The sequence below is a fragment of the Myiozetetes cayanensis genome, unplaced genomic scaffold, assembly GCF_022539395.1.
Source record: "Myiozetetes cayanensis isolate MyiCay16 unplaced genomic scaffold, myiCay2020 scf4, whole genome shotgun sequence".
Lineage (NCBI taxonomy): Eukaryota > Metazoa > Chordata > Aves > Passeriformes > Tyrannidae > Myiozetetes > Myiozetetes cayanensis.
Window position 1 is genome coordinate 48,043,688 of NW_026087631.1, and position 60,770 is coordinate 48,104,457.

The 60,770-nt window shown below is 40.6% G+C and overlaps 1 protein-coding gene across 1 annotated transcript; it reads left to right on the forward strand.

The window, feature by feature from the left end:
- The first annotated feature begins 7,421 nt into the window (after positions 1-7,421).
- On the forward strand, positions 7,422-53,032 carry RNF180 (ring finger protein 180). Its single transcript, XM_050329824.1, is given in 9 exon segments — positions 7,422-7,517; positions 12,842-12,901; positions 12,903-13,417; positions 13,419-13,455; positions 13,457-13,650; positions 13,652-13,681; positions 32,659-32,743; positions 52,663-52,735; positions 52,738-53,032. Coding segments are annotated over 9 exon segments (1,260 nt in total). The 3' UTR covers positions 52,908-53,032.
- Positions 53,033-60,770: the final 7,738 nt, after the last annotated feature.

Genomic DNA, 60,770 nt, shown 5'->3' on the forward strand with positions numbered 1-60,770 from the left:
AGTTGATGAAAATAACTGTTTTAGAACTGCTGTTATTTACAATTCTTAGTGAAATTGCTTGGAAAGAGGGGTGGAGAAGCAGAGAGAAAATAGAAATAAAAAAGGTGGACACTTTAAAACCCTCGCAAGAGAACTCGTCCACAGAGAGAAACTTTGAATCTTCCCCTCCTCCAAACATTGTAAAGCATGGAACTCCACGTGCTACTGCAGTCTGGAAAGGGGAAGGGGGTCCAAGAGCACGGAAGAAAAGCCTTAGAATATACCTTTTTGTGCTGAATTTTCGCGGATGCGTGAATTCCGGGAAAAAGCCGCGTGTCGTGGATTGTATGACTGGTAAAAGGGAACAAACTTTGAATCCCCAAGCCATAGCAAACTTGCAGACACGTGGAGACCACGCCGGAGCATGGGCGGCGCCATCTTGCCCATGCCGGGAGCAGGAGGTAGTGCCTTCTCTTCCTGTCTCGTGGCCATGTTGTGGACTGCCCCTGCTGGAGGCATGCATGGAACATGGCCCGTGCTGGGAACCGGTGACTAAGCAACAGCTGCTGTGCCTACCAGCAACAGCGGCGCGATGTTTAAAAAAGATCCATGATAGCCGCTCGACGTTGCGAGCGGCGAAGCCGGCGGCGGCACCACCGGGAGCGGCGGACCCAGCGCACAGCGTGGAGGGAGCCGGGCGGCTGGAGCGGCAGCGCCGCGGGGCGCCTCTGTCCGGAGCCCGCAAGCGGGCCAAGGCCTGGCCGAGCAGCAAGCAGTTACCCGAGCACGGAAGCCCCGCCGCAGCTGGCGGAGACTCCCACCGCGACCCCGACCCGCGTGGAGCTCTCGGCGGAGCTCCGCGTGGAACCCCGGGCCGGGGGGACAGCCCCGTGGCCATCCCGGGCGACCGAGCAGGCTTGCGCTGGGACTGTGGCACAAGTTTGTAAATGCAGCTGGCGCGGGGCGCCGAGAGCGGCGCAGCGGTTTCAGCGAGCACGTGTCAGCAGCACAGAGCTGCGAGGCCTTCGCCGCTCGCCTACATTTGGAGCGCGGGCAGCCCGTAGTGACGGCCGGACCGGGCCGTGCCTAGAGCTGACGGCCGCATTCCACTACAGGAGCCAGCCCGCCCGTGCCGCCGCTCCCCTGAAGCGGACCACGCGGCACGGGACAAACCGCACATGCGGCACAACGCGGCGCCGAGCCAAGGATGACCAGCGACATGGCCCCCACCGTGAACAGGACGGGCCATGGCCGCAGCCACTCCGGCTCCTCCGGGAGCGTCAACAGTGACAACACCGCCTCCCCACTCCCGTGAGAGGGGCAGCGGCGGCCCGGGCAAGGACCCGGGCCGGGGCCAAGACTATACAGACACTGAATTTACTGACTGTTTTTACATGTTTTACATATAACCCTTTAGAAATTATTACAAAAGGTTTTGTCTAAAGTAATTTATTTAACTGTCTTTAGTTTTCTATTTACACTAATCAGAGAAAAATTCAACATTACCTTATTAATACATTTTTAAGTTTCTAATTTCCCTGTACCTTTGTTTAAGTTACTAATAATCACATTTACTGAGTATTATTTAAAATTGTTAAGTTTTTAAATATATCTAAACAAGTTTAAGTTTATAATTATTTCGTTTAAGTAGTAATTAACATCTTTAAGAATTTCTATTCTTATTAATTAACAAATTATAATATTAACCTACCTATTAATTTCTCTAAATACACACTCAAGTATGTGCACACTACTTACCAGTATTATACCTTTAAATTCATTACCTTTCCATATTCACAACAAAAGAAGGCGAGTAGTAAGAATATGCATGTAATTAAGTAAGTAAATCCTGAGTCAAACAATTTTCATTCTGACCAAACACTACATAAAAGTTTAAGTTGTATAGCTAGAATATGAAAACAAAGATTACATGTATGCATGAATGAAAAATGATTGGGGTGGCCACCCAAATGAGTGAAAGAGAAATTGTGTGAATGTATGAATCTATGTGAACCATTTACACCTTATACAAAATATCTGAAACGAACACACACAACACACACTACCTCTAATACATTACCTTAATAAAAGACAACTCAAAACATGATGTTCCTCCTTTAAACTTTTCCTTGTGTTTTAATAAAGTAAGTTTTCCCCAGTTATATGTAAACCCTCAGATTGATAAAAGTTTTTGTTCTACCCAATCGCAAAAAACCCTTAGGTAAATAAGGTTTAATCAAGAAGTAAGTTTACTATGTCAAGTGAAAAACGTTTTGTTAAGAATTGCACTGTTTTTTGAATTTACACTGTTTTATATCTTGTTATTAATAAAAAAATGGGGGAATTGTGGAGTCTGGTTACACCAGGTGCTGCAAGGCATCCTGGGAGTTGTAGTTCTAAGTACTCTGTCACACATGCTCTGTTAAATGCTTATATGGGATTGGCTTAAGAAGTTACCTGTGTGACGTGGCAGCATTTGAAACTGCTATATAAGCTGGGACTCCTTGAATAAACTCCTCCTGTTACACATCATGTTGGTGACGCTATAGTCCCCATGGGACTTATTATTTATTATATTAATAACTGCTACACCATTGCATCACGGGAGATGCAGAGCTTGTAGTGTCCTGTACCAGTTACCAGGGGCACTGTTGGATCACTGGAAAGGCAGAGCCTGCAGTTCTTTATGCTGCTCAGCAGGGGGCACTGTGGAATCACTGGTCATTGCCACGTGGAGTGACACCTTCCAGGGTGTGCTGGAGAAACTGCAAATGGGTTTCCCTTCCCCCCCTACATACTGGGAAAAGGGGAGAGAGAAGGAAGAGAAACAACAACAACAACAACAACAACAAGTCCTCTCCATTGGGAAAAAACTCACTGTGTTTGGTTGGTTGAATTGTGCGATATAGTTTTCCTTCTCCCTTTGATGTGCACAAGAACCACTGCTAAGGAAGAAACAAACAGGAACAGGGAAGGGGAAAAGAAAAAAACCCAACAATTAAAAAAAAATCCCAAACAGTTCCTCTCTGATGAAAAAATCCAAGCAGGATCCACAGCTGGCAACCAGGCTGAGAAGAAAACCCCACTGAGCTTCCACTCCGACCTTGTTCCAGCCTCAGCAGCAAGCCTGAACTCTTCCCCCTGTTTCCCAGGAGACAAGAGAAAAAAAAAAGTAAAAAGGAGCTCCTCACCCCCATTGCCCAGCAGACAAGGTTCTGAGCCATTAACCAGAAAGCAGCTTCTTTTGTGCTCCTTAACTGCTCACTTAACAAACCTGTATGCAGTGGGCAGGGCGAAGGGAAAAATTCCTGCCTAGTTTCCAAGAACCAGCAAAACCATGACATTATCCATCCCTAATTTTTTCCTTTCCCATGCCACCATGCTCTATCAAATTAAACTTTTTGAACTCCATACATACATACATTATTCTAAACTATGTACACATCCACAAATATATAGGTACAAATACGGATACAGAATTATGGCCTGTTCACCCGAAGATAATATCTCCTTGAGGTATGCACGGGGTTTCTCCATCTTCTTGCATCACCCACTGTGTGCAACTGGGTCTTTGGGCAAAAACAATGCCACAAATGGATTTGCCTTTACTCAAGGCAGGGTTAACCCAAACTGTTTTACCTAACATACCTGTCATGTGAATCACTGGGACTTTGTCTCCATCTACAGTGTGAAGGGACTGATTGGGCAGGGCCAGCTCGATTGACGGAGCCTCTAGTGTTGACTAACCATGTAACCTTTGCTAGGTACTGATCTCTGTGTTTGAAAGTCCCTCCACCTAATGCATTCAGGGTGGTCTTCATTACACTGTTCATTACACTGTTCAACCTTCCCTGCAGCTGCATTGAGTGATAGACCCACTCAATGCCATGCTCTTTCACCCAGGTGGTAACTAAACTATTCTTGAAGTGTGTCCCATTATCTGACTCAATTCGCTCTGGGGTGCCGTGCCACCACAGGACCTGTTTCTTGAGGTCCAGGATGGTATTTCTGGCAGTGGCGTGGGGCACCAGATGCGTCTCCAGCCATCTAGTGGTGGCTTCCACCATGGTGAGCACATAGCACTTACCTTAATAGGTCTGCGGCAGTGTGATATAATCAACCTGCCAAGCCTCCCTGTATCTGTAGTTACTCCAATGTCCACCATACCACAGGGGTTTCAGTCTTAGCCTGTTTAACAGCAGCGCATGTCTCACAGTCATGAATAACCTGGGAAATAGCATCCATAGTTAGATCCACCCCTCAGTCTCGTGCCCATCTGTAGGTGGTATCTCTGCCCCAATGGTTGGAGGCATCATGGGCCCATCGTGCTAAGAACAATTCTCCTTTGTGCTGCCAGTCTATATCCACCTGTGACACCTCGACTTGTGCAGCTCGGTCTGCCTGTTCATTGTTGAAATGCTCTTCATTGGTTGGATTTTTGGGCATGTGGGCATCTACGTGGTGGACTCTCACAATCAGCTTCTCTACATGGTTAACAATGTCTTGCCATATATCAGCGGTCCAGATAGGATTTCCCCTACGTTTCCAATTGGCCTTCTTCCATTTGTCCAACCACCCCCACAGGGCACTGGCCACAATCCATGAATCCCTGTAGAGGTAAAGTTTTGGCCACTTCTCTCATTCAGCAATGTCCAATGCTAACTGGACAGCTTTGAGCTCTGCGAATTGACTCGATTCACCTTCTACTTCCATAGCTTCTGCAGCTTGTCGTGTGGGACTCCATACAGCTGCTTTCCATTTATGTTTCATCCCTACAATGTGGCAGGAAACATCAGTAAAGAGTGCGTAGTATTTTTCTTCTTCTGGTAGTTGGTTGTATGCTGGGGTTTCCTCCACCTGTACCACCCATTCCCCTTCTTCTTCATCTGCTAGACTAAAGTTCTCACCTTCCGGCCAGTTCGTGATGATTTCTAGGATCCCAGGGTGATTTGGGTTTCCAATGAGGGCATGCTGTGCTATCAGGGTGATCCATTTGCTCCATGTAGTGTCAGTGGCATGATACGTAGAGGGTGTCTTCCCTTTGAACATCCAACTCAACACCGGTAGTCAAGGTGCCAGGAGGAGCTGTTCTTCTGTTCAAATCACCTCTGAGGCAGCTTGTACTCCCTCATAAGCTGCTAGGATCTCCTTTTCTGTTGGAGTGTAATTGGCTTCCAACCCTCTCTAGCTTCAGCTCCAGAATCCAAGTGGGCGGCCTTGGGTCTCACTAGGCGCCTTCTGCCAGAGGCTCCAGGAGAGGCCCTTATCACCAGATGCAGAGTAGAGCACATTCTTCACATCTGGTCCTGTCCTTACTGGCCCGAGGGCTACAGCATGGGCAATCTCCTGTTTAATCTGTTCAAATGCTTGTTGCTGTTCAGGACCCCACTGGAAATCATTCTTCTTGCAGGTTACCAGATAGAGAGGGCTTACGATCTGGCTGTACTTGGGGACGTGCATCCTTCAAAAACCTATGGCACCCAGAAAAGCTTGTGTTTCCTTCTTGCTAGTTGGTGGGGCCATTGCTGTGATTTTATCGATGACTTCAGTCGGGATCTGATGATGTCCATCTTGCCACTTTACTCCCAGGAGCTGAATCTCTCGGGCAGGTCCCTTGACTTTACTCTTTTTGATGGCAAACCCAGCTTCCAGGAGAATTTGTATGATCTTCTTTCCTTTCTCGGAAACCTCTTCTGCTGTGTCCCTCCATACGATGATGTTATCAAAGTACTGCAGGGGTTCTGGGGCTTGCCCTTTCTCTAGTGTAGCCTGGATCAATCCGTGGCAGATGGTGGGACTGTGTTTCCACCCCTGGGGCAGTCGGTTCCACGTGTACTGCACGCCCCTCCACGTGAAAGCAAACTGCGGCCTGCACTCTGCTGCCAAGGGAATGGAGAAGAACGCATTCGCGATGTCAATAGTGGAGTACCACCTCGCTGCCTTAGATTCCAGCTCGTACTGGAGCTCCAACATGTCTGGAACAGTGGCACTCAGCAGCAAGCTGGCTTCATTCAGGCCACAACAGTCCACAGTCAATCTCCACTCTCCGTCAGACTTAATGCACAGGCCAGATGGGGCTGTTGAAGGGGGAGTGGATCCTGCTGATCACTCCTTGGCCCTCCAGCTCATGGATCATCTTATGGATGGGGATCACAGAGTCTCAATTCGTTTGGTACTGCCGACAGTGCACTATTGTAGTGGCAATTGGCACTTGCTGTTCCTCAACCTTCAACAATCCCACAGCAGAAGAGTTCTCTGAGAGGCCAGGTAGTGAATTCAACTGTTTAGCTGCCTCTGTCTCCACAGCAGCTATTCCAAAAACCCATCTATGTCCCTTGGGGTCTTTGAAACACCCATTCCTAAGGTAGTCAATGCCCAGGATACATGGGGCATCTGGACCAGTCAAAATGAGGTGTTTCTGCCACTCCTTCCTGGTCAAGCTCACTTCAGCTGCCAATACAGTCAACTCTTGAGACCCTCCTGTCACCCCAGAAATGGAAATAGTCTCTGGGCCCACATGTCCTGAGGGCATTAACGTGCACTGAATGTCAGTGTCAGCCAAAGCCTTGTATTCTTGTGGGTCTGATGTGCCAGGCCATCGGATCCACACCGTCCAATAGACATGGTTGTCCAGTGACTCTACCTGGCTAGAGGCAGGGCCCCTCTAATATTGGTTTTCATCGTGTTTATCACAGTTTTCCGTTTGAATACCAGTGGGAGGTACCTTCTAGCGGGTCAGATCCCTGCCCACAGGATACCGGCACTGCACTCACTTTCATGGACTTTGCTTTTTTCCTATCCTTCAACTCTTGTACTGGGGCTGCCAAGACAGGGGCAGGTTTACTGTCCCACTGTTTCATGTCTTCTCCATGGCCAGATAGGAAATACCACAGCTCAGTTCATGAGGTCTGTCTACTCTCTCTAACTCGGGGGTGTCTGGTTCTCACTGGTGCCACATGGGAACTGTTTCTCTCAGTCTTTCAGTTTCTCCTGTTGATCTTTTATTTCTGTAGTTAAGGTCGTGAGGTCATTGATCAATGTCTCTACAGAGGAAATGCGGGCTTGTAATGGTCCTTGGATCATACTGTCATACAACCCAAGTTTATTTGTTATAGACGTCACTGTCTTTCTCTTTTCCCCAGCCTCCAATGATGTCAGGTAACTGGCGTGTGCAGATGGCCCCATACGTGTGAAGCTCCATCACATCTGTGGTGTACATTTAACCTTGTCAGGATCATCAGTGGCTTGCCCATCCCTTCCAAACAGTATCTCCAACAGTGCCATTTCCCTCAGGCATAGGATCTCCTCCTCCATGGTTTTCCAGCTCTTTGCATAATGGTCTGCCTGCAAGGAATCTCTGTAAATTAACCTCTCCCTCACACCAGTCCAACAGCCATGCCCAGAGAGACAGGGGCTTTGATTCTCTCACAAATGCCTCCTCAATGCCCACATCCTGGGAAATAGACCTCAAGAATCTTGCTTCATTGCCATCAAGGTTTATGGCATCACCCGTGGAGTCCCAGACTCGGATCATCCAGGTCAATATGGGCTCATTTGGATGACGAATAACGTCCGCCCGTAAGCTCTATTGGTTGTCATACGATAAGGACTCAGTGATGATTTCTGGCTCTGGGTTGGCTGCCTGTGAGGGTCCTGCCTCCCCATCATCATCAACTGGGCAGGCCGATTTGGTCTTATACTTCTTCTTCTGGATAGGGGTAACTTCCATTGGCTTGTTCTATCCCTTGGAATTGACCTTATCTGGAGTCACGCTGGTATCAGGCATCTTGTTTTCATCTTTTCCCTGTGAGGGCTGCACCATACTTAGCAGCTTTCTGTAGGCAACAGCCAAAACTCCACATGCAGTTGCCAGCTGCCTCTCTATGGGTCTACCACGACCTCTCTCCCTCACAGCTGTCATTATCTTTGTAGGGTTTAGGAGTTGTTTGAGAGTGAGCTTCCATGTTGTAGGAGCTGAACAACTTTCTAGAAATTTACCCATATCCTCCCATAACCCATGCCATTCAAGGTTTCCACCCCTGGGGCTGGCTTCTGTGCCTGTTCTTGATAATTCCTGGCCCTAGCTACATATATTAGATATGACACTGTGGCACAAGCTTGCACGAGAAGCCCAAAACCACCTCCTGACACCTACATCTCCACCGTGGAGTCTGTCCATTGTCTTTAGATTCAGAAATAGAGAATTATTGACAGCATCTACTTGCTTTTTAGAATAAAAAATGCATAAACGTATTTGAGTTTCATCATTTGTTAATATTTACTGAATTTGGGAAGCTGACTTCTGGCTGTATTCAAAGAAAAAGATCTCACGTGCATGTTAAATATCGATACAGTAATTTTTATTTTTAACAGACATCACAACCTTCAGCTGCTGCTCAGGAGTCTTGCAACGTATGGTATGTGAACTTAGAAGCCATTCCAGAGTGGGTGAACGTGTCATTGAAGAGGTAGATTTTTTTTTTTTCCTTGCATCTTTACATTCAAAATGTGAAATAACTGAGGGGAACAAGTTTCAAGAATGCTTTTCTGCTAAGGTCCATTGTATATTAACGACAACTTATAGCTGGGGGAATTCTTCGCAGTAACTTCTATCTCTTTCATTTACAGATTTTTTTTCTCCCTCTTAAATGATGTTTTGTTTTTAATGTATGCAGAAATGCTACAAGTGAAAAATTCTGTTTCCTGCTCCTATATAGATGAGTGTATTGTTTGTCAAAAAACCTGTCACGGCACCTCTACGTATTTGTCAATGCTTAATATTATATTTATTAACTAGGTTTTGGGGTTTGCTTTGTCTTGCTCACTATAGTACTTGTAGTACTAATATATATATCTTGACAGTGATAGTAAGAAACATTTCCTCATAACTGGGGGTTTGTTAAGAGATCAGTTTTTGGAATATCATGTGTTGTCTTTTATACTTAATTCGCTATTATGTCATATGAATAGAAAACAAACTCAAAGGTCTGATGACAAGCAAGTGTCACTGCTTTTGAGTTTTAACTGCTCATTTGAGATTACAAACCATTTCATAACTTTTCTCTTGTACTGATTGCTTCAGTTGAGTACTTCTTTAAGTTGTTTTAGGTCTAGAAGTTAATGTTTTTGCATAGATATTGATATTAATAAGCAGAAACAGTGTTTTTCTTTTGCCCTACAGATTTCCGTTGATGAGTCTTTGATTCTAATAAGTAAATGATATCTGCATTCTTTTCTGCTTAGACGTCAGTGTCTAAGATTTACTATATTCTAAGTAACTTCTGTTCTAAGAAATCCACACTGAAACTGATGCACAAAGAAAAAATAAATGTTATTACTGTAAAACTAAGCCTTCCAAAATTTTTTTAAAAATTTGTTTTCTCTTCATTGTGTTGCTCTATATTTTATTTTGTTAAACATTAATTAAATTATTTTTAAAATTAGCAGTCTCTTTTTCTTCTACGATGCCTAACAGAATGGTTATCTGTTTGAGAAATATTAATCTTGTAGGTGCGTTGAAAATTATGGGTCATGAGGTATTTCCTCACTTTACAAAATTGCCTAATCATGAATCCTTTATCATAAGGATGCAGTTTTTCACAGTGCTTTGCCTGCTATATTATTTCAGTAAAATCAGATTCAATATTGATAGTAATATTATTCTTTTAATTCTTTGCTGAAAAGGTATTCTTTTTACCTCTACCTTCTGCATTTATGAATGCAGAAGTCAGCTAGGAGACCTGGGAAATACAAAACCCATGGACTACCCAGAAAAGGCTTGACATATTTGCTCAAGGTTGCAGAGGAGCAGTGCTCCTCTGATGATAAAGGCAGAGAATGCAGTTTTCTGTGAACACCTTCAACATTTTTGTGTTCATTTTGTCATTTAATATCCTAGAAACTCTTGCCTCAAACTCTCACTTCTCTGGCATGATCCTGTGATTTTATGGATAAATGTGTGGGGTTTAAAACAATTCTGAGTTATCTCCAGATCCTCCTGGCCTCTGAATAATCTTGTGATCATGTGTTATTTTCTCCTGTATGACTCCTGAATCAAAGGCTAAATCATTTTACATAAGCACAAAGTCTATTTGCAGGCTGTAAAAACCCACTGCTTCCCAGCCGGTTCTCTTTCGCCATCTGTCCCCGTTCTTAACCAATCTCCTTGGGTTTCATACACATATTAGTATATAGATAATCTTCAATGATTATACATATATACCTAGTGCTGCTAGTGGCCTTTATTGACCTGCATTTTCTTTTCCCCATCACTTATCACTTGTTTTGGCTTCTTTTTCTAACCATTCCAAATTTTTCCTCTTTATGCAGTCCAACATTAAATCTGTGTACCTTCAGCTCCTCTTCAGATCTTGCTAATTTTTTCCCTACCACCTCCTCCACTTGTAGGCTGTTACTTCTTTTACTGAGTCAGTGCTTCCACAGTCCATTGCCAAACTGATGCTAAATCAGTCTCAGGTTCCTTGTTACCACACCTCATCTCTCAGTCTCTGTGCATAGGGGACATAGACATGTCCTTCTTCTTTCTTACTGTCTCTTGCATTCCCATTTTTTTCCAGGTTCCTAGCTTTCTTTCATGAATCACTCTTTGTCTCCATTTGGAAATCCAGGATACTATTCCATGCCAGAAAAACTCAATAAAATCACTAGAAAGTGCTTTTCCCTTCATTTTAGTGTCTAGCCCCTGGCATCACCCAGAGGGTGGTTGTGCCCAGGAGCAGGCTCCTCAAGGAAGTGATCACAGCACCAAGCCTGACAGAGTTCAAGAAGCATTTGGATGATAGGCACATGGTGTGACTCTTCAGGATAGCTTTGTGCAGGGGCAGGAGCTGGACTTGATCCTTATGAGTCCCAACTCAGCATATTCTGAGATTGTGTGCTCTGTGATCTCAAAATGGAGTGCTGGAGAGTTAAAGTAAATCTCTGAACGAGCCTAATTTGTCTTTGGTAATGGCGTATGGGCACATTGGTCAGCCTCATAAACTGAGAGATTGTGCATGTTCAAGAAATTTTGGAGGACTTGAAAGCCTTTGCTTATATGTAAACCGGCCTTTGGTTATATGTCAAATACTTATTTTTTTCTCCAAGTTAAAAACCTGTCCAGGTTTAAACAGATTCTCATAAGTGCAATAAAAGGCACATCTTTGATTGACACAGCTGGGTAAGGGAGAGGCTATGACAGCACACAGGGTTCTTCACTCTGTCGTAGGTCTTTATTGTATGTGGTAAAAGACGCAGCAGGCAGCAAGCGTAGCGGTCATATGCATACAGCAGGAGTGAACAGTGCTATCCACAGACTGAGGGGAGAGCATGCCTTTTATAAGGTTCTGGATGGAAAGGGCTAGAACAAGGGAGGAGCATGGGACTGACAGGGTGCAACTACTTATGAGGAACTGGAGATTTAGGTGAGGCAATTGGACACTGTTAATAGTGTCTCCTCGTATGCGGCAAATCTCTGCCAATCAGAGAGGAGAAAAATCATGAGGGAGCTTAACATATATGGGCATGTCCTAACACCTAATACTGTATATAACTGGGGTACAAAACTCTTTTAACAAACATGCATTAACAATAATCATAACCCCGTAACCGTACAACTCCAAACATGGATAAACCGCAATTATTAGTAAAGTCTGTTAGTACAGTCCAATCAATATCTCTCATAAACAGCACGCCATTTTCTGTATTCTTCTGTTCTTCTTTTCTTGTCCTCCTCATTTGATGCTTCATGTAATTCTGAGGTTTTAACCCACAAGGCAGGAGTAAGTTTCTCTGCTGTTTCCAGAATGTTTTCTAGCATTGTGTGTGAAAAATAACCTATTTTTCCACCTAAGTTAATGGGGGTTTCTTCTGAAACTGCAAAAGTGGTTTTACTAAAATTTGCTGTATCTTTCAATCAGACAAGTACCATTCATGGACACATCTTCCCAAATTACTTTGAAAGACATCTGCAACTGAAAGCAGTGCTTAAACTAAAAATGTTGGGCAGCTTCTGTATTCGTGGCTCAACCTCACTTTAGGAACATTAGTAAGTAAAGCGTGACTGAAGCTGATAATGTTTCTCATCTGGTCTTTGCTCCTACAAACACCTGCATAACTTCAATCTTCAGTAGTGTTTCTCCTGATAAATGACTATATTTACTGAAAATACTAATAGTTGTGTACATATGTAGTACTAATAATTGTGCGATTATGTAGGAGTTTAAATATATTTTATATGTATTTTCTTTTGAAAAGGTGCCTTCAGGATTGAAATTAAATTCATAAAATTACAAATAATGGGAATAACTGTCTCCATGCAGAGTATTAAGGATTTGTCATGATCTCTGCACTTTGTGTTGTAAAGCTATATACACCAAAATACAAGTACCATTTCAAGATTTGGTGGGGTAAACAAAGGGAAAAGCTGTATTCTTTTCATAAGAAATCTTCCGCTGTACTTAGTATGCAAGATTTTATGAGTTTCCAGCACTCAGAACACTCAGCTGAGAAACTGTGTTTGCCAATTCCAGATTAACAAATGGCAAATTGATTTCACTGCTTTAAGAATCTAATGTTTTCATTAGTATTGCATCATTATTCTATCTATGGACAAGTTTGAAACATATTTCAAAGCTCCTGCATTTTGAAATGTGTGTTACAGATTTCTGGGTTAACAGTAGCAAACCAAGTTTTGACCAGAAGATTATGGTGTTTTTTCTTTCCACTGTGAAGTCTTTCACTGTGCTTGGGGCAGGGGGAAATAAACCCTTTGACTAAAGGAGAAAATAACTCTAGTCATCATTTCTTACTCATTGATTTTCAGTGAACATGATGGGTGTTTTTCTTCTTTTGCTGTCAATAGGCAGAGTGGACAATTGGGAAACTGCACTGTCCATTCTGTGAGGCTTGCTTAGGGGGCTTTAAACTTTGTTTGCAACAAAAGATATTCCCATAGACAGTTAGTAAATATACATTTCTGCAAAACTCGAACTGACTTTCAACCGTCTTTCTCTGATAAATTGTCAAAATCATCAGGAAAACATGTGCCTGTCCTCAAAATTCAGCCTAGTTTTAGCAAACATACCTACCATGAAGTGGTAACTGCAACTTTAGAAATCAAAAATCAAGGGCTTTCCTGCACGGCCAGAAATAATAATCGTTCTGGAAGATTAACAGAAGCACTTTGTCTAGAAGTAAAATCTCCAAGATATGAGATGAAAAGTAAAAAACTTCCCTTAAAGGCATTAAACCAAAACAGAAATCTCTCTTCTTCCTATCCTATGAATAATGCATGTACTGTAAAACCTCTTCACAGAAGATCACGTAGTTTGGATTTGCATATTAGAGAGAGACCAGTGTTATATGAAACTTGCAGTATGGGAACAATTTACCTCGGCCAAAATAAAACCCCACATGCTTATGCACAGGATGGCTTGCAATAAGAAAGATGGTAGTTCTTTTCAGGACCTACATAGTTCCTTCCAGTGCTGACAAACTACAAAACCAATTTTGAATTACATCATTTACCACATTACTACACAGAGGAACAGAAATTGAGTTTGGAGCTCATGGACAATCTTCTGCGAGTGTCGTTGCTGATAGGTCACCATTTGTGATGAAACTTTCTTCGCCTACAAGGGCTGTAGAAGACAGAGGTTACATCACAGCTGTTGGTCTTGCCTACAAGTATTTCCTTCAACTAAAAGCTGAGAAAGAGAAAAAGAAGCAAGTTGAAAAGCTTGAGGAGAAAGCAAAGAAGGCGAGAACGGTAGCTACAGAAGCAAGTAGGTGATGAAAATTATGCTACTTTTTTTGGTAAAGTTTGATTTACTTATTCTGACTTTCTTTTTATGCTGTCTCTTAATACTGATATAATGTAGAACTGTCTAGAGTTAGATATCCTGCAAACAAGGATTTATGACCCCTTCTACATGTATTTTTTTGATAATTGAATCACATTTTTTTCTGTGCAAAATCTAACAACAGTGAGTTGGCCTTCTTATTGCTTTATGGTGTAATAAGAAATTTGAAGTGGGAAAAAAGGCAGTGAAATACAGTGAAATTTAATCAAATTAAGTGATTAAAGAAAAACTGAATATATAAATCTTCTAAATGAGAAACTCTAGCATTTCAGTGTTACCAAACTTTTAACTAATGGCATTTTGAGTTAACTTTACAGTTAAGAATGTTTTAAAAGATGTTCGCATTTATTATTTACTATAACACAAACATTGTTCTATGAGTAAGGAATTGATTGTTGTATTTATCATAACACAAATATTTTTCTATGAGCAAAGACTTGATTAAAATACTAGTCTTTAGTAGGTAAATATTTTGTCTACAACTCTAACATAAAATATTACATGTTCTTACCAATTGTACAACCATACTTTTTTTCTTCAAACCATCTAAACCAGAACAAGATTAAAGGCCATAGATAGTCATGCAATTTTTGGTGGAAGGCAGAGGAGAAAGGCCACAAATGAGTCTTAAAAGGCTTAAGGCAGTTTTTGTTTTCTCTGAAATGTAGTAGAAAGACTAGTGATATATATGCATTTAAAAGAAAATTTCTCATCATAATTTCTGCTATGAAATACTGTGCAGTCAGCAAGAGCAAATATATTAATCAGATAAGTAGTATCTATTCAAGAAATTATTCCTGCTTTGGGTAAGTTTGTCACTGTGAATTCAAGATTAAGAGAGAGATAGTTTGAGGCTGTCTCTCAATTAAATGTAAGAACCATCTTGAAAATGTAATGGGTCTGGGACATGCTATGAGGGTTTTCAATATGGTGTTCATACTGAAAAGGTTTCATCTTTCATTTCTGGGAAGGGTTTTAGTTTGCCCAAAGACTCATATTGACATAGTGGCCTTTTGAACAAAACTTTTTCTTATTTTGTAAAATGCATCTCTGAAGCTGAGAGTAAAGAACATCCAAATTTGGATGTCTTAATATTGAATACTGGTTTTCTAATCAGTCTAAAGATTCTTAGGTGTCTGAGTCCCTAAAATGGCTTTAAAAATTCCAGGCCTTATGATGATGCACAAGCACAGTGTACATGAGCATTTGCAAAGTTGTGTCATCTGCAGTCTCTCCAGACACTTCAATATTTGTTAAATGTTACTTTTAAAAGTAAAATGGTATACAAAATTTCCAAACTTGTGATATCTAATAAAGAAAAATACTTCCAAGTCTTATTCTTGTTAAAACATACCTAACCAATTCCTACATTATTTTAATTATTGACATTCTATAGCAAATTATATACAGTTGTTAAATCTGATAAGACTCATCAGTAAGCATATGGTTTCTAAAGGAAAAAAAATTAAAATTAGTATGTAAACTAAATGATCTGGGTTTGAATAGTAGTTTTGAGAAGAAGGTATTTTGGATTTGCATTGATTCCTTTAATCTTCGTGAGAGTCTGCAGTCATGGTATGGAATGTTTAAATTGCGTCTACTTCTCAGAAAGTGCCAAGCAGCATGTGTGACTAGTTCAGCTGTGTTTCTGATCACTGAGGTCCCAGGAATATGTGAATCTAGAAAATCACATCCTCTGTACTGTCTGACATGTCACAAATAGGGATGATCCTCTGCCACACGCTCCATTTCATGGTAGCTCACCTCTGGTGTCAGTATCTTCCCTTTTCTTGAAAGGTCTACTTGCTATTGTTTTTCTTTAGCATTCTTACGATCCTCCTTCTCAAAATGTGCATTTTGTTGCTGTGGTACTTTCAGTAGGAAGCTGATCTGTAGTACTTCATAAACATGATTTCTAACATACTTAGCATGTATTCTTAAGCAATCAGTAAAACTTCATGAAGAGAAAAAAGCATAAATCTCTGAGGGGATGGAGCGAAAGAGCTTTTATAAATGACTATGGTGGGAAGTATATACTTTAAACACTCTTTTAAGACATACTGATGTTAGGTGAATATCTTCTAAGCTATTAGAAGCTATTTTATCTTTAATTAAAGCTTTTCTGGAAAGTAAGCCAAAGAAAGCAGACCTGTTCAGCCTTTGGAATTTCTTTGTTAAATGTGTGGGCTGCTCTTCTAAGTTTATTTTGTTGTGAGATAACTTATCTGCTGAAGGGGTTTTTTCTGTGTCTCAGAAAGCCAAAGTGTGGCCATAAATGTTGTGTTGTGGCAGAATGTGACTATGCTATTAAATTGAAGTATACACACCTTGAAAATTACATATTGTAAATGTGTAATTGTACACATTGTAAATAGCAGCAATTCTGTGAGCTCCTGAACTGCACTTGCCTCCAGAAGCTTGCACTGGTGCAGGTTCTAAGATGTAGGTGCATGTAGTGAATCAATAACTAAACGATCCCAGGGGAGGCAAGAAACTGGAATGGTTTATTGGACTTCTAAGTTCATTTTAAAGGGTTTAGGGTTTACATATTCAACAGAGGGTTGGAATTATTACAATTTATTACAAAATAGGGGGGTTAGGGGATGACATAAGGGGAAAACCCAGGTTAACAAATTTGGGGTCTTAGCAATTACCTCGTGGGGAAAAACCCACTTTATCTTAGGGGATTTTACAGGGGGGAACAGGTAATTGGTTCTACAGGATGCAGGGTTTCAGGGAAAACAAAGGGAGAGATAAGGTACAAATAGTCTTCTGCACAGGTTTGATGAAATCAAGGTGTGGACTCTCTGGGCTGAGACAGGTCAATCAATACCACTGATATCTTGTTTTTTTCTGAAACCAAGGTTTTTTCCCCAACTGTCATAGTCCATAGAATCATAGAATTAACTGGGTTGGAAGAGACCTCCAAGATCATCAGGTCCAACCCTTGATCCAACCCCACTGTGATTACTAGATTATGGCACTCAGTGCCACATCCAGCCTCATCTTAAAAACCTCCAGGGACGGTGAATCCACCACCTATCTGGGCAGGCCATTCCAATGCCTGATCACTCTCTCTGTAAAGAACTTCTTTCTAATATGCAACCTAAACCTCCCCTGACAGAGCTTAAGCCCGTGCCCTCTTGTCCTCCTGCTGATTGCCTTGGAGAAGAGACCGACCCCGACCTGGCTACAACCTCCTCTCAGGGAGTTGTAGAGAGTGATGAGGTCACCCCTGAGCCTCCTCTTCTCCAGACTAAACCACCCTAGTTCCCTCAGCCTCTCATCACAGGACTTGTGCTCAAGTCCCTTCACCATCCTGGTTGCTCTTCTCTGGACCTGTTCCAGCACCTCAATGTCTTTCCTGAACTGAGGGGCCCAGAACTGAACACAATACTCAAGGTGTGGCCTCACCAATGCAGAGTACAGGGGAAGGATCACTTCCCTGCTCCTGCTGGCCACACTGTTCCTGATCCAGGCCAGGATGCCATTGGCATTCTTGGCCACCTGGGCACACTGCTGGCTCATGTTCAGCTTCCTGTCAATCAACATCCCCAGGTCCCTTTCCACCTGGCTGCTCTCCAGCCACTCTGTGCCCAGCCTGTAGCGCTGCAGGGGTTGTTGTGGCCAAAGTGCAGGACCTGGCACTTGGCCTTGTTGAACTTCATCCCGTTGGAATCAGCCCAACTTTCCAGCCTATCCAGGTCCCTCTGCAGAGCCCTCCTGCCTTCCAGCAGGTCGACACTCCCTCCCAACTTGGTGTCATTTGCAAATTTGCTAATGATGGACTCAATCCCCTCATCTAAATCATTGATAAAGATGTTAAACAGGACTGGGCCCAGCACTGATCCCTGGGGGACATCACCGGTGACCGGCCGCCAGCTGGAGGCAGCCCCGTTCACCAGCACTCTTTGGGCCCGGCCCTCCAACCAGTTCCTAACCCAGCACAGAGTGTTCCTGTCCAAGCCATGGGCTGCCAGCTTTTCCAGGAGTGTATTATGGGAGACAGTGTCAAAGGCTTTGCTGAAGTCCAGATAGACACATCCACAGCCTTCCCCTCATCCACCAGGTGCATCAACTGATCATAAAAGGAGATCAGGTTGGTCAGACAGGACCTGCCCCTCCTAAACCTGTGCTGGCTGGGTCTGATCCCTTGTCCATCCTGTAGGTGCTGTGTGATTGCACTCAGGATGATCTGCTCCATAACCTTGCCAGGCACTGAGGTCAGGCTGACAGGCCTGGAGTTTCCCGGGTCCTCTTTGCAGCCCTGTTTGTAGATCGGCATGACATTTGCCAACTGCCAATCTCTGGGACCTCCCTAGAGAGACAGGACTGTTGGTAAATGATGGAGGGCGGCTTGGCAAGCTCTTCTGCCAGCTCCCTCATCACCCTAGGATGGATCCTGTCTGGTCCCATGGACTTGTGTGGATCCAGGTGGCTCAGTAAGTCACTGACTATTTCCTCCTGGAATACAGCGGGACTATTCGGCTTCCTGTCCCTGTCTACCAGCTCCAGAGGACAGTTGTCCCAAGGGCCACCTGTCCTACTGGTGAATACTGAAGCAAAGTAGGTGTTAAGTACCTCAGCCTTCTCCTCATCCCTGTTAACTATGTCCCCCCCCAAGTCCAACAAGGAATGGAGGTTTTCCTTGCCCCTCCTTTTGTTATTAATGTATTTATAGAAGTGCTTTTTGTTATCCTTAACAGAAGTAGCCAAATTGACTTCGAATTGCACTTTTGTCTCTCTAATGTTTTTTCTGCATGACCTAGTTATATTCCTAAACTCATCCTGAGTAGCCAGTCCTATTTTCCATAGTCTGTAAGTTCTCTTTTTATCCCTGATTTCCTTCAGAATCTTCCCGTTCAACCAAGCTGGTCATCTACCTCGCTGGCTTGCCTTTTGGCACACTGGCACAGCCTGTTCCTATGCACTCAAGACTTCCTTCTTGAAGCACGTCCATCCCTCCTGCACCCCCTTGTTTTCAAGGGTTTTTTCCCATCGTATGCTCTGGACCAGTCTTCTGAACAGGCCAAAATCTTCCCTCTGGAAGTCCAGTGTGGAGGTTTTATTGGTGGCCTTCCTTGTATCCCTGAGTATTGCAAACTCTATTATTTCATGGTCACTGTGCCCCAGGTGGCCTCCGACCACTGCATCTCCCACCAACCCCTCTCTGTTTGTAAACAACAGGTCTAGTGGGGCCCCACCTCTGGTAGGTTCATTTATCAGCTGGAGCAGGAAATTATCCTCTATACGCTCCGGGAATCTCTTAGACTGCCTCTTCTCTGCCATGTTGAGCTCCCAGTAGATATCCAGCAGGTTGAAGTTGCCCACAAGAACAAGGGCTGGCGATTTGGAGACATCTGCCAGCTGCTTGTAGAATAATTCATCCCCTTCATCATCCTGGTTGGGTGGTCTATAAGAGACTCCCATTAGGATGTCAGCCTTGTTGACCTTGCCCTGATTCTGATCCACAGGCACTCAACCTTATCACTGGTGACCTCAAGTTCTACAAAGTCAAGAGGCTCTCTAACATATAGAGCCACACCTCCACCTCTCCTACCCTGCCTGTCCTTTCTGAAGAGCTTGTAACCATCCATGGCAGCACTCCAGTCATGTGAGTCAGCCCACCACGTTTCTGTGATGGCAACTACGTCATAGCTTTCCTGCTGCACGATGGCTTCCAGCTCCTGCTATTTGTTGCCCATGCTGCGTGCATTGGTGTACATGCACTTCAGCTGGGCTGCTGATTTTACTCTTAACTCAGGCTTTTCATCCCTGGGCTTCTCTTTGGAGAGCCTGGATTCAACCCCTTCCCCCTTCAAACCTAGTTTAAAGCCTTCCTGATGAGCCCCGCTAACTTATGGGCTACAGTCCTTTTGCCCCTCCTAGATACATAAAGCCCATCTGATTTAAGAAGTCTGGGTACTGTGGAATTTGCCCCATGGTCAAAAAGCCCCAAATTTTGACAGTGACACCAATCCTTTAGCCACCTATTGATAAGGTAGGCTTTCCTACTCTTTTCCTAATTCATCTCTCATCATTCCAGCAAGTACAGGAACTGAGGCAAATACTACCTGTGTGCCTGTCCCATGAACTGATCTACCCAGTGCCTTGAAATCCCTTTTGATTGCCCTGGCACTTCTTCTATTAATATCATCACTGCCAGCCTGGATTACCAACAGTGGATAGTAATCTGAGGTTCGAATTAGCTCAGGAAGTCTCTTACCAATGTCTCTCACCCTGGCTTCGGGAAGGCAGCAAACCTCCATGTGGGATGGGTCTGGTCGACAAATAGGGCCCTCAGTTTGCCTCAAAAGGGAGTCACCTACCACAACTACCCTTCTTTTTTTTTCTTATAGCTGTAGTTGTAACCCATCTGGTAGACAGGGTGCAACCTGCAGACAGATCTTCCTCTTGCCTGACCTCTGCTTGACTTTCCAAGTCTAGGGCCTCATATCTGTTGTTCAAGGGCACCTGGGGAGGTGATGGGGGTCAAGAGGGTTTTCTTTTACCTCTCCGAACAGGGACCTGTTTCCATTCCCCTCATCCACTCGGTTTGCCTCCTGAAAGCAGGAGGGGCAGGGCATCACTGTCTCCTGCTGGACTTCCTTGGGGGTCGAAAGGGTGTGACTCCACCAGTTTGTTCCCTTTCACTTTCCCTAATACTTTTCAGCCTCTCTGCCTGTTTCTTGAGCTCTGCTACCATGCAGAGCAAATCACTGACCTGCTCGCATCGCACACAGGTGCCTCTTACGATGTCCTCTGGCACTGCTGCCAGGGTCAGACAGTCTGCGCAGCCAGAGACCTGAATGGCTGCATCCTCTTGTAGGGTTCTATCTGTGTCAACACACTCCTAGTGTTAACAGTAGTGACGGCTTTCAATTTTTTTAGAAACCATTACTGGCTTAAGTCGAAATATGGGGAAAAAAAAACCACAAAAACCCAAACCAAAAACAACCCACAAACAAACTTGGAGTTGGCTGTGCCCTGCCTGTTTTCCCTGCCTGTGCAAACTGATGTGCAATCTGCTGTGCCACGCCCTCACTGACGTGCCATGCCCCTGTTTGCCCACTCCTGTTCACCGCGCTGCAGGTTGCTTGCGCTCCCTGGAGATGTTTATATAGCCCTCTGGAGCACCAGTTAACGAGCCTCTCCCACCCCTCTCTCACCTGAGTGGTTCCCGTGGAGCAGCCATGCCCAAGCAGGAATCAGCCAGTAGCTCTCTTTCAGGCTCTTATATAGCCCTCTGGAACACCAGCTAACGAGCCTGTCCCACCCCTCTCTCACCTGAGTGGTTCCCGAGGAGCAGCCAAGCCCAAGCTGGAATCCGGCTTTCAACCCAAGCAGGTTCACGGCTTTCTGCAAAGTCCACTCAAATCCCTCTCTGCAGATATCATATTTTGTGATCCAACAGGTACAGGACTGAGCTAGATATCCAACAGCAGAGGGACCCAAGCTTCCTCTGCCTCTTCTTGCAAGGGACTGCTCTTAATGCTTGAGAGGGAGATGCTTGCATTTTGTGTCTGCACATCTGTGTTCACAGGGGATTTTTAGGTTTCTGTTAGGATGTGATTATATTGTTGGTGCATGATAATTATATAAATTCTTAGGGCATGAGAATAACTACTTAAGTCTAGGAATTGGCAGTATTGGTAATGGTTCTTGTTATTATTACTATAGCTAGGAGAATTAAGTATTTCTTTTAAAAATTCCATTTTGGGTATATCTTGTTATATATTTACATCATTTGCTAATGCATGCAGTGTGTATTAATTTTCTGAAGGATCTCAGTCAGAAATACTGTTTGTGGCTCTTCCAGTTATATTTGTTTTTTCCTCACAGTCATTTGACATAGAGGAAGGCTATATAGTCAGCTTCAAAACTGCAGTATCCACTTGGAAATGATCCTGATTCATTGGGGAAAAAATTATTGGCACTTTTTTGCGTCATTTCTTAATGACGCTTTACCAGTTCTTTTGTATCTTTTTGAAAACATCAATGTTTTGTCTTACAAAGGTGACTAATGGTTTCTTGGATACTGAGAGTTTCCAAGAAGTGAGTTTGTGTTCATGCTCCCAGTGTTAATCTGAACTCAGGAGAAACAGATAGGTAAGATACTGCATAGTCTACCCACACTGTCACGTTCTGTTATCTCACCCTGCAGCCTTCAGTTTTCACGTCCGTAATCATGTCCTCTAGCAACTTGTAGTGAGGGTGCTCTAGCAGTCTTGTAGGGAAGATGCTAGGCTTCAAAGGTTTAACTTCTGACCAAAGTTTGCTTAATCTATGCAAGTCTCTTTTTCAGGTATAAATTGGTGTACGATTCTTTTTCTTGCATTGTCATGTTTGTATTGAAACTGTAAATGCTTTAAGTGTTTAGTTTTGCATTTATGCACTTGGATTTCAGTCACTCCTTCTATGATGCTGATTACAAGAATTAAGTATTTTCAAACTATTTATGGATTTCTCAACTGGCTGCTGAACAGCTAAAAGCATTATTTAGTGTTGGCACCAAAGTAAATCAGGAAGGGAATGAGTTGAAATGAAATCACAGGTAGAGTAGGCAAACAGTAACTATAAAGTTTCAGTTGAGACCTTTGTTAGGGAAATATGAGGACCTGGAGGAATACTATATCTTTCTTGAGTGACTTAAAGAGTAATGAAAATTAAATATTAAGATAAAGCTTTCCAACCTGTGGAAGAAGGAAACTCTAATTTCAGTGTTTGAGAACTACTCCTGCTCTTATTTTTAAGGCATTCTTATGTTTAAATCCTTCACTGAGAGCAGTTGATGGTTTCTTTCTATCTACCCCAGAATCAATTTGTGGTCATTTTTGTGTGTTTGATTACAAACTTCTTTATCTTCACTCTCTGTTTACTGATCTCCAGCTTCATGCTACATCCAAATTACTGTATGTGGTGCCTTTCATGTGAGATACAGTTACTTTGTTCTGTTGGTTATCATTAAAACATTCTGTGGAGGGCCAAGTCTGCATTTCTTTAATAGACCTCTGAGAAGTTTCTCATATCTGTCGTAGTTTCCAGTGCCAAGCCAGTGCTCTATTTCTCAAGACTTATGCTGTCTTTAGCAGGCCTGCATTTCTTTACATCACTATATTAGAAATGCAGCTGACTAATTATACATGGAACAACTGCTGTCAGTGGTTGCACCATACAAAGATAGCAAAAGGAAAACAAATTGGCCAGAGATGTCTGGTCAGTTAGAAAAATTGCTGTCACAGCTAAATGAAGTAAAGCCAAGCAGCAGGCAGTGCAGGGGGAGTTTAGCCAAAGCAAGCATGGCCAACCTCAGCTCTGATGCCTCAGAAGTTCAGTGCTGAGCTTGTAGCTGTTCCTAGAAGCAGCAATACTGCATAACATGGCTATGTAGTTACAAGGAGCAGTATCTTTTTTGACTTGTTGATAAAAGGAGGAGAGAAATTTAGGGCATGAGTAGCTTCTGAGCCAGAGTTTGTCTTATCTTTGCTTTTGCTGTGGCTGTAACTATGTGAGTTTTGTAATTATCACGTTAATTCTCTCACTGATTATAAACTGGATTAAGAAGAAGGTATTAAGAGTGATGGATACAGACCCAAATGCATAACTTACCTTTGTTAAATTGCATTTGTGGTTTCTGTAGCAATTGTATCTGAGTAAAACAGCATATGAAAGCTGCTGGTTTCTGAAGAGTGTCTGGAGCTCCTGTTGCAAGTCTTTAAATGCCAACACTTTTGAGTTTAATTACTTTTAACTGCAGTCTTTTTATGTCATTATTTGAGATTTCAGCTTTGAGGTTGTTGTCTGACCTGGCCTCTTCTAGTGTTTAATAGGTCTTTTAAACAATTTGTTTCTAATAATTGACAGCTTTGCAAATTTGCTAGGGATATTTCAGGAAGAAACTTTGCTTGTGTTGTGTTATAAATTGTGTTGTAAATTACTTAACCCTTAACTCATGTGTTGGAAAGGAGCAAAAATTTTTCAGGGTGCTACTGGATAAATTCGTTGTATCAGGATTGTCTCAGTGTATCTGTATGTAATCTAATATATTTGTGATCATCTTGAAGCTATGTTATACAGACTAGACTATAGTATAGCTGCACTGTAATAATAGCTTTACTGAAGGCCAAAATAGGTGGCTGTCCTGTGAACATATTCCTTCATTTAAGTGAAATACCTGTTAATAAGTTTCTTGTCTATAAACTGATTTTAGAATGTAATAATTTTATAGAATGATCTCAGCATAGCAGAATTCCATGAGCTGTTATGCATTATGTGCCTGTCTTGCAAAAGAGGGAGAAGATCATCTGCTACTTCTTGTTCCAGGCCACCTTTGGTGGTTAGTATGCTAAGAAAAGGCACAAGTGTTCACTGACATATTTGTGCTTTTCCCGCTTCTTGGTAATGTGTAGTTTTTCTGAAGAGGAACACACGAAGTCTCCAGATGCAGCCTCCTCTACCTTAAATAGTACTATTTTACTGATACTGCTACAACCCAAAGGATCAATAGCTGGGGTAATGTATCCTACTGGACGAAAACCCCAAAAGAAAGAAACTAAGCCCATTTAAGAGAGTTACATATTTTATTGTTGACTGATTAGCCTAGAATTATAGAAAAACTGTGTGCTTTTTTATTTATATAAAATTTAAGGTTTAGAAAGTATTATTTTAGTTTTCTAGAAGCTCACAGACAACTTAGATCATAAGAATTTATGAGACTTGCAGTCCCTCAACTGAGAAAGACAATGACCTGTTTGTGGAGGTGGGTTACAGTACTGTGCAGTTAGGTCAATCCCATAATTTCAGCAGGTGTTTGTATTAGAAAGGTAGAGTGAAGAGCAGACTAAATTGCAGTTATAAAGATGCCTTGTGGCACATGAAAGTCAAAGTTCAACAATGGCATGGACAAGAATATAAGAGTACTTTCATATTTATGAGTATTACTGTGTAGTGCCAGGAGAGCAATGTTAAATACACAATAAGGAGAAAATTTAAGACAGAATTTTACAGAAGAAAAGAATGTATTGTTATAAATTTGACAGAATATTGTGCCCCTAGTTCATAATTTTTACAAATTATTACTGACTCAGTGACTATTTCTTTTTGGTTTTCATGGTACCAAACTTTCTGAATACATATAAACTGAGATAATTTAAATGTGACTTGCACAGAGATTTACAGTAAATGTTGGTCTTGGTGCTTCAAAATTCTTTTTTTTTCCCCAGGAAAATAAAATTCCTAACACATGGGGCAAGTAAAGCTCTCTACTATTTCATAGAATCAGAATCATAGAATGGTTTGAATTGGAAGGGAAATTAAAATCATGTAGTTCCAACCCCTCTGCCAGGGGCAGGGACACCTTCCACTAGACCAGATTGTTCAAATCCCCATCCAACATGGCCTTGAACACTGCCAGGGATGACGAAACCACAACTATTTCTTCATGCTTTGCAGCAGGCAATGTATCTGTGAATGTTTCTAATTCATGACCCCCCATTAACTTTTATAGTATCTAGCTCCTAAGCATGTTTTCCTCATGTCTGCTTTTGAGAAAAAAATAACACTATCTGAAAATAATTTTTTTTTACACTTCTTTCACTATATTAGGTGAAACCTTAGGTAGTCACTAAGAAATCACTGTACACATTCAAAAGATGTTATGCTAACAGAACAGATTAGATTTCTACAAACTTACTATTTCTGAAGTAGATAAGGAATCAATGATTTTAGCAGGAAATAGCAAAGTTAAAGTAGCAAATTAGTTAAATGAATTATTATGTATAGTACTGCAAAATACTGAAGAGGTGTTGTATGGTAATTGCACTTCAGAATTAAGGAAATAATACAAAAGTAAGGAAAGATAGCACCTACTATTACAGCTGAAGAAGCTGGCACTCTTTTGGGCAAATGAATGTCTTTTTCACATACAAAGTACAAGTCTGTACCAATAAATTAGGTAAAGCAAAAGTTTTCTATGTTATGACCTAGCATCCTGATGACTGTAAAGCTATGGCCTCATAATTTTTTTAAGCTAGTTACTGCCAAGACTTTATTTGGTACAGTGCTTTTTCTGGTATCATGTAGTTCCCAAATGCTTTATAAAATTTATAAATTAAAATGATTGCACATCAGAAGGGAAAGGATACCCTTATGGATGACTTAGCTAAAAACATACTTCACATTTAATACAATTCATAACTATGAGGGGTGGAATGTGTAGTTGGTCGGTTTGGGGGTTTTTTCAAGAGTATGTCTGCTTTATGAGAGAATGATAGAAATCTGACAGTTCCCACTGTTAATAATTTTTGAAAATGCTATCAGTCAGAAGAAACATATTCATTACACAAGGCTTTCTCTCTAGAGTCTTTATAAAAGAAATCCAGCAATTTGACAAAAAGTTAATCAAATCTTAATATATTGTAGCCCAAAAGGTTGAATTTGAAGTGATCTCATTTTCGTATTTTATATATCTCCTTTTCTTTTGTGTACAGAGTGAAGAGAGCTTGCATTACTTGGACTAATCAATTTTGTATGATTGGTAAAATATGCAGAATCAAATGATGTTATGAACACTCAAAAAAATAAATAATTTGATGGTTCTCCCAACTTTTAATGACATTACTTATTTCACTTGTGTGCTCTTCAATGGATTTTAAAAGCTATTTTGAATTTTGATTTGGATTTTTTTGCTAAAGTGCCCTCCTAATACAGATTCTGAAGCAAATTGCAAATAATTAGCTAGCAGCTTGAGAACTAGAATGTGATGTTATCTAAGGGAGACGGAGCAGAAGCAACTGGTGAAGAAAAAACAGTAAGAAAAAAGAGTTCCATGGACTTTTTTAAAAGCCTTAATTAAAAGATAAAAATAGATGTAATTTAGAATATCTCAGGTTTTCAGATTAAAATTAGTATGTCTCAGGAAGAGGAGAGCTCGAATTGAAGTGCAACTCTGAAATGCATTTTACTGGAAAAACAAAACTCCCATCTGTGTGCTTATTCTGCTGTTTTTCTTGTCATGTGCCAAGCAATCTACTTAAGAAAATAAGTCATAGAAGGCATTTAATTAATAAGAAACAGAGCAGAGAACATTCATCAAAACATGAAAAAGATCAGACAAGGTGAAGGAAGAAAAATGCATTAAACAGTGAAAGGAACAGTGCAATGTGGAGTGTTATATTCAGCTGGGTCCCTGAGTTGGAAAGAGTAGATGATTTTGGAGCATTCTGGCTGTGTTACAGTTGGATGTAGCAGAATGTTAGTTAAAAAACAACAAACCAAACATATGAATAGAAGGAAACATTACACCTGTGGTTCTGGAAAATGCTAAAAGCTATGTGCCTGGTGCATACCAAATACACTTATCAGTGGTTTAAAGAACTACTTGTTTGTTTCATTGACAACACTGGAAAACAGGATTCTAGAATAGTAAAGAGAAAAATGTAGCATTGTATATGGTATATATTATTTACAATTTTTCCAGCTGTTAATTAGGTTTGGTGCTCCATCTCACTTTCTAAAAGATAGACAAGGTTGTAGGAAAAGACACATGAAGAGATTGTTTAAAGAGTAGATACAGGTAGACCTGGTAGTTCCTCTTGGCTGCCACAGCTTGTACTGTTAAGTAGTGCTTCTTTTGAGCTGGGTCCAAAATCCAGTTGAAGTGAGCATGTTAATTATGTTACAGTAAGGAGTAATACTGGGTTTAGTATATTAGCAAACTGAAATTGAGATTTATGCCTTAGAAAAAATGCTGAGCAGAAAGAGGTTTCTTCCAGATGATCAATTCTCTTCATCAAGGAACTACTAAATTGAAAGATGTTAGCACCGTTTTTGTAGTTGCTGTTTCCATCTGCAGAACCACACAACAGACCAATCTGGTTTCTAAAAGTAAGCTGTGTTAGGAGGATATAAATAATACATTAGAATTACTACTAGATTAATCTTTCTGGATTTAAATCTGTTAATCCATGGAATATATCCATATTTAGAATGGTGTTAACCACTGTGTGGATGTCTGTCTTATGGATTCCTTTTGTTCTGAAAGTAGCCCAACCCTTTAGTTTAAGTATAAATGTAGCATTGACTAGTGCAAGGAAACTTTTTTAATACAAATATGTGAGTAGTACTGAATTTTTGGGATGTATGCTGAAAAGTACAGTATGTGGCCCACCACAGTGGGTAACAGAATGTTATGAGGATCTCCTGGGCTTAACTTGATCCACTATTAGTGAACTATAATCTTACTTTACAATGGAGAGATGCAGCAGAACCATCTCAAGTTCAAGAGTGAGACCACTTAGCCTAAGAAAGTAAATACAGGGGGTTTTTTTGTGACTGTCTCTTGTCATGTACCCACTACGTTAGATAGGCTTGCAGCTGGGAGGTTGGAAGAACAAAGGGTAGTGGAGTTGGAGTGCAAATGCACCTACTTTCCCTTCTCCTGCTGTTCTTTGTCTTGAAGCTGGATTAGAGAGAAGAAAAAGGAGTGGGGGGGAAACAGATCAGACTTTCTGGAGGCTATGACTTCTTACACACACAAATGCAATTTAAGTGGAAAACAGAGTGGTGAGTGTCAACTCACACATATTTGGATGTTGAATTAAGAGATCAGGACTTCTGGGTGTATATGAAACACACAAGATGGATAGCATCTTTTATTTGTTTGGCTCTATGTTTTTACTTTTAAGAAAGAAGTAAGGTAAGACATTAGTAGAAAACAAAGTGCTGCCATTTCCATCATTTGCCAAAGAACTTCATCTATTTTTTTTCCCTTTGATCTAAGGAATTGTTTTAAGGACCCATCTCCCAAAGTTAGTGTAGAGCAATAATGTTTAAATTCTTTGTATTTCTGAATTTTTTGTGGTTAGTGTCAAATTTATTCAGAAAAACCCAGTTTAAATTTTGTTTCAACAGAAAATTGTGCTGAAGTGCAAACTTTTTATCAATATTAATAGCTCACCTTTCCTGATTTAGAGCCTGTTGGTGCGAGATGCGTCTTTTATGAGACATTCTAGAAGCTCCTAGGAGTTCAAGATACCTGCTAGTTTATGGGGTAGTCCTTTAGAAAAGCTTACCAATGAAACTAGATTTTTGTCATAACAAATAACAAAACAAAATAACAAAATTAAAAGAAGGTATGAATTATGTGTCTGTCTGCAGGGTTCCTACTAGTGACTTTGTATAGACTCTCTGAACAGACTTTGTATAGACTCTGAGAATGGTGGATGAGCACAGTGTATTTGTGACTGAATCAGAACTTTTCAGGAATTATGTTTTGCTTTTACCAAATGTGAACATCAAGGAAATGTATATGACTCACCGTGTCAGTGATATGCTATTGCAACTTAGTTTTATGAATTATATTCTGGGCAATTTGCACAGTTCTTTGTTAAAAATACTGACATAGTCAGAACCATTTGGCAGTGACAAAATATACCAGTATCTGATTACCTTTTCTGTTTAAATGATAGTGTGAGTAGGCAATATAGGTGGTGGTTTTGTGTGAGTGAAAAGGCATCCCCATACAGTTCTGGTGAGAACTGTCTACTTCTCTTGTCTCATCTGACTTCACAGTGCCCTGATTCAAAGAAGAAAAAAAGAGCAAAACTAAATACTTCTCTGTTGCTTTTTTCTGCCGCATCAGGTCAGTAGTTTACTGTAGCCAGGATAACAGTATAGCTGAAACTGTGTGATTGGAGGTAAACAGATGTTAGCTAAGAGATCAGCTGGGGTATAACATGGAACATGGCTTTATACTTAAAATTTTTGCTAACTATTCATTTGTTCCATAGTCTAGCAATCCTGCTAGAAAATGTTCTTATGTTAGACTTTTGGTTGTTTACAGTCAGACTGTTTCCTATCAGCAAATTATCTTCACTTGATGGATGTTTCTTATGATGGCTATGAAAATGTAATGGCTCTAGGTGGAAATGTATGAGATGTTACCAAGAACTGATTTGCTACAGATAGAATTAAGTTGAGGGCTAGAGAATAATCACCATGTATTGACAACCTAATTTCATAATGTGAATATAAAAAGTGATCCAGCTTTTATCTCCATAAATTTTGAAGATAGACTTTTGTATCTGCTTTTTGAGCTTTTGTAGCCGTACATATTTAATGTGTGTAATAATCCATACTTAAATTATTAGTTATTCTAACTAAGAAACTAAAATATCTAATTTGAGGTGGAGTCAGAGGGCCCACATTTTAATTTCCACTCAGTAATGCAAGAACAGTGAAATGAGCATCCTACCTAGTAGTTGTGCCTAGGTGATCTGCATGCTGATGACATTGGATAACCAAAATCTGAAAATGTGCTCAAAGATTGAGCTCAAAGTTGATTCTAGGAAAGAGTTTTTTACTTTCATGTTTCACTCCTTGCTTTTGTACTAAATTTGGCCAGAGTGGACCTGACAGTACATCATAAGCATATTAACTACAGAATTAACTACTCTCTACAAGTATTGTTGAAACTGAACCAAAATGTTGGAAGTTATTATATTTTTATCATTTGACAGCAGAAAAATTGTCCAGCCATATTTTAGAGAACTTAAATGGCCTAAGAGTCCAGTGGCATTTTAATTTTATCTCTGTAAAAAATTTTTAATGTCATGTCTAAATTTCTGAAAATTAAAAATACACTCTCAAAAAGAGAATGTGTTCTATGGATCATCATAGAATCATAGAATGCTTGGGCTTGGAAGAGACCTTAAAGTTGATTTTGAAAAGATTGCTCTCAGTAGCAGTAGCCATCATCACAGATTATTTGCAGCCTATACATTATATTACTTCTTGAGGTACATGAGGTTGCTTTTGTTAGTGAAAAATTGGAAGGAAGAACATCACATACTGGAAGGACAGGAATGACGTTAAATGTAGAACTGTACCAGTGTATAGTGTACAGTCACACTAAATACACAATGATGGTGTCTAAGAGCATAAAACCTGTAAGAGTTCCCCATAAAAACTGCAATACCATTTGTTTTAAATATTGCTAAATCCATACTAAACCATTTGATTTATAAGCAACATTTTGTTTAATAGCTTTTCTGTAGAAGTAACTTGCAGCATTGACAATGAAAGCTTTAGGGGTATTCTAGCATCTTTATTTGTTTCAGAGAATTTCAAAAGTGTTAGATGCTTTTTCAGTGTAGATGAATAATCCCTGCCTCAAGGGCATGGATTTTACTTTCAGCAATTATTCAGTGGGAGAGAACCACCAGATAGAATGGTGAAGATCGGATGAAATAAAATAAAAATCAAGTGCTCAAAAATACTCTGTGTATGGAGAAGCATATGATGACCTGATTTAATTAACAAAATTAGGAATAAATAGCGTATACGTTACTCACTGTCTCTGAAATAGGTACTATGGAGGCCAATGGTTAGATAGTTTAGGGAGGTTACAGTGGGAGAAAAAGTTTATAGAGATTTGTGTTTGACAAGTAACATGCTAAGATGAGGCTGGAAACACTGGCAGACCAGGGACTGTGAGATAAGACCAAGAGGTACCCTAATTCAAATTTAATTTTTAATTAATGCAAAACTAAGCATGTCATGTTTTCCAGGCAGTTTTTTCTATGAGAGTACTAAGTACAGCGTAGGTACTTCATCTGGAGCACTAGGAATCATGGGGTGTTTTAGGAGATGAAAATTATGAAAGACACAGATATCAGAGTGGTTTTGTTTTCTTGCATGACCATGTTACCCAATTGCAAGAATTTTCTGTTGTATATAAATACATAGGTATATAAATATGTAAGCGTATGCCTGGTGCAAACCAAAATTATCTCTGATTTGAAAGATCATAATTTTATGTGGTAGTGTTTCTCTCAGCTGCATTAAAAGGTGCTGTATTGGTTGTTTTAATATGGAACAGTACGAATTATTAATTTAGTTTAATTTGGCAGGTAAACTAGTTTTTAATTGATTATGCTATAAATGATGATACATGCTTTCACAAAGCTGTTACCTACATTTGAAATATATCAGTGAATATCTAATGTTGAGTATGCATAAATTAGTATGCTCAAAACCAAAGTATAATCTGAAACTAAATACTATCAGAAGTGCTTAAGAGGCCCTAGTTCAGGTAATAGATATCAAGTTTTAAGAGATGAGTTGTTTGCTGGCTAACTTTTGCAAATCACTTTGGAATAAGTAATTTTATTTGAAGCTTTAATTTTCATATAACCTTTGTCAGGTGGGTTCAATGGATTCACACTTAACACTAGCTATCTATAAGAACAGTTTCTCATGATAACATACATTTGTTTTGCTACACTGAAAACTGAGGCTAAAATAGGTATACTCTGGGAGAGCAGAGGTAATTACTGTATTCCCAAAAGATTTTTCCTGGATTTTTAAAATAAAATAATTTATGTATGCCTCTTTGTTCCTGACAAGATACAGTCTTTGAAAGAATAATTAATAACTTACTTAGTAATATCTGCTCTCTACCTTAAGGGCTGTGATGGGCTTCCCAGCCAGCAGCCAAACACCCACCCAGCCTCTTACTCTGTCCTCTCTCTTGCAGGTTTGGAGGGGAAATAGAAGAAGGTGAGAACATTCTTGGGTCAAGAGAGTTTAACAGGGAAGGTAAAAGCTCTGTGTGCAAGCAGAGCAAAAAGAGGGCTTTATTTTCTCCTCTCTATCAGCAGATGTCCAACCACTTCCTGGGAAGCAGAACCTAAGCACATGTTGCTTGCGCAGAGAAATGTTGTCATCACAGACATCCACCCTTCCTCTTCACCTCCCTGAGGATCTATTGCTGAGTGCTGTGGTATGGATCACCTGCCTTGACTCTATCAACTCCCAGCCTCAAGCCCAGCCCCAGCCTATGTGGAGTAGGAAAGAAAGCATTTGAGGGAAGGAAGTACTGTTCAGCAATAACCAAAACACTGGTGTGTTATCAGCACTGTTTTGACAATAAATACAAAACAAAGCCATATGTCTTTGCCATGTATCTTCATACGTAGTATGAAATTTTTTTATTGCTGTCATTGGTAATAGTTTTATAACACACCTTCCTGATTTTTGTCTGCATTTTCTCCCCAGCAGCCTCTCCAGTTCCCATCTGAGTCTGTTTCCTTGCCATTTCATACCCTGTGTATCCACTAAGTAATCCGTTGTTAAGTGACTAAAGTTGACACTGATGTACTTGATAGTTAAGACTGCACTCAGGCTTAAGCAGGACACAGTTCACTTCACTGAGTTTTTCTTTTTGGTTGTCTCTATCAGTAAAACTTTATTAATTTTGAAGATTTATCTGCAGAATGGGTACTAAGACTTCTTTTTAGTAACAAAATACTGGGTGCTACAAGATTTGAATTTGTCATGTGCACTTTAAGAATTTGTGCTAGTTGTACGCTTCACAAAGACTTTATGTTACATCTTGTGCTTGAGGGCTTTAACTTGCGTCCTCTAAGATCCGAAATGAAGTCCTAGCCTCCCATTGAGTGCACTCTGTAAGTCATAAAACAGAAAGTTTCTAGGCAAACAAGTTTCATTCTTTTTGAGATAGGCAGGTCTTTGAAGAGTGTAAAAGTGAGCTTTGCTGCTCCAAAGATGCCCTGCTTTTGCTTGAAGAACTGGCATAAATAAAACATCTAAAAATGCTCACAGTTTATCAGCTACAAACTCACATTAAGGAGGCAACCAACCCAGCACAAAAAAATTAAATGGCATGGGTTTCCTTTATGTGCTTCACTGTATTGAGTCTTTTGTCTTTGCCTGTTATATTTCCTCATTAGAAAAGAGTTTTTCTATTCTGCTAAACTAGGACATAGGATGCTGCCCACATTAAGGAGATCAAAATTAGTAGCTAACTTTGGAAAGTTTCCAAGACCTCACTTGAGAGTTCTGGGATTATGAGGGATGCTCTTGTGTGAGATCTGTTCTCTACTGAAGTCTAGTAGGATTATTTTAATAGGTTTTACAATTTTTCCCTCACTATTACACTGAATAATAAGTAGGAAATAGCGTCTTTTCCTCCTGTTAGCATAGACAATTAAAAATAAAACCATCTTTAACTGACATATTAATAGCAGTGGGGAATGTTATAAATCTGTTGAATTTTTCAAAAAGAGGATATATATTCTGATATCAAACTAGAATACAGTACTTATGTACTCTTCACATAAAAATATTGTTAAGTTGTGTGTTTCAGTTTTCTTTTTATTTTTACAAATTTCCAAACTGTTTTATATCTTCTTAATATCTGTCTTCCAAACATCCTGTCCTATTTTCAAGATGTCAGCAGTGAAATTTTTGAGATGCCTTGTCAACCAATGATTAATTACTTTGTATGTTGGCTATCACAGTTAGATCCAAGTATTCGTTATGTCGTATATTTAGGTTGGGTCAAATACATGAAGTATAGGGCACTGTATTCACTTTAGTAAATCAGTATCTTAAGCATTTTAATGAATGTGTAATGAATTTATATAGTAGTTTGTTGCAGTTTGGAGGGGTAACTGGAGGGTCACTCCCGACCGCTCTGTGAAGGTTTCCAGGGCTGAGATCACCCCCCCGCCACCCGTCCCTCGTGGCAGGGACAGGCGGCGGAGGCACCTATGCCAGGAGACAGAGACCACACAGAACGCAGGGAGTCCAGCAGTGAAGAGAGCGAGAGAGATTTATTGATGTAACAATGGCTTAAGTACCTTTTGGAGGGATCACAGGGTGACCAGTGAGAGTACAGGACATCTTACAAAGAACCAATGATGACAAGGGGTTAACAACCAATAGATGAGTTTCTAGTTATCTCTCAGACATTCCACAGGTACAGTGAGGGGTTTATGGGAACAAGAAGGGTTACACAAAGGTTTAAAATCACAATCTTGGACACGTGGTCAATTTAACAATATTACAAGCTCCTGCATTCTTTTTATGTAGCAGAGTTACTCCAACAGTAGTTTGTTGTTCAAGAAGTTAAACTTTTTAAATAAGGTTTATGAGTGCTAAGATAAATCCAAAGGTTCAGATTCATTTTAGACGTGAGAGGATGATCATGTTTAAAGTGGATTTTTTTTCTGGACTATTTTCTGAAAAAAATTTAACCCTTAAATAAAAGGGTTGCCTTCATCTAAGGATCACAAATCATATTTCATGGTAACATTGTCAAAAGATAAGTTACTGCTAAGATTCAGTTTTCTGTTGGTGAATGTATTGCACCAACATTAGTAGGCAGAGACAGGTGAAATAGATGTTCAGCTTGATTTTTCTATTACAGCTTCCTGAAATTCCAAAGAAAAGTTTAAACACTGATTTTTTTTTTTTTTTCTGGGAGGGTGGATTTTCATATTCTGTTTCTGAGAGGATTTGTGAGATATTTCCTTAGAATAAAAATCTGCAGTATTAAACTGTAGCAGAGAAAAATAATTGAAATATCCAGAGGCCATTATTTATACCCCTCAAGGTTTTCATAGGAAGGTTCATGAGAAATGTTGCCACCCTAAAATTTAAAACAGCCTCACCATCTTCATAAATAACTTCTGGGGAAAATGAAGCACAGTGCAATATCCTGCTTATACAACACAGAAAATTCACGTCTTGCATAAAATAAAGTTTGAATGTTTTAATACCTGTTCAGGGATTGTAGTGTGCTCTGTGTGAAATGAAATATTTATGGAAATGTATATGAAATTACTAATGATTACTGAAAGATGCATGCATGCATACAAAATTTTCTACTTATAATATGAAATTAAAAATTAGCAATCATTTATTTCTGTTCTGTTTATCAGACAGATAAGATTTGGATAACAGTAGTTTAATGAAGTATCTGTAAAGATACTATCAGAATACTGACAGCTGACCCCTTTGAATACATCCATGTTCAGTACTGAAGCATCGAACAGTTACATTTGAGGAAAAAAAACTTTTACAGAATTTGGTTGACTTTGGATATGACTGAATAAAATACCAAATAAAGAATGTAGTGCTTATTGCTGATAGCTGCCAGTAAAGAACCATAGTTTATAATGAAATTTCTGATAAATTTTCAATAAAGTGTCATAAAGAAAAAGACTTAAGAAGAGACTGGTTAATAAAATTGAGCATCCAGATATTATTTGTCAGGAAAAATAATACACAGAACACTTGGACTGCATTTTGTCACTGGTCCACCTGGATCATATTTTTAAACAGCGCAGGTCCAGATTTCAATGCCAGTCTCCAAAGAATCCATGAAAAGAATGAAAAACAGGGACTATTTTTTCTATTGGTGAATGAAGATATCTGAAACACATTTGGATCTTGGTTCATTGTTTTAATTTTGCATTACAAGGTCTACTTTCTCCTTCAAGAAAAACAAGGACTGGTTTGATGAAAACAATCATGAGATCCAGGAATTGTTGAGTAAGAAGAGAACTGCTCACCAAGCCCACCTTGCTCAGCTGTCTTGTCCTATAAGAAAAGCAGCCTTTCAGCTCGCATGCAGAAAGCTACAACAGAAACTTCGTAACATCCAGAACAAGTGGTGGACCAATCTAGCGGAAAAAATCCAATTATGTGCAGATACAGGTGACTACAGGGGATTCTATGAGGCTCTGAAAACAGCTTACAGTCCTATACACCAGATGGCCAAATGCTTCTCACAGATAAAGTTTCCATTTTGAATCGATGGTCTGAACACTTTCAGACTCTCTTCAGTACTAGCCGTGTAGTTCAAGACTCAGCATTGCAGTGCATTTCACAACAACCCGTGAAAACTGAACTGGATACTGCCCCCACCATGGGAGAAACTCTTAAAGCAATACAGCAGGTGAAAATTGGCAAGGCAGCTGGGGTTGACGGAATCCCACCTGAAATCTGGAAGCACGGTGGCCAAGCACTCTGTGCTAAGTTTCACGAATTTGTGGTGCACTGTTGGGAACGAGGTGAACTGCCTGTTCAGACCTTCGTGACGCTGTCATCATCACCTTGTGCAAGAGGAAAGGAGATAAATCAGACTGCTTAAATTACCAAGGTATTACTCTGCTCTCCATTGCTGGTAAAATCCTTGCAAGAATTCTTTTGAACAGATTAATACCCACCATAGCAGAAGATCTTCTACCTGAAAGCCAGTGTGGTTTCCGAGCCAACAGAGGTACCACAGACATGATATTTGTTCTCAGACAACTGCAAGAGAAGTGTAGGGAACAGAACAAAGGACTCTGTGTTACCTTTGTTGATCTCACCAAGGCTTTTGATACTGTGAGCAGAAAAGGTCTGTGGCAGATTTTGGAACGTTTAGGATGTCCTCCCAAGTTCCTCAAAATGATCATCTCGCTTCATGAGGACCAGTGTGGTCAAGTCAGATATGGTGATGCACTTTCTGAGCCCTTTCCAATAGCCAATGGTGTGAAGCAAGGCTGCGTTCTCGCACCAACTTTATTCACAATCTTCTTCAACATGATGCTCCAAAGGGCCACGGCAGACCTTGATGAAGAAAACCGTATCTACATCTGATATCGTACCGATGGGAGCCTTTTCAACCTAAGGCGACTGAAGGCCCACACTAAGACCTTAAATCATCTTGTCCATGAGCTGCTTTAGGCTGATGATGTTGCCCTCGTCGCCCACACAGAAGCAGCTCTGCAGCATTTAACATCCTGCTTTGCAGAGGCTGCTGAGCTTTTTGGACTGGAAGTCAGCTTGAAGAAGACAGAAGTTTTCTATCAGCCTGCACCTCAGGAAGCCTCCCATCATCCCCATATCACCATCGGTGAAACAGAGCTCAAATCAGTCCAACAGTTTAATTACCTGGGAAGCATCATCTCCTCAGATGGTAAGATTGATGCAGAAATAGACAACAGGTTAGCTAAGGCATACAGAGCTTTCAGTAAACTCCATAAAAGAGTTTGGCAAAACAAACACCTGAAGAAAAGTACAAAGATCAGCATTTACAGAGCCGTTGTACTGTCTACTCTTTTATATGGATCTGAATCATGGGTCATTTACTGGCACCACTTGCGTCTCCCAGAACGCTTCCATTAACGTTGCCTCCGTACAATCCTAAACATCCACTGGACTGACTATGTGACCAACACGTCTGTCCTTGAACAGGCAGCAGTCACAAGCATTGAGGCCATGCTGCTGAGAACACAGCTGCGCTGGGCAGGGCACGTCTCCAGGATGCAGGACTGCTGCCTCCCTAAGATCTTGCTCCATGGGGAACTTGCCACTGGCTGCTGCAAGAGAGGAGCCCCGAAGAGGAGATACAAGGACTGCCTGAAACAATCCCTCAGCCTTGGCCATATTGATCACCACCATTGGTCTGCCCTGGCCTCCAATCAGGAGGCCTGGAGACACACCATCTATAACGCTGCTGCTGCTTTTGCGAACACACGCAGGATCACTCTTGAGGAGAAAAGACAACGCAGAAAGAATCGCGTCTTATCGATATCACCTAGGGAGTCTTTCTGCTGTGCCTTCTGCAACCAAACTTGTCTATCTCTCACTGGCCTTTTTAGCCATCAGTGCGCTTGCAGTAAGTATGGGTAGAGCCCTTCTCAAATCTCCATTCGCGAAGTCTAGCCATGATGATAATGATGATGACAAGGTCTACTACAGATGGATTACAAACTGTCCTGAATCAGATTATGATGTTATCAAAATGGAAGAATCTTGCTTTTTCTTGTTGTTAAGGGCACCTAGAGTCTTAAGATTAAATAATTTTTTACTTTTAAAATTGGCCTTTACAACTTAGTGAAAATCTCTAGGAAAGCAATACAAGTTCTGTAGGAAATCAAACATATTTGGACTTGTAAGTTTGTAGTAATGCAAAATATAACATAATATTCCTGATTTTTGTTTAAGTAGAAAGAGATATTTATGTATTTTGGTGATTTGTTTGCATTTTTAAGGAAAAACTATTTGATTTTTTTTCAAGTCATCCTGAACTGCATAAGAAGTGAATTGAAATATTTTATTCTGATGATATAAGGATTATTCCATAGTGACCTTAGGAGGTATAAAAAATTAAGCAGCAATGATGTAATCTGATTACCTTTATCCTAAGTTTCTCGTATATTCTTCTTTGCAACGCTTTGCTTGTCTTTATTTTCCTTCAGTGCAAGTGAATGCTGTGCTCTAAACACTGTTTAGTGATGGAGTCTATTTAAGTAATTAATATTTAAATTGATCTTAAGAAATTCAGCCAAGTCACTTTAAATAGGTGACCTGGTTGTTCCAAGCAAGATGATTACCCAGTTGCTCCATCTAGGTAAGGAAACTTTTGAAAACTGGGGCAGTCTTTTAGTTGTCTAAATATAACTTTAGGTTCCTAATTTTAGGGCAACTTGTTTTAAAGCAATTCATCTCACTAGGTTCATCTTGCTTTTACTGTAATATCTCACTAACTGTACCTCTCTTATGGAAACAAATGATACTTGCAGATTCATAACTCTTGATTTTGGGGTGAGAAGTAGAAGCAATGTAAGGGACACAGTGGGAACCCAAGGATGTCACATTCCACATGTGTCCAGCTGAAGGGGCAGAGTTGGGCATACCATAATGTGCATCCTGGTGAATACAGGTAAAGGCAGAGTTAATTTATCTGGATTAAATACCTCCTTTGAGTCACAGGTGTTATGAATCATAACTAAATTCTCATCCATCTGATGAATACAAGGCAAGAACTCTGTGACTTCTGTCCCAGCCTGTTGTTGGAAACCTGTGTTATTGTTTTATTAATAAAATTTGAGAGAACATGTAGCCACCATAGCTAGTGACTGAAAGGGAGGTCATGGTTACATAATACTACTGAGGAATTAATGGGAAAATTATTTAAAGACATTTTTGAAAAAGCCTGTTCTGAGAGTTCAGTTCAGCAAACTCATCTTTCTGTCCTAAAGACTAAAAAGTCTTCTGTAACTGTATCTAGCAGTCAAGAACTCAGTGTAACTCTCATTGTGTTAAATTTTGGCTAGTTGTTAGCAGACAAATCATTGGAGTTACTATAGATTGTATGAGTTAATGTATGTAACTTGGAGCTGGCAAATCCCCGGAGCAATGACACTGGTAAGAAACTTAAAATCTGTACACCAATCTTACTATTTTAGAAAGCTGTGTTCTACAAGTAGAGATATACTGAGTTATAAACAATTTGTAAATGCTGTTCAGAACAGGAGTGAATTTCTATCTCTGACCAGCACTCTTCCATGTCATCTACTCTACTTTCTGCTGTATAGTGCTGGGGAAAAGACCCACATTAATGATAAGAGTACACATTCTTCACGAAGTGTCTTTGGTATGATGTTAACTTGGATTGTTTCACACATCACAGTAATTTGCCTTAGATTTATACTGAATTACAAGAGTATTTCAGATGCCTTCTTTCCTGTACTATATTCACACAAAGCTGCCAAAATATAGAACTCTTTCAGACATCCTTGTACAGGCATTTTGTTATGAGTATTTTCCCTGAAAGTAATAGTATATACATACATGTAAAGCCTAGAAGTAGAATGAAAAAAGAAACACATGCAATTGTCTGTTATTTCAGTGCTCCAGATCTCTTCGCTAAACTTAAAAAATACGCTGGTTTTGCAGGTATAACATTGATGTTTGAGGAAAAACATTTTATTGATTCTACAGCTCTTTATGTGTGTAAATTAAGAGGACTTTGTCGTTTTGCATAAACCGCAAGTACTGGGTTGTACTAGAAAGCAGTTGTAGTCTCGTTGTACTAGAGAGGAGGACTCTTCAAGTGTAGATAGCAACTGTTTTGCTCTAACAGAAAGCAATATTTGTGCTTGCAGTTCATTTACTTCTTCAGGACTACGATTTAACCTTCTAGTTCAAATATGTCCGAAAAACTCAGCAAAATGTTTAGCACAGGTTACTGCAAGTCCTATATTGTTTCAGTTTCCAAAACGCAAAGGAGATCTGCAATACCAGAAAGAGAAAGAATGTTCTCCTTTTCTTTCTCACAACTTCTGGGAAAAAAAATAATAAAGTGTGTGTGTGGGGGGGGAAATGTTTTCTCTGCATGGAATTCACACCAGAAGGACCAACAGAATCTTTTATCTGTCTTCTAGGCATCGTATCAAGGCTCTAAGAGATTGACCAAAGTTTTTGCAGGCCTCTGTAAATGAATTTTCTTTATGTTTGTTTGAAATAGTGGTTACAATAAATACGAAAAATTATTAATATTTGCTTTATTGTTAGGTATGACAGTTATACCTAACTATACAATGACAAAAATACCTGCGTCTGAATGTTTATTTTTGGTGGAAAGCTTCATATGTCATTTATCTTATGCTTACATCATCCTCTTAAATGCCTGTATACAGTGTGTGTGTGTTTTATGAAATGCAAATTAAAAATTAAGATAGGTTTGTAACGCGGCACTAATTTCTTATATACTGGTTTAAGTATTGATATAAACATAAAAGTGTTAAGCTGATTGTGATACAAGAACTTTGAGTAATATTTACTCCAGTGGCCTATTCTTATGATCTGGTTATTAAAATTATTAGAAATGCCTCTGCCCAAATTAAGGTGTAAATGAGACCATATGCTGAAGTCAGTAGTATGGATTTTATTTAACCTTAAACGTGAGGCAGAGAGAGAGAGAGAGAAGGAAATAGGAAAAAGGAGTAGCAGGTGAGGAAGAAAAAGAGTGACAGAGAGAGATTAAATAGAAAATGTATCACCACTCCATGAAACCCAGCAGCATCCTATGGGTCCTCTTCACCTGGTCTTCCCAGAGGTAAAGGTCCCCTAAAACGTAGAGTCCAATGGATTAATATACTTACAGGAGATGCCCAGACACTTCCCCTGGGTAAGTTTTATGGTCTCATGCAACAGACTCTGGTTCTCTGTATCACTTGTATCTCATGCAGTCCTCTCGTGGTGGAAGGCTTCAAGAATGAGTCCAGGGGGCATTTTGGGAGTCTTTGATGGTTTATGATCCCTTTTCAGCTGCCTTACATGAATCTCCTGTATGTATGTGGTCTTCCTAGAGCTGGGTGTTTACTCTTTGTTTGATGTGGAGAGATTTCGCCACCACACACCCCAAATCCTTGTCCTCCACCTGCACAGTCCAAATTCAAGTCAGGAGGCATATTGTGGGGAGCAGGGGGGGCATGTGTATGTGTTTCAGTGGTCACACACAGGCAGTTGTTTCCTTGCAGTCTGACAAAAAGTCTTTCTATTGTAAAAATAACCCCTGGTACAGACCCAGTCACTTGAGAGGCGAGCCACCAAATAACTTTTATTCAAAACAACAAGGGTTTTTATAAGCAGTTTGAACAGTGACACATCACAACATGTGACCTTCTTAACCAATCACAATGAGGCACTGCACTGAGCATGTGCAATAGAGTAGCTGTGGATTACAACTCCCAGAATGCCTTTCAGCACGCTTTCTGTACTATGAACCACTATGTTCTATGACTTTGGCAATGTTTAAGACATTAACAACATTTCAATCTACCACACCTGTCTCTGAATTCATCTTTATAATTGAATTATTTTAATAGAAATAAAACCTTAGAAGTCAATGTTGCTATGATCTTCAAGAGATTTTCATTAAGCTGTATTTATAGATGTTCCTTAACCAAAAATATGATTTTTCTAAGAGAAATTTTCAAGAGGATAATAAGAAAAAGGGATAGGTGCACAATACCCTTGTACAACATCTGGCACAAGGGATATTCAGTTCTGTGTGGTCTGTTTGTTTCAACCTGATTAAAATGTTATGAATCAGCAATACATTAAAATAGATATTATTCTTTCTTTGTGAAATATGGACAGGAGTGAAAGAAACTATATTTAGATCATTTTTTTTCTCCTTTATCTGTTTTTCTGAGCTTTGTTTTTCACTTCTTCCAGAAAATAAACCTTTATTTTCTGACAAATAAAGTAGAAATATTTGAGTGAGACAAATTGATTACCTTGCCATGTATCAAGGCATTTTAAATATGTTTATTCTTCTTAAGGTAATCTAGTATAGTTGTCCTATCAGCAGTTGCATTAGAAGCCTAAGTGTACAAAGCACTTAATCACATGCGATCACTGAATGCTTTGGCTTGGGAGGAATCTTAAAGGTCATCTAGTTCCAATCCCTCATCCATGGGTAGGGCTGTCATTACCTAGATTGGGTCACTCAAAACTAGCTCCATCCAACTTGTATTTTGCTTGATGAACAACTCCTCTGCCTAATGCAACTTCTAAATTATACCAAATTAAAACAAACAAACAAACCCCACAAAACCAAACAAACCCCAATAAAAATAATTACGCACCCAATAAACAAATACCAAACAAACCCCACAAAACCAAACAAAACCCAATAAAAATAACTAAACATCCAATAAACAAACACCACTGTTTATTGTTGCTTGTTAGCTCTAAAAAGAAAATTCTCTGGAAGAACAATGAAGAATATGTCTTTCATTTTTTTCTCTCTGGGCAACTTACTGATCCCAAATGCAGTAGAAACAATCTGAATGAGCCAGTAGTAAGCCCTTGTAGCCAAGAAAGCCAGTGTAATCCTGGGATACATTAGGAACAGAAGGTCGAAGGAGGTGATCCTGTGCCTCTACTTGGCCCTGGCAAGACCTCACTTGGAGTTCTGTGTCCAGTTCTCAGCTCCTTAGTACAAGAGAGACATGGAGGTCCTGAAGCAGGTCCACCAGGGGGCAACAAAGATAATGAGGGAACTGGAGCATCGCTTTTATGATGAAAGGCTGAGGAAGCTGGGTCTTTTCAGCTTAAAGAGAAACAACTGAGATGGGACCTTATCCATGTCTATAAGTATCTGAAGGGAGAGTGCCCAGAGGATGGAGCCAGGCGGTATTGAGCAAGAGCACAAGAGGAAATGGGCAGAAACTTCCTGATGCATAGGAAGTTGCCCCTGAATATGAAGAAGTTTTTTACTGTGTGGGTGACTGCACACTGAAACAGATTGCCCAGAGAGAGTGTAGAGTCTCCCTCACTGGAGCTAGTCAAGAACTGTTTGGATGCAATCCGGTGCAATGTGCTCTAGGATGGCCCTACTTGAGCAGGGAGGTTTGTTGCCACATGCGAGACCCAGTGGAAACTTCACACACACCAATAGGATGTTTTGGAAGCTTCATCTTTATTGGAAATTACACTTACTTTTATACAATTCAATAACTACCACATATTTGACTACTTAACCTATTATTGGTCACACACACAAAACATACACTGTTCACATGATTATTATTGGCTAGCTAACATATCTTATTTTCTAAATTCTAACCACAACACTTCTAGTCACGTGCCTCCTGGCAGGTCCAGCTCAAACTCCCGTCTGCAGGTGCTGTTTTTCTTGTTCCTGCAGATGTCCAGTCCTTGTCGTGTTCTCAAAACACTTAGTCCTTGAGACTCCTCAAATTCCCATCAGCTGGTTCGCTCCTGCCTTAACCCAAAAGGTCTCTAATTCTCCTACAGAGGTTGGAAAAGATGACCCACTGCGGTTCCTTCCAACCTGACCCATTCTGTGATTCTTTGATTCTGAATGGAGGACATGGCAGTAGGTGGCTTCACAGAGATGCTTAAGCTGCTTTCCTCTTCTTTGGAAGTTTTTGCTTGCCTTTGGGTTTTTTTGAAATGTATGGGGAGAAATTTAGAGTGCAGGGAGCACAGACTAAGTTATTGCTTTGTAAAGATGTTTAAGACATGGACATTGGCCTCTCTACCCTATTATGATTTATATGTTTCAAGCTTAGTCTTGCCAAACACCTGAAAAGAGCAGTCAACCAAAGCAGAGTGTTCAAAGGCATACAAACCCTGGTGTACCTTATGGCCCTATCTGGCCATGATTCTTTTTAACTGTGGACATTTGCTAGCTATACTTCTGCTAGTACAGCTAGTAAAAATTTTTGGTAGGATTTTTCTGCAATTTAGTATTGGACAAAACTTTTTTTTCTGAGTTTACTTTTGAAAACCATAAAAAGTCACTAATTTATTCTGCCTAAATTAGGCTAGATATATTCTGTTTAAAGCAACAGAGCACCTGAAGACTTTCCCATGACATTGACACTGATTTCAGTCCCTGTACTAAATCTAACTGTCAATTTTATTAAATTTTCAGGAAACCAATATACCTGAAGTCACAACCCTTGTATCAGATTTGGTTGCAACTAACAGATTCAAAAGCTGTTGTGGAGTGAACTGATGTTTGATAAACATGGCACTCCCATAAGCTGCATTTCTGTTGGAAATAAGACTAAACCCACTGATATTTTTTTGCAGTAGCAACCAAGAAGTACATATTTCTTTTTCTTCCATTTCTGTTCAAAATGGGATCTATATTCATTCTTTCACACCTTTTCAGACCGGAGGTGTATGATTCTGATGCTATAGTATAATTGAAGGCTCAAAGCCTGTTTTTGAGTTGCAAATCACTGTAGAATAAGTTGTCTTTGTGAGATTATCTTGTAAAATACAGAACTGATTTTTTCATCAGTCATCATTCCTTTTAACTGTGGACACTTCTGAGCATTCTGAATGTCAGTTTAAAATGAAGGGGTTTGTAAGGTTTTTTTCGTACTGATGCATCTGGGTCAAATGTCCTATGTTCTTTAGTTGTATCACTATTCTGTGAACTAAATCAAATACTTTCATGTAGTCCAGTCTATGTTAGAATCCTTGTTACTTAAAAAGCTTTCTAGGCTTCTCAAATAGAAAATGATCCACTGACCCTCTCTTTTCTTTTGCTAACATCCTTCAGATGTCCAAACAGTGAAATATCAGGGTTACCATCAAATCCATATTAGCAGTTTCCAATTGACGTGGGAAGATGGAAAGCTCTTTACCTTTGTTTCATTTCTTAGGAGTAATAGTTTTGCTTTCAATCTTTTTCTGTTATTATTTGGCAATCTTTTACTGTTCTTTATATTTACATGTCCTCTCTCAATTTTGTATGTGCTATAATTCTGTAAGAAAATCACTCTAGTTTATGTTTGTAAAGCTCTCATCCACTGAAGCTCTGGCTCTAGTTACGTACAGGCACTGTTAAGTTGCAAAAAAAGATAATGTCTGTTTAAATTATTGTGCATTAATTTCTTGTATAAGGAAGTTGCTCTGATTGACACATGATGCCATGTGTCTATGTAAGTCTTTTGAAAGGAGGTGCAAAGCTATAGAAAAGACATCTCTTCCACTAAGAAAATTACTCTTACCTAGACCTTGTTTGCACATTAGGATAATTTTGATCTTCTTTCTAATTGCAGTTGTCTCTGAGATACTTCTGTCTGTGCATCTTACCAAGATTACAAACCTCTCTCAGAACCAACCATCGCCCTTAAGTCCTCAGCCATTTTTGCTTCTAGGTCTCTTATTTACCTAACTGCCTCATGCAAGACAGTTTTCTTGCAGGTAGTGTGTCTCAGTTTTAATGAGCCTGAAGTGTTTGCTAAGGAGGATGAGTTATGAGGAAGCTCCTCCCTCTAAGCAATTGTAAATCCGAAATTAAGAGGCTCCAACTGAGGAAATATGGAGAAAGAAAAGATAACAGCCCTTTATTAAAGGATATATGTGTATAGGCAACATAACAAAAGAACACAGACCAAAAACACAAAAAAAACAAAAAACAAACAAGATCCTGCACACAAGGTTCCCACTAAAACCAGTTCAGTACTTTCTGCCTTTTGGCGCAATTCTATCCATGATCACATGATCAGCAGGGGGCGCTGGAGGAGCAGAGCCTGCAGTTGCTCGTGGTGGCCGGCAGGTGGCACTGTTGGGTGCTGGTGGTCACCGCGTGGGGTCCCCAGTGCGTGGGAGGAGCCAAAATGGAGATTCCCCCCTCCACTACCAAAAGGGGAAGGAGAAAAGGGGAAAGGGGGATTTCCTATGGACTCACACTGTCAACGGCTGGCTCTGGCTGGGATTTCCCTGCCTTTGTTGACGGGTACAAGCTGCTGCCAATACAGGAATGGAGGAGGGGAGGGGCAGCCTCTCCCCTCAAAGGTTCTTTGCAGATGGCCCTGACTTTTCTGATGAAATCCAAGGCAGGTCCGAGCCATGGGACAGAACAGGGTGCAGGAGAATGGAGGCAGACCAAGGCCAAAGGCAGTCAGATGACCCAACCAGAAACAAAAATGAATTTCAGAGACCCCCCACCTCCACACATACCCACGCCTTCCCTAAGTCAGGGCAGAAGTGACGTGAGGATGCCATTTCCCAAGGAGAAAAAAAAAAACCACCATCCCCCCCACAGTCTTCTGAGGCCCATTAGCTTGGAATATGGGACTGCCAGCTTGTTCTTTTGTGTGTGTGAATCCCCCTTCCTCTCCCTCATTCAACACCTTTCTTTCACAATGGTGCAGGGGAAAGAAAAATCCAAGCTTGTTTTTTTAGAACAAGTAAACCTATGACACAATGGGACAGGCAGCTCCTCTATACATGTTGTATATTTTCTTTCCAAACATTGCTCATCAAAACCAGTCAGCAAAAGCTTGCTTCTCCCCATCTTTTTGTTTTGTGCTAGCTTTTAATTATGATTTTTACCTTATTTAGAATCATAGAATCATTTTGGTTGGAAAAGACCCTCAAAATCATCAAGTCTAAACGCTAATCCAGCACCGTCAAGCCCACATGGCAGGATTGGAGTGGCCTGTTGTTTTCACAATGTATTAGTGTTTCCTAATTTCTATTGAAGTCATCTCTATCATATATGTAACTGAGATTACCTTCCTCACTTTCTCTACCAAATTACTTTCTACTTGTTGTCAAAGAAATGGTATTATGAAACTTCCTTCATTCTAAAATTACTTAGCTGTAATCAACTCTGTTACACTTTGTGTGGGAGGAACACGATGAATACGTGAGCAATTTATATTGTGTTTGTAGTTTTATAAACTTTGCTTTAATGTAGCTTTATAGATATTGTAAGTTGAAGGTGCCAAGATGGCTGCAAGTTTCCTAGCTAGAACAAAAGGAAATCTGTGCCAAGAAGAAGGTGGGATTTGTTAAAGTAAATAACTACCTTATTCTGCCTGGATACCTGGTATAAGCCAATTATATGTGTATTTGTAATGTATGTTTACATCTGTACAGTAACTTGTAACCAATTATGTGTGTCTGGTCACGAGACCTTGTATAGAGAAACTATAAAAAAACTGAGCTCTTGTAATAAAACAGACATATTGAAGATCTTATAGGTCATATTCATATGTCTCCTGAGCCCCTCCACCAACAACTTTGCCATTCTGTTCTGGTGTGGGTTGTCTGTGCTGTAAGCATAGAGACAGTTTGGGTTAAACACTTTTACTGACAGTTGTAATACAATGCTGCTCTAACAGTCTTTCCTACAGCACAGAGCCAGAAGTAATAGTCCCAGCTGTCACTATCTGGGACTAGCTCCTATAGATATTAGCTCCAGACAGATCTATGCTGGCTGCTTGTCAGTACAGCTGAGTTGCCTCTCTAGTAACATGTTGAAGTTTCCTGGGCCCATCTCAAATCTGGCATGGAGAAAATCAAGCTGGAGTAATAAATGCTGAGGTAATAAACACACAGTTACTGACATTTATGGTTGGACAAAAGCTTGCATTTGGACACAGTGCTAAACACAAACTATCTCCATGTTTTTGTGTCACAGATCAGAATTTATAAACTTCTTAGCACTTGGTATCCTGGAAAGTGCAATGCAAAAGCTGAAATAGAATGTCAGCACAAGTGCTTATCCAGAACTTTGCAGTTCTGGCTAAATGCTACTGCTCTGTATTTTTAATGCATTCCACAGTACCCTGAAAGCACTGTTAGGACTTATAAATTATTTTCAGAGCTTGATGTCTTACGCAGAGAGAGATACTTGTTCAGAGTATTTGAGAGTATAGAGAGACACAGAAATACAAACCAGTAAGCCATACATGTTATCATCTTTGAAACATCTAGAGAGTCCTAAGCACAAAATAACAATTATGATGAATATTTGGTACTAGTTTCAGGCAGTGGTGGTCTGCCATGGCTTTTGAGTGTCAAAAGCAGCCTGTGTAATATATAGCTAATGCTTTATATATATAAATATATATATAAAATATTACATATATAATATATTAGATGCAAATCAGATTCAAATAATGCAGCTGCCCTAGCACTGAATAGTATTTATTGGATAGAAATGCATCATTCATCATCATGGCTAGGCTTCGCAAACGAAGATTTGAGAAGGGCTCTACTCACGCTTGCTACAAGAGCACTGATGGCTAAAAAGGCCAATGCGAGATAGACAAGTCCGGTTGCAGAAGGCACAGCAGAAAGACTCCCCAGGTGATATCGACGAGACGCGATTCTTTCTGCGTTGTCTTTTCTCCTCAAGAGTGATCCTGCGTGTGTTCTCAAAAGCAGCAGCAGCGTTATAGATGGTGTGTCTCCAGGCCTCCCGATTGGAGGCCAGGGCAGACCAATGGTGGTGATCAATATGGCCAAGGCTGAGGGATTGCTCCGGGGAGTCCTTTTATCTCCTCTTCGGGGCTCCTCTCTTGCGGCAGCCAGTGGCAAGTTCCCCATAGAGCACGATCTTAGGGAGGCAGCAGTCCTGCATCCTGGAGACGTGCCCTGCCCAGCGCAGCTGTGTTCTCAGCAGCATGGCCTCAATGCTCGTGACTGCTGCCTGTTCAAGGACAGATGTGTTGGTCACATAGTCAGTCCAGTGGATGTTTAGGATTGTACGGAGGCAACGTTAATGGAAGCGTTCTGGGAGACGCAAGTGATGGTGGTAAATGACCCATGATTCAGATCCATATAAAAGAGTAGACAGTACAACGGCTCCGTAAACACTGATCTTTGTACTTTTTTCAGGTGTTTGTTGCGCCAAACTCTTTTATGGAGTTTACTGAAAGCTCTGTATGCCTTTGCTAACCTGTTGTCTATTTCTGCATCAATCTTACCATCTCAGGAGATGATGCTTCCCAGGTAATTAAATTGCTGAACTAATTTGAGCTCTGATTTGCCAATGATGATATGGGGATGATGGGAGACTTCCTGAGGTGCAGGCTGATAGAAAACTTCTGTCTTCTTCAAGCTGACTTGCAGTCCAAAAAGCTCAGCAGCCTCTGCAAAGCAAGATGTTAAATGCTGCAGAGCTGCTTCTGTGTGGGCAACAAGGGTGGCGGCGTCGGCGTAAAGCAGCTCACAGACGAGATGATTTAAGGTCTTAGTGTGGGCCTTCAGTCGCCTTAGGTTGAAAAGGCTCCCATCAGTACGATATCAGATGTAGATACGGTTTTCTTCATCAAGGTCTGCCGTGGCCCTTTGGAGCATCATGTTGAAGAAGATTGTGAATAAAGTTGGTGCGAGAACACAGCCTTGCTTCACACCATTGGCTATTGGAAAGGGCTCAGAAAGTGCATCGCCATATCTGACTTAACCGCGCTGGTCCTCATGAAGCGAGATGATCATTTTAAGGAAGTTGGGGGGACATCCTAAACGTTCCAAAATCTGCCACAGACCTTTTCTGCTCACAGTGTCGAAAGCTTTGGTGAGATCAGCAAAGGTTACATAGAGTCCTTTGTTCTGTTCCCTACACTTCTCTTGCAGTTTTCTGAGAACAAATACCATGTCTGTGGTGCTCCTATTAGCTCAGAAACCACATTGGCTTTCAGGTAGAAGTTCTTCTGCTATAGTGGGTATTAATCTGTTCAGAAAACCAGAAAAAAAACAGAAACAGAGAAGATGGATAGAGGAGATAAAGTAAATGTCTCTTGAGTGGCTTCCATAAAGATAATTTTATTTTTTCCCTTTAAGTCGATGTCCTGGTTTCGGCCAGGTCAGGGTTAATTTTTGCAGTATCCAGGCGGCATGGCTCAGATCTGGAGGGTATCTATACCACCTCACATCATTGCTGGGCGTGGCAGAAAGGGAGTCTCTTCCAAGGAGATTCCAGTCAAATAATCATGGCACCTCCAAGCCAGACAGAGCGTTCAGGTAGTTCTGGTTCTGAACTGGAGGGAGTGGTGGAGTATTGTCTTTTTTCTGGGGTTTTCAAGGTAAGCAATAACCTAATTTTCTTGTATCCTCTGTCATTAGTATTGTTGCTGTTACTGTTCATTTTCTTATCTTATTGCAATTTCCAGTAAATTGGTCTTTACCTTTTGTGCCTCCAATTTCTTCTCCAGCCTGCTGGAGGGGGGAAGGGACAAGGGGAACAAGTGAGTGGCATGTGGTCTGAAGGGTCTCATTGGGAGCACTAAAACGAGGAATACCATTTGTAAACCATGACTGGGTGCCTTTGATATTAGATCATCAGATTATATGGAAAGGTTTAGTTGTCTTACAAAAGAAAAGCAGAAACTTGGCAATATACACAAGTTGTTACATTCATATGGTAAGTGCACCATTTGGGAAGTCCAGTGATGTCTTCCTAGAAACATATCAGTGCAAGGAAATCTGAAGCATGTGTTCTGACAAAAACAAGCAGTTACTTTACCAGAGGTGTTAGGGATTCCTAGACTTTGTACTCTAAGGTTTATATTGTACATTGCAGTAATAAATTTGGGACTTGTTTCAAACTGCAAGTCATTATTCTTGCTGTTTCTGAGCTGGAGGGAGTGGTGGGTTATTGCTGGAACATGCCCTTCACAAATTACTTTTCAAAGGCAGAACAGTCCACAGTTTATTTTTAGAGATTTTTATGTTTTGTGTTGCCTTTCTTGGCAAAATAAAGGTATTTTCACACCTGAAAGGCAGGATGCCATCCAGAGGAACCTGGACAAGCTCAAGAAGTGGGCCTACAGGAGTCCTGTAAGGTTTAATAAGACCAAGTGCAATGTGCTGCACCTGGGTCAGGGCAACCCCTGGTATCACTACAGGTGGGGGGATGAACAGATTGAGAACAGCCCTGCTGAGAAGAACTTGAGGGCTCTGGTTGATGAGAGGTTGGACCTGACACAGCAATGTGCACTTGCAGTCCAGAAAACCAATTGTATCCTGGGCTGCATCAAAAGGAGAGTGACCAGCAGGGTGAGGGAGGGGATTCTGCCCCTCTGCTCTGCTCTGGTGAGACCCCACCTGCAGTGCTGCATCCAGCTCTGGGGTCCTCAACATAGACAACATCAACCTGTTGGAGCAAGTCTAGAGGAGGGCCAGAAATTAGAGGCATGGAGCACCGCTCCTACAAGTAAAGGCTGAGATAACTGTTTTGTTAGACTGGCAAAGAGAAGGCTTCAGGGTGACCTAATCACATCCTTCTATTATCTGAAGGAGGCCTACAAGAAAGATGGAAGGGAACTTTATACAAGAATATGTAGTGAAAGGACAAGGAGGAATGGCTTCAAGCTGAAAGAGGACAGGTTTGGATTAGATACTAGGAGAAAATTCTTTACTGTGAGAGTGGTAAGATACTGCAACAGGTTGTTCCCAGAAGTTGTGGATGCCCCATCCATGGAATTGTTCAAGGCCAGGCTGGATGAAGCTCTGAGCAACCTGGTCTAGTGAAAGGTGTCCCTGCACATGGCGAGGGGTGTGGAACTAGATGATCTTGGTCACTGCCAACCCAAACCATTCTATGATTCTATGATTTTGGTAATACAGTTATATATAAATTGCTAAAATTCATCTTAAAAGAAGAAATCTGATCATAGTACAGTTTTATGCAGCCTTTTTGGTTTTATTATTTCCTTCTTTTACTGTCTCGTATGATTTTTGTTCTCCTTTCCTACACAGAACTTGTTCTGACATTCCTGTCTTACCAGTATGTTTCATCATCTTGTTAAAAGTAAACTGTATTAAAATTTAAGAATATCACCTGTGTGTACCAACTTCTTAAGCATTATTTAAAGTCACCTTCCTGCCAAGTGGTTTATCAAAAATAGTTATGTGCTGAGTGTGAAAAGATGTTTTCTCTTTCTTCTTTCAGACTGGAAATGGTAACCTGCATAAAGGTGATGAGCAGGAATTCAGAAGAGATAAAAAAAGCTATCTCTGTGCAGTATTTATTTCAATCCTTACATGTGCTATCTATGTCACCACACCTTTTGTGAAACTGACTGAAGGATGCTTGCCAAAGACAATCCAGCCAGCACTCCATGTCCACTGTGTCACACTACAGTTGCCAGAGTATTTTTCCAAACAGGTATAAAAAGGAAAGTTTTTATAATATAGGATAATATTTGTAGTTTTCCATCCTGCATGCATGCAGAACAAATTTTGGTGATGTTAATCCACTGTGAGATTTTCGCTATTTAATTCCTCCTAGGTCCATTTCATGCAGGCTCTCTTCAGTTCAAGAAACTATTTGGGATGCATACTGTTAAACTTTTGATTTTAAAAGTGAGATGCTGATATTTTATATCTGTTTTGTTTCCTGTTCCTAAACAAACTCCAAACAAAATAAACATTTTTCAAACTATCCTACCAGAGAAGTATTTTTAAGATTACTAACTTAATGGCACACAAGAAATGGTCTTTTTTTTATTTTATGTCTTTAATTTAGACAGAAGTGAAAATAAAGACTGGTAGGACTACAGAATCCTCTTGACTAATCTTAAGTTCTCCCTTTCTGGCTTCTTACACCCTCATCTCTATTTCCTACTTTTACCAGTAGGAAAACATGGTGAATAGGGAATGTTTGGTATCATATGAGGTATAGGAATAGAAGAGGGTAAGTAGTGCTGCAGATGAAATATCTGAAACAGCATGAGTCAGTATGTCCAGAGCTTAAATGGTAGATTCAAGTACCATTAATAAAATTGCACTATGGTATCTGGAGCTAAGTCATTTATAGCATTTGAAACTGTGCAAAGATAGGTCACAAAGTAATGGAAATTACTCAGCCATGCAGGAGTGTTTGTTTCATTTTACATGCTGCAGAGATCTTGTAGAGATCCTCTTTAAACTGTTGTGAGTGCTGTTGTGATGACAGGTTAGGCATGCAGTGTGATTCCACATAGATCAGTAGAACTGCCCACCTTCTATTCCTGGTTGTGCACAGACTCTTCTTTTTCACAGACATAACTTTGTATAATTTGATGGCAGACCAGTTTGAGGAAATGACTGAGGTAAATCAGACCTCATTTGAGTTGAAAGGAGTAATTTTTCAGACAAACCAATTGCCCCAGAGTGATTCACTGCACAGCTGCTGGTGGGCAGGGATAGAGACTTTCTATCCCTCCACTGACTGCACTGCAGAGAAAATGGAAAATGGAAAGCTGCAGCCTGAGCACTCTCAGCATCCTGCCTGGTTGGTGTACAGAGTTTCAAGCTGTTCTCATATAATTTTCTTAATGTTTATTCCCTTGGATTTGATGCATAGATGAGATGTGTTTCACCAATAGAGAATTACTGTTACATTTTTTTAGGGCTTTTTAAATTTAAAGAAAGATATTTAACAGATTTGCTGCAGAAGTATACTACCAAGAGAACACAAAAGGAGAATAAAGATCCTTCCTAAAATATATTTGCAAAACTTTTCAACATATTTAAATTACAGACATTTAAGTTAAATATTACCAGTATTATTTGTAGCCTTTAAATACTTAATATACAATGTGTAAAAATGCTTGGTTGTTGGGGTAGGCGTTGGTTCCGCAGAACCCCTGATGAAGGATATAGAGGTGAAGGATTTTGACTTAGACACCTTGAAGCAGTTTCCCTGAGGAATTCACAGGGACCGTGAAAGACTTGAAAAGGTGCCAGAACTGACCAGTGAAAGAAGAATGTAAATAAGGGGTAAATATCCAGCTATGTATGAAGACCAGTAATAAATTATAGATAGGGAGCTAATAATAGAAAGGTATGTAAGGTTCTGTTCGCGGTGTGTGAGTGCAGTATGTGTGAGAACAAGAAATTATTAGACTGGACGAAGCAATAGAGCTGACTGTCGGACCATCATCATAAAGGTACCTGGTTTTTATTTTGTCGCCATCCTAACTACTACAACACTTGGTGGAAGCAAATGAAAAAGAGGGAGCCATACTCTTCTGAGTGCTGCTCACTGCCAGCACAAGAGGCAGTGGACACAAATGGAAAAACATGAAACGCATCTAGTTGTTCTCAAGACATCCCTTCCAACCTAACCCATACTGTTAAAATATTAAATAGGTATGTAGTTTTCTAGGAAAAGAATTTATGTGACTAAAGAGGAAATATAGTGTCATAAATATAATAAATATGTAGAGTCTGCTGTAAATAGAGAGCCATAACAGTATAAGAAATGTTTAGTATTAACAACTTCAGATGAGAGAAATCAGCAGCTATTTGTCTATTGCCATTTAGTATATAGCAATATATGCTTTATTTAGCAATATATTTAAAAATAGATGCACTGTTTTGTTATACATATATTAAGGAAAATATTTTGAAATTTCCCAGTGCATAACATGCTGAATAGTTTTTAAATGAACCAAGGAATATTGATGATGATATCATATCCTTAGAGAAGTTAGTAAAATCCACACATTAAGAAGATGGATGGTGCCAGAGCAGTGTAAAGGATAGTGTGTGGGTTTTTTTCATGCAAAAGGTTTATTAAGCCTTTTAAAAGTTATGCTAAAGTCCCTACTGCTATAAGTTGTGCAGGCAGTAAATCAAAGTATACTTTGCATACAGTATGCCAGTACACTTTGCATATTTCTCTAGTGCTGCACCTGGGATGTCTTATTTCCCTCACGAATTTATTCTGGATACTTTTTACAGCTTTCCATTTGTATATCTGCATTTCATTTTACAAGGATATCTCAAAAATAAAAAGAATTATCCAAATAAATTTGCTTTTTAACTTGTACAGTTTTGCAGACGGAACATAATGGCAACAGAGGGAAGCATGTAACGTCAATAAAAGATGAAGGCCAACAGGTCAATTATCCATCAATTATGAAGAAAAAGAGTGTTAAAGTGAGAGCTCCAAAGTTGGATTTGGAACATGAGGGTACTTCATCTGGCCTATTGCCGTGGCCAACCAAACCTCTTTTACCCTTGAGAAGGAGTTCCAGTCCAGAGAGATTGTTCTGATTATGTCCACCATGCATTCCCATCTAAGACCATGGGTTTTGAGCTGATGGTACCAACCCATTTCATATCATCTCATATCAGAGGAGTGAGCTTCTGCACTTCCATTCATATAAAGCTTCACTGATGTTGTTTTCAGCAAGGGGTAGATCTCACACTCGTACAATAAATCCACCACTTCAGAGAAATGCACATTCAGGGTAGTGATTGTGCATGGGAGGTCCAGGCACATGGCAGGGAAAGTGTTACATATGTACAGAAAGACATGTAACTTGGCCAGCCCAAGGGAATCTTTCATTAAAAGCCAAACCAAGCAACTTTGATTGTCACCACTGCCTTTTCTGAAAACCAGGAATAAGATGCCTAACCAAAAGTTTCAGTGCTTAAATTTGGAAAATAAAGTTGAAAGAACCATATTGATTTTCATGGCCTGTTGAAGGAAATTAAAATATTCTCTGATGATGCTGTGAGAGGGAAGCAGAGTCTCATCAGACTCTGAGATACAAGGATTTTGAGATTTCTCTGCTCTTCATATATTGTGTAGCCTCATTCCATCTGCATTTTGGCATGGTGAAATAAAGAATAACTTTAGAATTAGACTAGAATAAGAATAACTTCAGAATAACTAGGATAACTTTAGAATAAGCATGGTTTTTTTTCTTTAAATCTGCTAATGTCTTCTGCTTACATACAAAAAGCTACTGGAACCAAAGGGTATTCAGAATTTTTTCTTCTTTTTCTACTCACGAAAAGCTTAGCCAGAAGAAAAGATTTTATCCTTTCATAAAATATTTATTATTAAAAAAGTATGCACCTTTGCAGGAGACCACATAAGGTAATACTACATAAGACTTCTCAAACACCTGTGAATGTCTTTTCTTTCTTTGAAGATACAGAAAGAATTATAGTAGCAGCTGCTATTGGTATTTTACCAGCAATGGAGAGCAGAGTAATACCTTGGTAATTTAAGCAGTCTGATTTATCTCCTTTCCTCTTGTACAAGGTGACGATGACAGTGTCATGAAGGTCTGAAGGCAGTTCACCTCGTTCCCAACAATGCACCACAAATTTGTGAAACTTAGCACGGAGTGCTTGGCCACCGTGCTTCCAGATTTCAGGTGGGATTCCATCAACCCTAGCTTCCTTACCAATTTTCACCTGCTGTATTGCTTTAAGAGTTTCTCCCATGGTGGGGGCAGTATCCAGTTCAGTTTTCACGGGTTGTTGTGAAATGTACTGCATTGCTGAGTCTTGAACTACACAGCTAGTACTGAAGAGAGTCTGAAAGTGTTCAGACCATCAATTCAAGATGGAAACTTTATCTGTGAGAAGCATTTGGCCATTTGCACTGAGTAAAGGGCTTTGAACCTGGTGTGTAGGACCATAGGCTGTTTTCAGAGCCTCATAGAATCCTCTATAGTCACTTGTATCTGCTCATAATTGGATTTTTTCCGCTAGATTGGTCCACCACTTGTTCTGGATGAGACGAAGTTTCTATTGGAGCTTGCTACATGCAAGTCGAAAGGCTGCTTTTCTTATAGGACAAGATGGCTGAGCAAGCTGAACTTGGTGAGCAATACTCTTCTTTCTCAGCAATTCCAGGATCTTATGATTGTTTTCATCAAACCAGTCCTTGTTTTTCTTGAAGGAGAACCCTAAGGATTCTTCAGAGGACTGCAGAACGCTATTTTTAATAATTTGCCAAAGCGCTTCAGGAGAGGGATCTGTGGAATGAACTTCGAACCTGGACTGAAGATTTGCCTGGAAACTGTCTCTCACTGTAGCTGTTTGAAGATTGTTAACTTGAAGTCTCCTTCTAGGAATGCCGCCCTTTTTAGGTTTGAACTTAAGGTGGAGGTTAAGTTTACAGCACACGAGGCAATGATCCGTTTGACATTCTGCACTAGGCATCACGTGGGTGTGACAAACATTGTGGATATCTCTCTGTCGGACCAAGATATAATCAATGAGGTGCCAGTGCTTGGATCTAGGATGCATCCAGGTTGTCTTCAAACTATCTTTCTGCTGAAAGATAGTGTTGGTGATGGTAAGCTACTACTCCACACAAAACTCTAGCAGAAGGCGACCATTACTATTGCAGTTCCCAACACCATGCTTGCCCAGTACTCCTTTCCAGGCTTCAGAGTTCTTTCCTACTCTGACATTGAAATCACCAAGGATAATGATCTTATTATCTGCAGGAACCTTTTGGATAAGGTGGCGTAGGTTGGTGTAGAATTTATCTTTTTCGGCAGGGTTAGCTTGGAGGGTTGGGGCATATATACCAAAATGAACAACATGTTGCTTGTTGTGTAGTGGGAGGCATAGGGAGATAATACGATCAGAATGACCAGTCAGCAGATTTTCAAGCTTAGAGGCAATAAAGTTTTTGATCATGAAGTCAACTCCTGAGAGATGCCTTTCAGTTCTGGGTTTACCTGACCAGCAGAGTGGATAACCGGCACCATATTCTCCAAGGCAGCCTTCCTCATGGAGATGAACTTCACTGAGAGCCATGTCCCAGTTTAAATGAGACATAGGTGCTTTGCTGAGGATAAGTTATAAGACCCAAACTCCTCCCTCTAAGCAATTATAAATCCAAAATTAAGAGGCTCTGATTGAAGGAAAAACAAATTATGGAAAAGGAAAAATAACAGCCCTTTATTAAAAGGTATGAATTATTGGCAGAAACAACAAAGGAAAAAACAAGTAAAACAACCAAACAATACTCCTATACCCACAGATAATCCCCTTCAAAACAAACCAGTAAACAAGCAAAGAAAAAAAACAGGTAAACAGTTCAGTTTTTGCTCTTTGGTGCAATTCCAACCACAGATAACAGGGGGCACCGTTGGGTCACTGGAGATACAGAGCTTGTAATGTCCTCCGCCAGTCACCAGGTGGCACTGTTGGGTCACTGGTTGCTACCACGTGTATGTGGTGGGGGGTGGTGAAGAACACCCTCCGGGGTGTGTCCGAGAAATAAAAAAAAACCCTGGTTTTCCCTTCCCTTCCCACACCCTGTGAAAGGGGAGAAGGAGAGGGGGAAGGGAAACAACAACAAAAATAAAGTCCTCCCAATGAAAAAAACGAGACTCATGCTGTTCGGTTGGTTGAAATCATGCAACACAGTCCTCTCTCTCCCCCTGCTGTGCACAAGGACCACTGCCAGGGAAAGAAAACAAACGGGAATGGTGAAAGGGGAAAAAACCCTCCAGGATTAAAAAAAAAAAAAAAAAAAAAAAAAAAAAAAAAAAAAAAAAACCCAAAAAAACCACAAAAATCAGATCCTCTCTGATAAAGAATCCAAACAGGATCTGTCACTGTCAAGCAGGTCAAGAGCCACGTGAACCCCTGAGCTTCCACTCCGAGCTGTGTTCCAGCCACAGCCAGCACACCAACAGGAGACTAATTTCTGAGCAATTAGCCAGCTGGACCAGTTGTTTTGTATCTCTTAAGCTCACTTGATAGCTCTGCACACCATGGGCAGGGGAAGGGAAAAAATTCCTGCCTGGTTTCCAAGAACCAGCTAAACCATGACAAGCAGCAACGTTGATGTTGAGTCATGACAGTTCGTGAGCAGTTAGAGCAGAGCAGCACTCAGGACGTCCACTGTTCACAGCATCAAGCATTGGTCTGATGTTCCAGCATGTAAGTGTTACTTTGAATACACCTTTGAAGGCAGGTATATGCCTTTGACTCTTAATCTTTATTTCACCCCAATGGAAGATGCCCGTTGGCCGTGGTTAACCAACCCGGTGAAGGGTGGAGATGAGCTTTGGTTGGGTCACCTTTTCTAGGCCCCTCTCCATGTGGAGCAAGCAGTGCTCTCCTTGAAAAAGGCTGCCTGGTTGTTCAGGATGCTACCGAATGAGTCTGTCATCTATGGGGTCAGATTCAGGCAACCAATGTCCTGAACCGTTTGCATGCAGGGTTAGGACTGCAGCTTCCAGTACACCTTATCACCTGCTGTTTCTTCCCTCACCTGTCGCTGCAGGACTTTACAAGTGTGGGTATAACCTTCGAGCCTGTGGAGTGGATTTTTTAGGTGAGGCTCAACTTGCGCAGAACTGGTCCCACCCTTTACTCCTGAGGTTCATCTGCCAGGGCCTAGAAAGCTTGGACAGTGACAGTGAGGTCCTCAGGATATAGGTTTAATTAGAGTATCCTTCTCTTGGATGGATGGCCTTACAGGGCTAAGCGAGCTCCATCTACCTGGGTTTGAAATTAGAGTTGTCCTTCTCCTAGGATGACCACCTGCCCATGGATACATTTGATCTGACCCTTCAGTTTTGACCTGTCTGGCATGGGAGGCCCTACCGGAGGCATATGCCACCGCCAGCACTGCTCACAACCTCATAAGGGCATACTGAAATAGTTTGGACAAGCCCTTCTCTCCCTACTTTTCCTCCACAGCTTCCTACAGTTTAACCCAGGGACATTTCCTTGCCCTGAACATCCCTCCAAGACACTATAATAATAAAAAAAAAAAAAAAAAACCAACCAAACAAAAAAAAAAAAAAAAAAAAAAAAAAAAAAAAAAAAAAACACCATCACACACAAACGAAACCACATTCCTGGGCAGAAGCCACAGGCAAGCCAAGCCCATCACATCCCACCCCCACTGCAACAATGCTCGAAGAGGAGCGATCCCTGCACACCCCTGGGCAGGGTGGGCACATGTGTAAGGGGTCCCCACATGCACCCAAGGCTTGGGCACCCTCCACAGCCCCTGCCCCGCCCAAACCCTCCAAGCCCCAGAGAAATCCACTACCCACCCCAAACCTCACCACACACCGTGCCACTGCAAGCCCCCCTTGCACTGTCCACCTGAGGCCCCCTAAACAAGGCCCGGGGAACCCCCAGGTCTGTCCAGCCCCCTCCCGGCTCCCACCCAACCCAGCCAGACCCAACCCAGCCCAGCCCCAAGCCCGGCTGCCCCTCTGCATTGCCACCGGCCATTCGCCAACTGCTCCACCGCTCCGATGTCGAAACACAGCTCCCGACGGCTTCTCCACG